Here is a 72,089-nt window from a genome sequence, read left to right as displayed (position 1 = left end):
AAAGTGCATATTTCTCAAAAAAAAAAAAAAAAGATAGCAGTCATATATCTAAATGTATACTCACATCCCCGCTGAGATGTGTAATAGACATCCCAAATTTAACCTCTGCTGATTCCTGATCTTTCTCCTTCGTAAGTCCACTTTTGCTGCAATAATGCTCCATGATAGCTTACAACACATGAATCTTCAGCTGTGATGACTCTGCTCCAGGCTGGGAGACAAGTTCAGGTTTACTTTTCATGTTTCCTCAATGCAAGAACTAAACTGAAGGGACAGCTCCAGCATGGTGGGCAGCAGAAGTGCAAGGCAGAAGAAATTCACAAAGCCTCCATGTGTAATGAACACATAGTAACTCCTGTCCATGTTCCGCTGGAAAGAAGAAGACTCATAAGCTTTTTAAAAATTCCAATCATTAAAAAAATTAGAAACTTATAGTGGACTATCTGAAATATACAGGAAAATCTTATAAATCACCCACTGATATTTTGATGTATGCATTTATATTGTAGTTGAGATTATTACCTATGTAGTTTTGCTTCTTTCTTTTGCTTAGATTTTCTGTTGTAAAATATTATGAAAAGTTATACAAATGTCATTTTACATACTAAGTAATATCTCATAGTATATATGAACAACAGTTTTTTGAACAATATCCCTATTAAGGTACATTGAAACTATTTCCAATTATTTAATTATATTTTGCTGCAATGAGCATCTTTATGTACAAAATTATAAATCATAAATCTGGGGTAAGAATTGAATTCAAAGGATCATTTTCAACTCCCAAAGCATTTGAAAGTCATTACATTAGGTTGAACTGGCTAAAATTACTGGTATTTTGTAACTTTGAATTTAAAAATAGCAATTTCACACTTTAAATAAAATAAATCTCTCAATAAATCTAAAATAAATGAAATCTTTTTTTAATCTTATGCTTAGACTCCTCTCTTTAATTATGTCTATTTCTTTCAACATAAATACTATAAGTTGAAATCAATTTCTTATTTCTGTTTCCTTTTCTGTTTTGTTTAATTAATTATACTCAACCATAAGTTTTCTTTGAGTTTTATTATACCAACACATAATATCACCTTTATAATTTTGTCAGAGGTTGACAGGAGTGAATTCCTTTTAGAAACATAACTAATACAACATTGAGGGAAACTGGTATTTAAAATATTGTTAAAATAAGGCTATTGTTTTTTGAAAGATTTTATTTATTTTTAGAGAGGGGAAGGGAAGGAGAAAGAGAGGGAGAGAAACATCGATGTGCATGAGAAACATTGATCAGCTGCTTCCAGCGTACTCCAGACTGGGGACCTGGCCAGCAACCCGGCATGTGTCCTGATCTGGAATCAAAGGTGCGATCTTTCAGTTTATGGAACAAAGCTGAACCCACTGAACTACACCAATCAGGGTGAACCTATTCTTTGAACATAAAGATTTGAAATAAATTTTTTAAAGTTTTCATGACCATGGTAGATAAGAAATGTGAATGTGTCATTTAACTTTATTTAATTCTAATGCCCTAAAATGACTAGGCTCTCTATCCTTAATTTTAATTGTACCAAACAAAATATACACATAAACAGGTACTTTCCTTTATTAATATAATCATTATCATATTTTTATTTCATTTTTTAATATATATCGCTAACATACTATAAAGATGGGAAACCATGCAATTTATACATTTACTTATCAAAATAAGTTTAACACAAATAAAATGAGGAAAAAACAATATCATTTATTTACTTAAAACTAGCTAAAAATAGTGTTAACATAGTTACCTCGATAAAAATAACTATATATTTATTATTCAATGATCCTTATTTACATGTCATGTTTTACTTATTCCTTGAAAACAATTTTAAAACAAGAAGATTTGCTCATCATATACATTACATTATGGATTGTTACTAGGTTGTTGATAACAGATAAATATAGCTTATTCTATTGAACTAAGAGTAATTCTATGGTAGAAAGAATTCTTGAGGTCTATCTTATAAATATCTATAGGCAATAAAAGTAGAATAAATACAAACCAGTTTTAGAAAAAAGAAACCTCAGATACCCTTTAGTTTAGTAGCCTAATTTCGCACTTGACTAAACTTAGCCTGCAAGTCATTGACACTATATATGCTTATGATTGTGGAATGATTAAGCTTACTGATCAATCTCTCAGCTGCTTCCCATAGATTATCTCAGTAGTGGGATCATGCAATAGAAAAGTGGAAATACTAGTAGGTTTGTGAGACAAAGTGCAGGACATCAATTAAATTTGAATTTTAGATAAACAATAATCTTTTAGTATAAATATATCTCATTATTTGGGATATACTTATAATGAAAAATTATTCTTTGCGTATTTGAAATTCAAAAATAATTGAGTATCTTGCCAAATCTTGTGACTCTAAAAAATAGTATTCTTGATAGAATATTGAAGAGTTTATACTTGAGTCAATAAATTTAGACAAAATCCAAAGGTTTCCAGAGGTGTCCAAACTTTTGGCCACACACTTTTGGTGCCTAAGTGTTATCTTGGGCCACACATTGAATACACTGCAACATGTAATCACACAAAAAAATCTCATAATGTTTTAAATAAATGTATAATTTTGCTTTGGGCCACATTCACAGCCATCCTGAGCCATATGTGGTCTGTGACCCACAGGTTGGATACCCCTGGAGCCAAAAGTATGTGGAAATCTAATATCAAGTGTATTAGATGAACTAGATTTTATTTAAAAATGAATCCATTTGAAGGAGGAATAACCTGTTAACTTTTAGGTAACACTCTTGCTGTATAAATAAATAATAAAGAAACACTTAGAGATACTCTTAGCCATCTAACTAGCTCATTAGAAACTGAATAAAACATAAAGCACAGAAGTGCTAATCTTGCCTGTTGGGGGCTTTGATGAAATTTGATGAGAAATTACAAATTATTCAGTGCTTATTATATCCCAATCACAAAATCTCTTTGAGAAGAACATTATTCTAATTTCAGAGATAAGAAAGCAGAGGGGCCAACAATGCAGTAACTAGCTATTTATTTCACTAAGGGTTGGAATTAGGTTTCCAAACTGAATCTGCTTGAATTCAAAAGCTCATAGTCTTTCTACTTCATTGTACTGTTTAATGAGGTAGGAACGTGAAAACATTGCCTTCTCAACATTTACCAACTCACCCCTCCATACTCCCATCCTCTGATATCTTCTTTGCTACCCCAAACAATGGTTTTATTCAATTATCTGTCCCTCAGAAAAGGCCCTTATCCTCAATTCTAGGACACATATTCAGATAGTGCAAACCAACTGTAGTCACCTTTCCTTTCCCATGATTGGTGTGCATCATGATTACCTGGAGGGCTTGTGAAGGCACAGATTCTTGAGCCACACCCCAAGTTTCTGATTTAGTAGGTCTTGTGTGTGACTGGAGAACTTATACTAATGATCTGATAAGGACTAACTTTGAGAACCACTATTTTAGGGATCCTCTGCAACCAGTTGTGACCAATGAAATGAAAGAAGGTTTCTGGGAAAGGTTTTCTCACTCTTAGAAGACAACATATTTTCTTATTATTCAAAATAATTTGTATCATGTTCTTCTGATACTTGTAACCAAAGATATCCTAAGTGATACAAAAGAACCAGGACTTATTATGCCAGTTATTATTTGTAAATTTGAGCTGTTCATGGTATGCAGTTATAGATTAGCAAATTGATAAATGCATCAGCACTTATGTGCATGAATTATTTAACTTCTATATACTTCATTTGAGGTAGCCATTGTATGAAAAGACTATCATACAATTGCCTATTAAATGTATTAGTAGAAACAGTCAAAGTAAATAGAATTTATGACCTCATCGCAACAAAAATTCTGCTAGTAGACTGTGCAGTGCATTGGACACATGCTATGAAATACGTTATCTCTAAACCTCTGTTTTATGTGCTGTTAAAGGGCTTTGGCACTAGATGGCATACATATTTTATTTACTAGCTAAGTACTGCCAACCGAGGGTCTCCAGGCATGCTTTGCAGGCATTTGAAAACATAAACATTCAATATAATTGTTTTGATATTATTTTAATGAAAATATTCATTATTATTACATGGTTCACATAGTCCATGTTTAAAGTACATTAAATATGGTGATGGCATTTAAAATAAGAATGCATATATTCACACAGGAATGCTAGCCACTTGAGCTAAATAAAAACCTGGCTTCAGATATTATCAACTCTGTTCCTCTGCTTAGTTTTTATGCAAGAAGTACTAACAAGTGCTGTTCTGACTCCACTAACAATGTCAAGGTCTGCTCCATAGTTAACTACAGAGACACAGCTTTTCTCTCCAGTAACTATCTTTTTCATTGAAAGGAGCCTATTCTTCTCCTATGCTTACTTGATACAATGGAACTTTTTTACCTTATACCATTCAATACCCAAAACAAACTCCATTCAAACTTACTCATGGAGAAGTACATGGCATCCTCTTACATTACTTGTTGCATGATTATTTTCTACCCTGTTGAATTTACCTCTGTTAACTTGGCAACCACACTATTGTTTGACTCTCTGCCAAAAATTTTACCTTTCCCCTGTATTATTTAGGATATTTGCATTTTGTGGCTTTTCCATTAGATTCTCAAGCCAAGTTTTCATAAATCCAGGTGTTTGTTGGTTAAACTTACATTATGCAACTCTGTCTTCCACTTAAAAAAGAAAATATTAAGTCTCTTTTGAGTAATTTAAGCAAATTTTTAATTAATAAGTGTTTTTTAGTATTATTATCATGGCTTCTCTATCTTTTTCTTTCTTTCACAAATATTTCTTTAGTGATTACTATGTGCTAGGCACTATTTAAATACTTTTTAAATATTCACTTATTTAATGCTTATAACAAGCCTATGATGTAATACACTTTCCCCCCAATTTGTAAATGAGAAAAATGAAGAACCAATATCTTAAGTAACTTGCCGAAGTTTACACAGATAGTAAGTAATAAAGACAAGATTTGGACTCAAAGAGATTAGTTTTAAATATCTGAACTGTTTATTAATTTTATATAAATAGCAATTAGAAGTCCTCAAATAAAGGAGTATTGTTAAGAAAATGATTTACTTATTATATCACTAATGTTAGCCAATAAAGTCAATGTTAGATAATCTGAAACTATCCTGCTCTTGAAAATGATTAACCTTAACCCTGGCCAGTGTGTCTCCGTTGGAGCATTGTCCTGTAACAGAAAGTTTGTGGGTTCGACTTCTGGTCAGGGCACATACCTGGGTGGCAGGGATTAATCCTTGGTGCAGGCGTGCACAGTGTGCAAGCTATCGATGCTTCTCTTTCACATTGATGTTTCTCTCTCTCCCTTCCTCTCTCCCTAGAAGCAATGAAAAAATGTCTTCCAGTGAGAATTTAAAATAAAGAAAATAAAATGTTGAACTTTATATTTTTTAAGTGAAAAAACACTTATTCTCAGTCCACCACAAAAACCTTAAGCAATTCCCTAAATATCACGAGGTATGCTTAAATACATATATAACATCTTCCAAGAATTTCTGCAGAATATAAAGTATAAAAGACAGCAATTACCTAATTATGCATTATTTAACAAACTCATAAGTGGGCCTGTGTGAAGTTTGCAAGAATACTTACAATATAGGATATAAATAGTTTCTCTTTTACATGGGAGTGACTAAAGTTTGAGGTAAAAAGTGCAAATGTTAAAGCAATATAATGAAGCATATGACTCTTAGCAAAATATGCAATTAGGATTAGTTACTTCCTGGTAAAATAATTGCCTGAGCGACATTTGATGGCAAAGGAGAAGTCATTCTTTAATATATGTAGTAAAGCTGATAGTACATCCTAATATACGGTGTATTTAGACGACACACCCACAAGGTGTGATCCTATCAGGAGAATGGCTGACAAATGACTATTTGCCACTAAACATTCTCTTCCTTGGTCTCTTGTGTGACTTCATCATTTTTTTGATGCATGCATGCACATACAGTGTAATATGTTTTCAATTATGATAATAAATTTTAAGGATCACTTTTTTTTGGCAAATCATTAGAATGAATATCTGCATGATGGAATTTTGGATAGTTTTGGATATCTGTATTAATTTCAACATTTTGGAACATGAGTTGTAAGTGCCTCCTCTGACTTAAAAACTAAATGACTGAATCTTAACATAAATATTTTTAATAGAGAAAACTGTTGCTACATTGACTTTTGATGTGATTTTCATACATTTTAGAGGAGAAAATTCCATTTTTTTAATTCAGAAGATAAATATCTTTAATCAAAGTGGACATGTTTGCAGTAAATTTGGAGGTAATGCATTCCGCCAGTCATTGAATTGATATTAAATCAAACAGAAGAGCCATTCCTGGATGACTCAGAGGGTTAGAGTGTTGGCCCATGCACCAAAGGATTATGGGTTCGATTCCTGATCAGGGAACATATCTTGGTTGTGGGTTCGATATCTGGTTGGGGGTGTAATATTCCTTACTCCCATTGATGTCCCCCCCTCCTCTCTTCTCTCTCTCTTTTCTCTCCCTTCTTCTGTCTCTGTAAATCAGTAAACATGTCCTTGCATAAAGATTAAAACAAATTCAAGGGAAAGAATAGTCATACTGTAAGAGATTGAACTGATTGCATCAAAAATCCATTCTTTTAAAATTGGCAATCAGAAATAAGTCTCAAACAGTTTGGCTTAGTTTAGATGTATAGATAGTCCCTCTAAATGCAATGGAAATACAATAGAACAGACTGTCCTTCACTTCAAGGATGGCTCCCCTGATCCACCTCTGAGATGATTTCCAGGAGGGGAGATGGATTTTGCTTACTCTTTCAGACTGCCTCATTTTTTAGTGCCACACTTCTCCTCAGAAGACAGTGAAATTATTTGCCAGTCTTAGAAATTGGCTATGACTTCACTACTTTGAACTTAGGTTTTTAATGTTATTCTTAAAATAAAATAGAAATATTATGTTGGGTTTAGGACACTAACACTTGTTATTGAGTAAAAACCGTAAGTTACAAAAATTCCTTACCTTCAATTTAGTAATTCTATGAAGTAGCTATTTTGTCTAGCCTTTATGAATGATAAAACTTAGAGTCAAAGAGTTTTAAACACAAGGTCACATGACCAGTAAACCTGCAAATCAGATTGATTCCATACCTAACTCCAAAGTGTGTAAAAGCCTTTCAGTGTATTTCAAGTTGTTTTTCAAATTCCTGCAAGTAAGTTGGAGAAATCCTCTCAGATTTTCCTATAAGAAAATCCAGCGAATTTCTTTCAGGTTAACCATGTCTAAGAGAAGGAATAGATATAGCCTGAGCATATATGTTCTAATCCACTCTTACTACATAGGTGCGACCATATTAAAATAGACATGGGCTGAAATGAAAGGTTTTAAGTTGCAATGATGGTGGCAAATGAGGAAAAACTAGGAGAAAGTTTATATAACATAAACATGGATGAGGGAGAATGAAAATTTTGGAATGTCAGGAAGACCTTGAATTTAAAATTAGCATCACTTTTGTTGTACTGGCTCCCTGGCACTCTCCTAAGATTCTAGCAACATGAGATACAGCATGGCAAACTGACCGTGCATTCTCTGCTATTCTAGTAAAGGCATGGATTGAAATATGATTTTAAATCTTCGCTGGAAGAAATCCAATTCAGCCCTCTCATTCTCCATATGTGGACTAAAGCTTAGAATGGTGGTGTGACCTAATTTAGACCACACTTATAAGTAGTTGCAGAGCAGGGCTAGATTCCCAGCCTCCCAACACTCAACACAGTCTTCTTTTATAATGAAGAGGGACTTTTAACGTCACTGAGGATTCAACATGCCAGTGCTCTTCTAAGGGGTTATGAAAACCTTTCAAACCTGAGTCCATAAGTTTCCATATCAAACTGGATTTCCACAACTGAACATTGCTCCTAAATCCAATAAAATATCTTTCTTATGGCTGTGGGAAATACTACATATAAGACCACCTTATTTGGGAACTCTTTCAGGTGCTTTAGTCTTTTTAAAAACATAAGTCTACATTTAATCTATCCTGTAAAGCTACCTCAGATCTGTCAAGTGTACTTCTTTGGGTTCAATAGGCTCATAGGTACTTATTAAAATTTTCTCTATATTTAAAATAAATAACAAAATTATATTTGGCCGAAAGAAGGGAAGATTTCATCAAACTTTTGTGTGAGGATAGGCTTATCTCTGCAATAAACATACATACACTCTCAACTTCTTGAAGTACCCCTTATGGGGCCTAAAATGACTTGTAAGTGGAGCATACAAGTTGTATACCTTGTGAAGGCTGCTGCTCAGTTTATTGAAGGCATTTTATTGTATTGATCAGAGAACATGATCTAGCTGCTTTGAGTGCACCTTGGTACTTTCCAGCTTGGTATAAACTCTTTATTTTTCTTCTGATTTCTCTTGTCATCATCCATCATTTTTCACTTTTGAGGCAAGCACAGCACTTCCATGGTTTGATCTCATGCCCATGCTTTTTAGTTTAGACGTATTACTCTGAGCTAGAAATGTTTCATCTTTTTAATGATCATCCTTATCTTCATTAGAATGAAAGCACCTATTCCTAAATGCTCTGCTATTTTTTTACTGGAATGACAATGAGTTCTAAAGCAGAGGCTAGAAGAGTCACTGAAAAGGGATTCTGTTTATTGGCACCATTGATTAAAATAAGCTGATTTCATCTAGTTTGTTATTGATGATGGTGGAAATTTAATTTGTCAGCCTTCTCAGTTAAAAACGTTCCAGAGACTTACCAATACTTTTTCTTATGTTTTATCTCAGGGAGATTTTTGCTTGCAAAAACATCAAAGAATGTCGAATTAGAAAGGAAAATTCTCTGTGGGGCTTATAATGCATCCATAGAACAAAGGCATAACTATTCTTTAGAGCTCTATCAATGCCTGAAAAAGTAAATATAGAAATTTTTGAAACCTTGGACTTGATTATCTCCCTTTATCTCTTTTGACATTTTTCTTTTTTTAAAAAATTCTTTCTTTCTTTACTTTCTCTCCTTTTATTCTTACTTCTTCCCCATTGCCTCTCAGCTAAGTGGTTTGAGGCTCAGCAGGTGTCAATGGAGTTTCTTGTAAATGTGTTATCTTTTGTAATTCATGATGAGCTTACATTATACAGTAGGATAAGTGTTTAAGAGGCAGTTTGGTGAAAATTCCTAAAACATCTACTAGATGCACCAGGAATGCCCTTTCTTGAGGAGCTTTGGCAGGGATTTTCTGCAAATCCTTTTAGTAATCTCTTCAGATGTTGAAGACCTTGGAGTGTCATTCATTTTCTAATTATTTATTGAACAGAAATTCCACACTTTGCCTAACAGAAGTCCTAATGGGCTGATTTTAAACAATTTTTTCATGTTTAGTTTTATTTTTTATATATTTATAAAGATTTTATTTATTTTTAGAGAAGGGAAGGGAGAAAGAAAGAGGGAGAAACAATCAGTATGGAGTTGCCTCTCATGCACCCCCTTCTGGGGACCTGGCCTGCAACCCAGGCATGTGCCCTGGACTGAGAATCAAACTGGCAACCCTTTGGTTTGTAGGATGGTGCTCAATTCAGTGAGCCACAGCAGCCAGGGCTCTTGTTTAGTTTTAAATGAAAATGGAATATACCATATTGGTGACCTTGCAGTCATACTAATATACTTATAAGAATTACAAAAATGCCATCAAACTTTACTCTAAATAATCTTGACTTTCTTTTATACTTTCCTCAAAGGTGTGTTTCTTTTTTATTTATTTTGTTTTCTGCCTGGAGTTTTTCTGGCTCATCCTCAAATTCTTGTTGTTTGATGAATTTCTAGACATTACAATAAAAGTGGTGATGGATTGGATTAATCAGCAGTCACCACCTTAGCTAAGAAAGAAGTTACATTTTAAAGTAGAAAAAGGATAAAAAAATTATTCAGTCATCTATATGGCTGACAAAGGAAAAGGATTTATTAGCAACAGCATATCAGCATCGGGTTATGATTTATCAAGATATATAAGTTTGAATTTCAGCATTTTGGCTTACTGTTCTCTCCTGTAAGATAAAATGATATGTTCCTCAAAGACCATGCTCTCTTAATGCCAGTAAAAACTTATAATTCATGAGCTAATAATAAATAAGTAGCCAATTATTTTAGTAGTGGAACAGTTAGTTTTTGCCTTTCTTTCAAAAGAAAGCTATAAGTTTTAACTGTGTATCATATTTCACATAAAATAGAGGATCTAATGGAAATTTTTAAGAAACTTCAAAGAATTTCTTCTAAATAAATGATTTCTTTATGATTTTTTATTTCTTCTATGGTTTCTTCTATGATTTTTGTGGTTTCGAGTCTTACATTTAACTTTCTAATCAATTTTGAATTTATTCTTGTGTATGGTGTCAGACGGTGGACAGGTTTCATTTTTTTTTGGTGCATATTTGTCCAATATTCCCAACACCATTTATTGAATAGTCTATCCTTACTCCATTGTATGTTCTTCCTCCCTTTGTCAAATAATTGACTATAAAGGTATGGGTTTATTTATGAGCTCTATTATGTTCCATTAATCTATTTGTTTGTTGTTTTTGTTTTTTGGGCAGTACATTGCTATTTTGATTACTATGGCTTTGTGTAGTATAGTTTGATATCAGACAGCATGATTCCTCCAACTTTATTCTTCTTTCTCAGATTGCTTTGGCTATTTGGTGTATTTGTGTGTGTGTTGTATGTGTGTGTGTGTGAATGTGTGTGTAGTTCCATATATATTTTTGAATATTTATTTTAGCTCTATAAAGTATGCCATTGGTATCTTGATAGGAATTGTATTGAATCTATAGATTGCTTAGGGTAGAATGGTCATTTTAATGATGTTAACTCTTCCTATCCATGAATATAGTATATGTGTCTTCTTCAATTTCTTTCTTCAGTGTCTTATAATTTTCTGAATACAAGTTTTTTTACATCCTTCTTAAATTCCAAAGTATTTTATTCTTTTTGATGCATTCGTAAATTGGGTTGTTTTGCCTTACTTTCTCTTTCTGATAGTTCATTATTAATATATAGAAATGCAACTGATTTCTGGACATTTATTTTGTATCCTGCTACTTTATTGAATTAGTTTTTTGGTGGAATCTTTACTGTTCTCTATATACTGTATCTTGTCATCTGAAAATAATGATTGTTTTATTTCTTTCTTTCCAATTAAGATGGCTTTTATTTCTTCTTCTTGTCTGATCACTGTCTGATCACTAGGACTTCTAGTGCTATGTTGAAGAAGAGCAGACATTCCTGTCTTATTTCCAATCTTGAGGGAAATGCTTTTAGTTTTTTCCCATTGAATATGATGTTAGTTGTGGATTTATAATATTAAATGGCCTTTAATACATTGAGGTATAGTCCCTCTCTTCCCCTGGCTTATATTTGTTTTCCCCTAAGAATTAAGGAGAGGTAGAGGTAGATGTAATACTGTAAACATAGTAGAAATAAAAAATCTACATCTAATTTGAGCCAAAATATTTTGTTTTGTAACCTAAAACTACCAGATCATTATGATTGATACCTTTATATTCAACCACAGATGTATTACAGTTACATAAGAAATATGCAGTTAAGTATAAATCCATAAATATAATATAAATTTACTAAGAATCCTATCACAAAACTCAAATATTAAGAAAATTTTGGAAGTAATAAAGCTAAGGGATTATTTAGAATTCCAACCTCCCTATCCATGAAATCTAAAACCCCATGTTTTAAAATATTCCAAAAATTGTACTTTTTAATCATATCTCATATCTCTGGAATAGTCCTGATGTAAGAGGTAGCAAATGTTTTAGAAGTGGAAGTGAGCAGTGTGAAAATGTGTGGGTGAATTGAAAGGGTGTGGGAGAGTTAGGCCATTTTTCCCTCTGGTATATAGCTGTGATGATTTCCATGAGTCCAGCTCACTTAATAGAGTAAGCATCTGTGGAAATTGCCATTGATCCATTGGAGCTAAAGTGTAGGAAGGGATACTGCTGTAAGAAATTCCTCCTGCTCCTCAGGACTATGAGCTCTTTATCCACCCACTAAAGCTCTTGCAATCAAATTTGTTTCTAAGGTCTGAACCACAGTGATTTTTATTTGAATTAACAAAATTCTAGGCCAACTGTCGGTACTAGTCAACCTAGACCCAGTGGTTCTCAGCTCTTCATGCATATTTGAATTGCTTGGAAAGAATTTAAAAATACAAATGCCTGGACCCCACTTTCAGATATTTTGATTTAATTAGTCTGGAGTGAAGCCCAAGCATTGGTATTTTTAAAAGCTTTCCAAGTAACAGAAAGAGTACTGCTTGTTGTCATGGCAGAGTACAGATGAATCTCCTGCCAATAACAATTATTAAAGCTGGACAAAATATACAAGACAAGTATTTGAAGGCACTGAAGAACAACTAAAGTGGAGGGATAAATTTGAAAGGAATGATTCTTTAAAGAAGGAAAAATACTAAATAATTTTAATATATAATGCACTTTTTCCTGAAGGCATCTCTCAGATCATCTGGATACAGGTAAATCCTGAAATAAGCAGCAATCTCACTCAGCTGAGGAAAACAGAATAATGTTAGAGTTTGACATTTTGAGAAAAATGTCAAAAGAAGCCACAGAGAAGGGAATCCCATAATTTGAATAAAACTTTTTTCAAATAACTGACTCCCAAACTGCACATAACAAGGTCATACTCCAAAGAACTCAACAGAACAGTATAGTTTGAAGGATGAAGAGCTGTAGAAATACTTTAGCAGTATCTAGAAGTACACAGGTAGCATTTGGAGTTCATGTTCTGCCAAGTTCTAAGGGCTTAGTAAAAATGTTCAGCTTGTCTTCAAAACCTCAGAAAAACCATGCCATAGGATAATGGGCAAAAATAAAGACCCAATGAAGCTTAATCCCCAACCTTCATAATGTCAAAATGATATGCTATTACTCTTTCTTGCCAAAGGGAAATGTATACTTGCAGGAATACAACTTCTCTAGAGGATCTACATGGTTTTATCTATAATATCCATCATGCAATCAAAAACTGAGAAATTTTGATTCTAGTCAAGTTATAGTAAAATGGAATGGAATTTATTGTGTCAACTGAAACAACAAAATCATGTGGACAGTATATAAGAAGCAGCAGCCCCCAGACATTGGATATCAATCAAAGAAGGGTAGCATTTTATGAGAGAGAGGAAACCAATGACTTACACCATCTGATTCAAACAATTCATTGCTTGGATAAAGTTTCAACGTCAAGGCACAGGGAAGACAGACCTAAATAACGTTTAATGGACTTCTTAATTTGAAGAGACTTTACTGTGAATCTGGGGAAGCCAAAGTAGCAAGAATTCACAGAGCAGAGTACCAGAGAGCAGAGATCTGCTAAAAGAAAACTCATTTTCAGGTGACCCCATACAATAGGCAGCAAAGTACTGATCAGGGCATGTGCCTGGGGATACTACTTGAGGCCAGGAAGAGAAACACCCTAAAGAATGAGAAGGAATAGTGGCTGAATGTCTCACAAGCCCAGAAGAGTGACTCTTCCCTACAGACAGAGTCAAAGCCTCATAATGCATGGAGAACTGGTTGCAGTATTAAGACCGAAACTGCTTCATGTTCTGAGGAAAGTTAAACCAAAAGTTATTGCCACTCTGATCTTGCCTAAGTAAGCAGAAAAGCAGGAGTTAAATACATAAATTGTTTCAAAGTAACTTTATCACCTCCCAGGACAAACTCCAAGAATATTTATAGGAATTCAAACAAACAAACAAAATTAGTACCTAAAATTTAAAGCTCACAACTCTATAAATTGGATGGTTGTGTCCCCCAAAAATCATATGCTTAAACCTAATTTCCAATATGATGGTATTAGGAGGTGGGACTGTGGTAGGTGGTTAGGTCATGCCCTCGACATGGGATTGTTGCCATTATAAAAGAGACCCCAGAGAGCTCTCTCACCCCCTACTATGATGGGAGGACATGGAGGGAAGTTGGCTATCCATGCACCAGCAAGAGAGGCTTCATCAGAAATCAAATCTGTCAGTTCCTTGATCTGGAATTTCCCAGCCTACAAAACTGAGAGATAAATATTCATTGCCTAAGCCATGAAGTCTACGATATTTTTGTTATAGCAGTCTGAGCAGAGTAAGACACAATTTCTAGCATCTAGTCAAAATGATTAGCAGCAAAGTGAAGATGTTTCAAAATCCATTAAAACTGACTCAGAAATGACCAGATGATTAAATTACCATACAAGGGCATTAGAAAATTAATAGCAGATTATCCATTGCAGGAAAAGAAAAAAGATTTGTGCACCTGGAAATACAGTAACAGAAACTATGTAAAACGAAATGAAGAGAGAGAAAAGAGAAATAAATACAGAAACTTTGGGGAAATTTTAATTGGCTAATTATGCCTGTAATCAAAGTCCCCAAGAAAGAAGAATAAGGAAATAAATATATTTGAGGAAATACTAGCTGGAATTTTTCCAAATTTGATTAAAAAATAAATCTATTCTAGTCGTTTTCTTAGGACTCCATAGCAAATTACCGCAAACTTGATGGCTTAAAACAAAAAAAAGAAGTCCAAGATTAAGGTGTTGGTAAGACCATACTCTGTTTGAAGGTCCTGAGGAAGGGTGGATCCTTCCTTGCCACTTTTAGCCTCTGGTGACTCCTAGAATTTCTTGGCATGTACCTGCATAACTTTAGTCTCTACAACTATGTTAAGATCCACTTCTGTGGACCTTAAATCTCTCGCTGCCTTTCTCTTATAAGGATTCTTGTTATTGGATTTAGTATCCACCAAAATAATTCACAAAAATCTATCTTGAGATTTTTAATTTAATTGTATCAGCAAAGGCATTTTGTCCAAATAAAGTCTCATTCACAGGTTTGAGGTTGTGGATATGACTTTTGGTGAGCTACCATTCAACTCACTATATCCTCAGATCCAAAAAGCTCAACAAATCCCAAACACAAAATATGTAACGAAAACACACATAAGGCACATCATAATAAGGTTGATTAAAACCAATGAAACAACAATAGAGATGGTAGCAGAATTCTTGTCAAAAAGAATATAAGGTAGAAAATAGTGTAGCAATCAATATCTTTAAAGTATGGAAAGATTTTTTAAAAAGTACACATAATTATTTCCTCAGTAAAAAGATTTTTCAAAATAAAAATGAGGCAAAGTTTCATAGACATTAAAAAAACAAAAACTCATCATCAGTAGACATCAGTAGACTTGAAGAAGAAATAGTAAATGAAGTCCTTAAGAAAAGGAAAATACTACCCAATGGAAACCTGCATCTACACAAAAGAATGAGGAGTACTGGAAATAATAACTACATGGATATATCAATATCAGTTTTGATATATTTATTGGAGATATTGTAGTTTTGATTTCAGACCACTGCAGTAAAGCAAGTTGTAATGTTTTTGCTGGCAGAGGGTCTTGCCTTCAATTTGTAAAAAATGCAACACCTGTGAAGCACAATAAAGCAAAGCACAATATAATGAGATACGCCTATATATATTTATATTGTTATATGTGTAAATATTTATATATACATATATATTTATAAAAACTGTAAAAATATTTTTTAAATGTTATTTATTAATTTTATAGAGAGCAGGGGGTAGAGAGAGATTGATTTGTTGCTCCACTTAATTATGCATTTGTTGGTTGATTCTTTTTTTTTTTAATGTGGCTTCTCAGAGGGTTCTTTTTTTATTTTATTTTAATTTATTTTTTCAAATACATTTGTCTCTGCCTACCCCCCACCACTTTCCCTTGCCCCCTCCCTCCTTCCCTCCCTCAGCTCTTCCCCTTTGGTTTCGTCCATGAGTCCTTGCTATATGTTCCTTGACTTTTTCTTTTTTCTTTTTTTTTTAATCTTTTATGACTTTATTTCAAAGTCAGGGCTTCCAGGCAGCTGGGAGGACCATCATACCCTAAGCCTGGTTCCAGGTACTGCCCTGGTGAGGGACGCCCAATCCCCCAGCTATCTCTGTTCCAAGATGTCTCTGTTCCAGGTAGGTTCCCAGTGACACCAACTGCAAACTCTCATGGAGGCAAAGATGGAATTTTTCTCCACTGTTCTAAGGCTTATCATCACTTCCTGTTCCCCGCCAGAGGCAGAGACAGACTGCTTCCTTAGCTGCAAAGGATGGGAGGAGGGCTGCTTCTCTTGGTTCTCAGAAAGGTTCTTGTTCTTGGCCTTCTTTGAGTCCCTGTCAGCTTGAAATTGATTAGCTCTATTCTCAGAAGATTCCAACATGGCACCCTGGGCTCTTGGCCTCTCGGCCTCTCCCACATCCTTTCTAACAGCTATGGAACACTTGGTTTTCTAGAGGAGGAACTCATGTATTTCTGTACAGTCTGGAATCTGGGGCACCGAACGCCTGGGGCTCAGGCTGTCCTGGAAGTAGTCTCTATGGGCTGTCGACTAACAATGGGCACCACCTGGCAAGGCTCCCATGCTGCAACAAAAACACAAAGATCTGAGTAGGAGGGATGGTAGGACTAACGGATGACGTAGGTGTTGGGGTGGGAGATGTGGATTTTCCGGCTTGTGGGAAGGATAGCAAAAGCAGGGTGGATTTGGTTCCAATGCAGCGTGGCAGAGCGGTAGATCTCTGTGTGGTCAACGGCATAGTTGCTGCCAGCCTCCTCCTCCACTGTGAACACATCTGCCAAGCCCAACAGCTGCACCAACTCTAGGCGCGGAGGACTCAATACCACCCAGGACTAAAACTCCAGGGTCAGCTGCTCCAGCAGGGACTCTTTTTTTCCCAGGTTACAGAGTCCAATCTTCATGTTATGCTGTGGGTGTTTTCAAGTGATCAGGACAGTCTGTTGGGCATCTTCTTGTTGGGAAGGAACAACCACCTCTGGGTTACAGCTGGTGTCGAAGTAGAAAGCAGGTGTGTTTCTCCACTCTCAGGGAATGGTGTACACCGGAAATCACCTGTGCGGAGGATGGTTCCCAAGTATCCTTCAAAGACAAATATGACAGAACAAGGACAGTGATTGGCATCCATCAAGGTTACAGTCATGGTCTCTCTCCCAATTTCATCTAGAGTCAGGACATGGCTCTCACCAACGTCCAGGGCTCGGATCCACTGGTTAGATACCTGCAGGTGATGGTGCGGTAGGAAAACTATAGTTAGGAAGCAGTAGAGGGGCTGTGCCCAGGCTCCAGACAGTCCCAGGGTGTGGTTCAAGTACACGTGGGACAGGAAAAAGAGCTGTGCACAACCGGCCCGGCACAGGCTCCAAAAGTCCACAGCAATGGGCCTGTGGGAGTCCAGGCCCTGTTCATGGTGGCAGGGTTGAGTTCACCAATGGGATCCTCATGGAAACAGAGCTCCAGCGTGAGCCTCCTACAGCAGCCCTGAGAAAAGTCATGCTGGGGCAAACACAGGGCCAGAGACCTTCAGGGAAAAAAAATAGTCCAGGAGCAGAATAAGTTACTAGAGAGCATAATAAAAAGAAGGAAGTGATGGCGCTCAGGTACTGCAGAGGTAGAATCGCTGCCTGGCCATCCTGGGGGTCCTCCACTCTCATTGGTTGATTTTTGTATGTGAGTTGAGGCAGCGGGGAGGGGGGGACGGGGGATTGAACCCACCACCTTGGCATATCAGATCGATGTTCTAACCAACTGAGCTACACAGCCTACAAAATCTTTTTATTTTAGAATAATTTTTACAGAAATATTACAAAGATAATACAGAGATTTCTCATGCCTCTTACCCTTTCCCCTACTGTTAACATCTTACTATATTACTATGGCATATTTGACAGAATTAAATAACTAGTATTAGTACATTACTATAAACTAAACATTTTATTATATTTCATTAATTTTTACCTAATGTCATTTTTCAATTCCATAACGTCATTCAGGAACTGGATATTCGATTGTCCTACCTCTTTAGGTGCCCCTAAATTGTGATGGTCCTTCTGAATTTCCTGTTTTTGAGGATCTTGGTAGTTTTAAGGAGAACAGATCAGATATTTTGTGAGAATGCCCTTCAATTGGAATGTGTCTTACATTTTTCTCATGGGTAAATTGGGGTTATAGCTTTTGGGGAAGCAGGCTACAGAGGTACACTGCTGTTCTCATCGCAGTATATCCAGGGCAGATGGTATCAACATGACTTGTCACTGATGATATGAAACTTGATCATCTGGCTGAGATAGTGTTTGCCAGGTCTCTCCACTATGAAATTTCATTTTCCTCTTTTCCACACCCTATTCTTTGGAAGAAAATCACTAAGTGTAGCCCACATTAAAGAAGGGATGGGGGTGATTTAAGCTCCTCTTCTAGAAGTATCTGCATAGATTACTTGAAATTCTTCTCTAACATTACATATTTTAATAGAGAAAAAAAGTTATAGAATGATGTGTGATGTGAGTCATTGCAGTGTGAATTTCATGAGAGCAGTGTACTCTCTGCTCACTACTAGAATATTCAGTATCTAGAACAGTATTTAACACATGAACTATGCTTTTGATAACTATATATTGAATGCATCTTTGTGAAGAACAAGAACAAAATACAAAATACCTCTATATCCTTCTATTATATATCATATATTATATATAGCATATATAGTATATATACTATATTATATATATTTTATTGTATATAAAAATTTTATGTAGTATATTATATAAATATATTTTCTATACATATGCAAAATATATTATATTTATAATATATAAAAATTATATAATATTTTGTATAATATATATCATTATATATAAATATGGAGTTCATTTTCTTATAATTTCTAAATTAGATTCTTAAGCAAGATGTTCCTCATATAACTAAAAACTGACATCATGAATGCAAATATAGAAAAATGCCTTCAGAAAGTAAACATGTGCTTTGTTCTACTCTAAAGATAGAGGTCTCACAGAAAATCCTACTTTTCACTGTTAGGAAAAGGCTCTCCACTGAAGCATATTTGGTATTTTTTTCTCAGGAAAAGGGTAACAACATACTATAATTCCAAGATCCTGGGCTCTCTGGGCTGCAATCTCAGCTGCATATGAAAAGGGGATATAAACAACCTGTAGAATTTAAGGGTTAAAAAAATATAGAAATTTCCTGAGAAATACACGCTGTTGAAGAGAAAAATATAATTAAATCTTTTTGTTTTTTGAAATGTATGAGGAATTTTTGAAGCTTATTGTTCTTGGCAATAAGCTTCACTGTTTAGAAATATGTAAGAAAGAAATCTTTGCTAGTAATGGTTTGAAAGTAATAATAATGGGAAGCTGTGGGGAAAAAAGTGAAGGAAAAGAGTTCTGTCTCTGACTTTTCGGAAAGCTGAGATTTGAACTCTTTGTTTGAGGATATGCTTGTGATACTTAGGTTGGGGAGTTTCTGGGGAACGGGTCACTGAAAATAGGCCTAATGCAAGGATAAGAGAAGTAGCCGAACAAGAGAACTCACCTAAGCATGTCTGAGATGGGGGCCTTGGCACAGGAATGCATTTGCAGTGCGAATGCCACCCAGCAATCTTCAGGACTCTAGATCAAAACTTTGTTCTGTCCTGTTCTACCCACTTAATAGAGAATTCTATTTCCTAACTAATTCAAAGGTGACTTTATCCTGTCTTTAGTATAATTTTACATCTGCTTTTGAGTTGTTTTTTTTAAATAAGAGGAACTTATACAAGGAGACAGGAAGTAGGAACTACACTGAGATTATGTACAAATTATGTACCTTTTGTGCCTGTAGAATAAAACATCTATATGTGTGGATAATTGGACTTATGTCCAATTGGACTTACGTGATTTTACTGTTTTCCCTATAAAGTCTACCTACTCCTGAGGTTGTGGAAAAGGAAAACCTCTGCTCTCAATCACCTATGACCCCTGGAGGATGCCTACTCTCTCCATAGAGAATCTGACTCTATGAGAAAAGCAAAATTAGCATAGATCAAGTTCCAAAAGATGGATATAAGCTCCAGATTCTGGAAATAAACTACGGTACTTAGATTAATCCTGAAGAGGTCAAGAAATAGGAGAAAGAACTCTATATACCTGAATTTAGGTAAACATGTAAAATAGCCCTAACTGTGGTTATTTATGGCAAATAAGGGGAAGAAGAATCAGATAAGATTTTCACTTTAGATCCTTATACATTTTTTACACAGCAATTATATTTTTTCAGAATATTAATTTTACTTTAGTGCATGATTCAAAAAAAAAATAGTTGCAATTGGAGTAGGTACCTGATTTACTTACTTGGAAGCTTTTGTCTGCAGGCATGAATTGCTTAAAAAAAAAAAAAGTCAGCTTTTTTTTTTTTTTGTCAAATACTGTGCCACTGAATTATTTTTAAGTTTAATTCTACATCAGCTATTTCTTTTACAGAAAAGGTGTTACAAAGCCATGCGTTGCATTGTACATAATCTGTCTGCTTATTTGACACTGAATACATAGTTAATATATTCATTTCTTTTGTTCCTCTGATTAGACTTGAGTATGAACATTTTGCATTAACAATTTAGAAGTTCTCTGTGCTTATAAAGAAATTAAAATTTAAATTTAAAAAAAAAATTTTCTGAGTGTCTCCTCTATAACACATATTGTGTTAAGAAATAACTTGATGCTTTGTATTACCAGATTAACAAATAACAGTTCCCTGTAACAATATCACAGAATGGAACAAAAACTGATTTTTCCCCCAAATAAAAGGAAAAACTTAGATCCTTCTTGAATCTTCATCTTCTCATTTGGTATTGTCCCTCTGATTAAACCTCACAGTTTTCTGTTGTATCAAGTTATCTGGCATTCACCTTGTATTCATGATCAGAGAGGTGCTCATTCAATATACATGATGCCATTTCTTTACCTATGTGATCTTGGGCAGCTTACCTCACTTATTTCAGACCCAGAACTTTCTTCTGTTAGACGTAATAATATATACCTCTTATGTTCACTGGAAAAGATTGAAAGAAACTATGCATATAAACCTCTTAGTATAGAACATGCTCTCTATAAATGTTAGGTGTTTTCCTGCAGAGTGAAGGACTCTTTCAAATCAGTAAGGACAAAAATTCTAGCAGAAAAGCAGTTAGGGCTTGTATAAGCACTTCATAACACTGGTTATCCAAATTGCTGGTCAACATGAAAAGGGCTAAAACTAATTAATAACTAAGGAAATATGACCTGTAACCAAAATGAGATTTCACTTCCAGCAAAGATGGCAGTGTAGACAGATGTGGCTCAATGTTCACTCAACCACATCAATATTACAACTAAAATATAGAACAACCATCTCTCAGAACCATCAGAAATTGACTTGAATGAAAGTCTGACAATGATGAAATCAAGCTGCATGGAAGTCTAACAACTACTGAATTAAAGAAACTATATCCATCCAAAATGGTAGGAGGGGTGGAGATGTGGAATGGGCTGGTCCCTTACTCATGCATGGTGGATAAAAATTCAGGAGGGATATCTCAGGAGCAAAGAGTTCCAGCCGCATACCAGGCCTGCCAGCCCAGGGTTCCAGTGCCAGGAAGATAAATCCCCACAATTTTGGCTGAAAAAACCAGAAGGATTGAGTGAGTGGAAGAAATTTCTGGAGCCCCAAGCAGTTCTTCTTAAGGAACCCACACATGGACTTACCTACTCAGACTCATTTCCTCTGTGCTCCAGCACCAGGATAGCAGTTGGAAAGGCACCAGGGGCATAAAGGAGAAACAGAAGTGTCTGGCATCCAGGCAAACAGAAGCTATTGTCCTTTTCTAAACCTTCCCCTAACAGAGCCAGCAAGCTGGCATATCTGTGATTCCATCAACCTGGCTAGCAGTGTTTGACCCACCTTGGAGCTCCCCAGAGACTCTGCCCACCCAAACTGCTTTTCCATATGAATGGCTGATCTTTGACTCAGGCTTCACAACTTCCTAAATCCTCTCAAACAAGCAACAGCTGGCCTCAGTGAGCCTCAGGCCCACCACTAGCAGCAGCCAGCCTAGATCCACAGCTTGGCTTTTCCTGGGAATCTCCAAGCCCAGCATAAGTAGCAGCCATCTCAGATTTATAGCTCAGGCAGGGTGGACTCAGGCAGAACACAGGTAGGGGCTGACCTTGGCCTGCACCATCTGGGACACCCCAGGGCCAGTGCACCCAGAAGATAGCTACAGACCATCAGGTAGTCAAACTACCACTTCCCTGCCCTTGAATAGTTGATCCTCCATGGACTGCAGAATTAGCAGATCAGAAGGGATCAACTCTGCCATAATCCTATTTCTACAAGTTGTTTTTTGATCTCTGAGGAGGCAGGCTCCTAAGTTTAGCTGTCTTATTTGAGTGCTGTTTAAACCAGAGGCAGACTCCTGACTAAGAGTCTCTGGCCTAAGACATGCAGACTCTCCTCTCCTTCAGTATTGTCTGGATCTAATGTTCTTGTGTAAAAGACGTTGGAAGGAAGCTAGTTATTAGTTTCTCTCAAATGAAATATGTGAATAATAATTCTAATTCCTAACATTTATTCAGCTCTTACCATATGTCAGGCCTTAAATTATCCTGTTTCTCATGACTCTGTTGTTTCACTTAATTTGTTTTTCCTCTGTTCCAAATCATCAGAAATTCTGTTGAATCTAACCCTCAAACGTAGTCTCAGTTGGTTATTTCATAAGAGCTGCTACTACCCTGGATCAGGGCATCTTTTTCTTTTCTGAGAACTACTGCACTAACTTTGTTGTTGGTTCTTTCTTATCAATGCTATGTTATCAAACCACCAGATCACTTTGATGGTGCACAAGGCCCAGGTCATAAAGCGCCTAAATTCATTCATGGAGTTTGCGTCCTTGGAGCCTGGGTCATTCATAGAGGCTGCAGGTCCCACTGTGAACTGTGTAGTTTCAGTTCTGACTCACTGCTGCATCCTTGAGTGCCTTCTACTTCTGGCATTTTCAGGTTTCTTTTAATTAATTTGGTTGGTGTGTGTGTGTGCACTTAGATATTTTGTTTCTCACTTACAGTTTATAACAATAAGGGGAATTCCTCTATCTTCTCAGTGTAACATTTTTATTGGAAGTTTATAGATACCGTGTTGATTGGGGTACCCAATTAAGTAACAATTTAAGTATAACATTAATTGAAAATATTCTAGTTCATACTGCATTTTCTCATACGTTCTCATTTAGTATCAAATGCATACCGTTTTCAGGAAGATATTTTTTCTCTATAGATAAAAAATGTTTTCGAAAAAAGAAAGATGAGTCTGAACATTAACTTATTTAAGATTAAATAATTTTTTAAACATTGACCTTATTTATGTTAACATGCTCTTCATAAGAAAACTATAGCAAAATAGTAAGTAAAAGAAGATGTAAGGAAAATCTCAATACTCTTTAGTCTCAACTGTTAAATTTTGATAAAATACAGGCCATTTTCTTTGGTAAGAGAAAGTATGTCTTAATGTCTGCTAAAACACAATTTATATGCCATATTAGCTCCATTAAACTTTCAAAAACCTAAAAATATAAAATCATACTAAATTTCAATTCTTAGAAGTAAACATCATAAATTTTAGATGAGCATTTTTTCAGGCTTAACTTATAGACTTTCACTCACTAACCTTACACATGGATAAAAGGAGAAAAAAATGAATCATCAAAACTCAAGATTTTGACATTTTACTTCTCATTATTTAAGAAAATAGTATTAAACTTAATCTAACGTATAAAATAATTAGATATAAATATATAACAATGAACTTAATATAAAACATCTATTTTTCCTCTGTGTTCAAAAGATTATAAATAAAGTTATGAGTTTTTAAGGTCAAACACAGTTTTCCTTAAATGTGGTATAATTTAACTCCCATTATTGGTCAAATGAAAACAGTTTTAGGAAACACATTTTTATTTCCACTCTGTTGTTTATTGGTTTTTCCTACTTTGACTTGGAATTTACATTGACACTAAAGAATTATTTCTATATTTCCAGTCCTAATGTTTTTGCAATACCTTCTCCAATTTAAATTCTATTTTCTGCATACAGGTCTTTTGTGTCTTTGGTTAAATTTATCCCTAGGTACTTTATCTTTTTTTGTGCTATATCGAATGGTATATTTTTCCTGATTTCTTCTTCTTCTATTGCATTGCTGGTGTACAAAAATGCCTTTGATTTCTGAATGTTGACTTTGTATCCTGCTGTTTTGCCAAATTCACTTATTAGGTTGAGGAGTTTTTTGGTAGAGTCTACAGGGTTCTCTATGTACACTATCATGTCATCTGCAAACAATGATAGCTTTACTTCCTCCTTTCCTATTTGGATGCCTTTTATCTCTTTCTCTTGTCTGACCGCTGTGGCTAGGACTTCCAATACGATGTTGAAAAGAAGCGGTGAGAGCGGACATCCTTGTCGTGTTCCCGATCTTAGTGGGAAAGCTTTCAGTTTTTGCCCGTTGAGTATGATATTGGCTGTAGGTTTTTCATATATGGCCTTTATTACGTTGAGGAATGCCCCATTGATTCCCATTTTGCTGAGTGTTTTGATCATAAATGGGTGCTGTACCTTGTCAAATGCTTTTTCTGCATCTATCGAGATGATCATGTGGTTTTTGTCTTTTCTTTGATTTATGTGGTGTATCACGTTTACTGATTTGCGTATATTGAACCATCCCTGCATCCCTGGGATGAATCCCACTTGATCGTGATGGATAATCTTTTGAATGTATTGCTGGATGCGGTTTGCCAATATTTTGTGGAGGATTTTAGCATCTATGTTCATCAGCGAAATTGGCCTGTAGTTTTCTTTCTTTGTAGGGTCTTTATCTGGTTTTGGGATCAGGGTGATGCTGGCCTCATAGAAGGAGTCTGGCAGTCTTCCCTCCTCTTGGATTTTTTGGAATAATCTGAGAAGGACAGGGGTTAGCTTTTAGCGAAATAAGCCAGGGGGCGAAAGACAAATACCATATGATCTCACCTATAAGCGGAACCTAACCAACAATGCAAAGAAGCAAGGAAAATACGACCAGCAACACTGAAAGGAAAAGAAATCAACAGAGACAAGAGGGAAGGTGGGGGGCAGGGAAAGGGAAGGGAAGGGGAAAGTCAAGGAACATATAGCAAGGACTCATGGACAAAACCAAAGGGGAAGAGCTGAGGGAGGGAAGGTGGGAGGGGGCAAGGGAAAGAGGTGGGGGGAAGGCAGAGACAAATGTATTTAAAAAGTAAATAAATTAATTAAAAAAAATAAATAAATAAATTCTATTTTCATTCAACTCTCAATTGTTTTGTTTCATATAAAAGAGTTGTTATTTTAAACATTCACTGATTAATAAACAGAAAAGTAATGATTTTTTTTTTGGCATATGTGACAATGTATGTTGATTTATACTTAAAGGAAAGTTTAACTGGTGTGTTAATCAGTATAGGCTAGGTTTTGCTGCAGTAACCAAGTGTTTTTAATTTGTTTTCTCAGTTCTGTGTCTTCTTCTATCCATTTGTATTAAGCATTTTTTATGATTCTATATTATCTACACTGTTGTTTTTTTAAGCTCTTTGTTATTATCTTAGTAGGTATTCTAGGATATACAGTGTACATGTATATTTAAGTTATCACAGTCTACCTCAGGTGATATTTTATCACTTCATGGTATAACAAATTTATAACAGAACATTTCCATTTCTCTCCTCTGCTTTTATGCCATTTTTTAATACATTTTAATTTCACATATGCTTTGAATCTCACAATGTTTCTACTGTTTTTTTTGGTTTTCTATGACTGCTATGAAAAATTATCACATACTCAATGACTTTAACACAGATTTATTACAGTATCATTCTGGAAATCAGGAGTTTGAAATAGGTCTCATTAAGCTAAAACTATGATATCAGCAATGCTGTGTTTGTTTCTGAAGGCTTTAAGGAAGAATACGTTCCCTTACATTTTCTTGATTCTAGAGGCTGATACATTCTCTAGATCATGGTGCCCTTCCAAAGCCAGCAGTGACACTCAAGTCTTTCACATTTCATCAGTCTGACAATCCCCTCTCCTGCCTTCTTGTACATATAAAGACCCTTATGACCACATTGGCTTCCCCCATGGAAAATCCAAGATAAGGATAATCTCTCCTTCTCAAGATCAGTTCATTATAAATATTAATTCTATCTAAAATCTTAATTCTTTTTTGTAATGTAACATAACATAGCCACAGGTTCTTGGGATTAGAATGTGCACATTTTTGGTGGGGAGAGTACATTATTTTGCCTGGGGCATCATTTTCTTTCCTCCTTTTCTTTTTTTGTATATGGTCCATTACAATTTAAAGAGATTGAAATAATAAGATAAATGTATTTTATAACTGCTCACATAATTTCTATTTTCAGTATTCTTCATTCCTTTTCTTAGATATATATTTACATCTGGCTTTTTTTTTTCTCCTCGCTTGATTTCTTTTCCTTTTTCTTATAGTGAAGATTGTTTTTTATTATTGGTTTCATGATGTGCCTTTAGGTAGCTTCCTTTATATTTCTTTTGCTAGAGTTTTGTTGAGCTTTTTGGTTTGGTGCATTTATTATTTTCACCAAATTTTGGATACATTAATAGTTTTTTCTTTAAATATGTTTTATATTTGTCTTCTCTCTTTAAGGCTCACCTTTCACATGTAGATCAGGTCACTTGATGTTGTCCCACAGAACTGATTTTCCTTTAATTTTTTTCAGTCTTTTTTATTTCTATTTTGTTTTGTATACATTCTCAATACATTTTTATGTTCACTGATCTCTCTTCTGTAACATCTAAGTGACCCTTAACCTACCTAATTTATTTTCTTCACCTCAGAAATCATAGGTTGCTAGTGGATTTTGAGGTGTGTTGTGGATAAAGATGTGGCTGAACTTCTCTTTTCACCTATTTTCTCATAGATAAAATTATATGTAAGCAATTATGCAATTTGCATTAATGCTCAAATTGTTTTCTAATATGTCAGTTGTGCCATAACAAATTGTTTTTAAAACAACCATGATAGCAGCACTGATCATATATGGCATTGTTTTATGGGTATTTTTAAAACACAAAAATGGCATTCTACAAATGTAAAAAAAATCAACTCATCATCCCACACCAATGAATATCTAAATTAATAGCTGTCTCTTTCATTCCAGAACTTTATTAAAAAATATAATCATAGGTCTTACTTCTAAAAGTTTGAAAAGTTTCTTACCTTCTATGTCTACATTTAACATGATCAATCTGTCCTCTAACTTCTTAAATATATCAAATATAGTTATAACAACTGCTTTAATATCTTTGTGTACTAATTCTGCATCTGTGTCTTTTCATTATTTTGATAGATTAAGGGTTTTTTTTAATCCTTTTTATGGATTATAGAGAACTGACTCTTTGGCTACCTGATAATTTTATTAGATTCTAGACATCATCAGTTTTAGATTGTTGGGTTATATTTTTGCATTCCTGTAATTATTCTTCTGCTTTGTTTTAGAACACAGTTAAATTACTTGGAATTAGTTTATACCTTCAGGTATTGCTTTTAAGTCTTGTTAAGTGGTAATAGAATACTGTTTAGGTTTAATTTTGTCTTTAACCTAATGCAAAAGTCTTCTGAGTCCTTTGCCAATGGCCAGTGAATTATGAAGTTTTCTATTCAGTCTGGTGAAAAAAGCCTTATTGGGATTGTAGAATCAGCTTCCAAATGTAGTTATGTGGTTGTTGACAAGAGGGTTCAGTTTCTTGCTGGCTGTTGGTCAAGGTCCTCACTACATGGGCGTATCTGTAGAACTGATAGAATATCTTTACTTCAAGCAGATAGCTTTCTCCAAGTGAAAATCTGAACGAGAACAAGTGAAAGCCCTGAAGACTCTCTGATCTACATTGGCAAGTCATATTCCACCATTTCTGCCAGAATTTATTCATTAAAAGCAAGTCATTATGTATAGTTCACATTTAAGGGGCAGGGAATTAGGCTATAACAAAGAGAAGATAATCAAATAATTTCTGTGCATAATGTAGAATCGCCATATTCAGCCTTCTGACCCCTCGTTTCTTCTCACATGCCACTTGCAAAATGCACTTACCTCCTGTAAGTCCCTCACATTTTTATCTCTTTACATTCTCATTTCAAAGTCTAATATTTTGCCATCTAAATGGATGAGATCCCCTTGGTTATAATAGCTTAAGTAAAGTGTCTCAAATATAGCTTATTTTGATTTGAAAATCTATAAATTAACAAAAATAGTAATCTGCCACAAATACACATAGGTCATGATGAGACCAGAATAGGATCTACTTAAAGAGAATTAAGCTCCACAAAAGAAAAGAATATCTAAAAATTTGTGAACTAATTGGAAAAACTACCACACCCTTAAAAATAATTAACTTTTGATGTTTATGATCATTTTCTTGCTCACTGTCTTAATTTCTTTCCAATCTATATGATAAAAATGACAAGCTCATGGTGAATTTTTAAGTAGGGGATTTTGCTTTTAATATTATTCCTCAAGCTCAAGATTGCTTTCTCAGACTCCTTTCTTCTCCTTCCCCCGCCCTCTAAAAATTGGGTTTAGGATTTTCTCAACTTACTTTCTCTTCCTGCCACTATTACCTGAATAGGGGTGAGTAGAGTTAACTCTGTTTAAATACACTATCATCTCTATTTTTTTCTTTTGACCACCTCTGTTCAAAGAATATGTTGTGAGATTACGCTTCCTTCATTAGACAGTTCTGTCAGTGAATTTTGTCTGAATCTAACTTGAATTTCCTATTGGGTAACATTAGAGAAATGGGACTCTGTGATTTAATTTGACATGCCTTTATTAAGGGAAGATCTTATGAATCTTAAGTGGAAGGGCTTGGACCTGAATCAGGACATGTGCTTTCTTGTGACCTCAATTTGGCACTCTCCTCTACTGACAGCATGTTCCCTAAAAAATGAAATTTTTTAATTAAAAATATTGATAAGATAGAAAAAGTATGGTTTCAAAAGCTATCAGGTTCAGTATGAAAAGTGCATTTTAACTTTATCTAGAAACTTAACTTTTATAGATTGATTTCAATGTATGGTATTCTAAGCTTTCTGATTTGATGCCTACTTTAGTTAATGCTGAATAAGAATGAATTGCAGTTGGTACCTATATCATTTAGTTCAAAATACTTCTAATTTTATGCTTTTTTAGGAAGTATCTTTATGTTTGGGCAAGAGTCAAAGACACACCTGAATTTTTCTCATATTTTCATTACTCAATGCCTTTAATGAGGGTGCTGCCTTGATTCTAGTTTTTAAAGTACATAGATTATCATTTAAGCTCATTTTTTCTGTATTGAAACATATTTTAACTTGTCTATTTCAAATAACTAAATGATATTTATATTATTATTGTATCCATGATACAGAGTAGATAAAAATTAAGATCATAACTTTGAAAATTATAGTTAACAATATTGAATCTATGTTGACATTATATATTTCTTCATCACTTTCATAGTGGTCTCTTAAGATTCAATCTCTATTCGACTATCATAAAACAGAATTTTCCTCTTTTATAGATAGAAGCCCTAAGATTTGTGGAAGTTTTGATGCACTCAATGTCAAACAACCTGTTCAAAGTAGTGTTAGGTGAGGAACTGAGATGTTATGACTTAAAAACTATTATGCTCCCCCAAATTACCACATACTTGACTCATGCATATCAATCTTTCTAATTTTTTTCACAGTTATCCATATCAATATTTATACTTTTTTTCCTAAGAGACCAAGATAAACTTGTCCTCTTAGAAAAACAACCCCCTCAACCCCCTCAAAAACTTATATAACATTTTTTTTGTATCAGGCTATCACCTGATAATACCATGGAATCATTCTTATAGTTAAAAATGAAATAATTATATAATGTTATATGGTAAGATGACACTTTATATAAATTGGATTTGAAAACAAATAATGTTCTAAGAATTTATTTTAAACTAGTGTGAAGTGGTTTTGGAACAGAGATCAAGTAGAGGAAATGTTCTTTTAAATATATATATATATATATATATATATATATATATATATATACACACACACACACATGAATTTAGGTGTTTTGATACTTCTGCTTTGTCTTAAGATGGGGCAAGAAATTTTAGACCTAAAATGCCAATGACATATTGAACATAGACAACACCGTGATACCCGAGGGAAGGAATGCAAATTGTACAAGCTTTGACTTGAGAAAGTGGGAGGAGCCTCAAATAGAAAACAGCAGTCTCAAGGACTTGAAGAGGCAGAGGCAATCTTTGAAGAAACAAAAGTTCCTTGAGAATTTAGCTAATGAAATCCAAGTCAGAATTTAAAAGTGTCCCTCCTAGAAAACTCTAAACTTAAATGTAAAAAATAAATAAATAAAAATAAAACTGTCTTCATTTATAGATTACACAATTGTCTAAACTTTTAAAGAATCTATACAAAAGTTCCAGAGAACAGTGAGTGAGTTTAAGATCAATATATAAGAATCATTTGTACTTCTAAAGACTAGGAATTAAGAAATAAAAATTGAAATTTGGAAAGCAATACCATTTAAACTAATACGAAAATATGTAATATTTAGAAATGATTTTTTAAAAATATTTGGAAAACCTGCACACTAAATCCTACAATATTTGATAACCATAATTATAGAACATATAAATTAATGGGAAGAGGTATAATACAATATTCATACTTTAGGAGACTCAATATCGTTATGATGGCAATTCTCTGTCAATTGATCTACAGAATCTATGCAATAACAATCAAAATCCCAGCTAGTATTTTTATAAACTGACAAAATGATGTTAATGTATATGGAAACATGTAGGAACTAGCATAGCCTACACATTTTAAAAAATAAGAACAAAATTGGAAGACTCATCTGATTCAAAGACTTCCTCTTAAGGTACAGTAATCAAATTCATACAGTATATATGTAAGAAAAGATATATAGATTAATGAAACACAATAAAAGTCTAGAAATAGTCACACATATGTATACAGCTAATTGATTTCAAACAAATGTACAAAAAAGTAAGGATGGTCTTTTCAGCAAATGTGTCAGGATAATTAGATACCTATATGGAACAAAACAAAACAAAAAAACAAATTAAAAAAGGAAAAATAACTTCAATCCATATTTTACAATCAATACTTTGCAGTATGTGCAAAAACTAATTCTAAATGGATGACAGACATTAATATAAAACATTAAAGACTATTCAAATTCCAGTTAAAAAAAAGAGAGAAAAACTTTGTAAACTTCAGGTAGGCAAATATATATTTTATATGATACCAAAAGCTAAATCCATAAAAGGAAAAACTGACATATTGTACATTTTCAAAGGTCTGTGCTATTATAATGAAAAGACAAATCACAGGCTGAGAAAATATTTTAAAAATATATATATTAAAATTATTTGTGTCTGTAATATGTACAGAACTCTCAAAACTCAATAATAAGAAAACAAAAAACTAAATTAAAATGAAATATAATGGAATAGAAACTCCACTAAAGAAGCTATCTAGATGGCAGGAAAAAAAGAAAGGAAAAAGAAAAAAGAAAAAATTGTTAAACATTATTGGTCACTAGGAAGATGCAAATTAAAACTATAGTGAAATGCCACTGCACACCTATTACAATAGCTAAAATTAAAAAAAAAAAATTATCCTGCCAAATGTTGGCAAAGATGTGGAGGAATTAGCCTTCCCATATAGAACTGATATGAATTTAAAATGTGACAATCACTTTGGACCACAGTTTGGTAGTTTTTAAGATGTTTTAAATGTTAAATATATACTATTATATGATGCAGATATTACATACCTAAGTATTTACCCAAGAGAAAAGAAGCATATGTACATTAAGATCTCTTACATGTTTCATAGTTTTATTTATCATAACCAAAACTGGAAAAAACTTATATGCCTTTTGACAAGCTATGATATGCTATAAAATTCAATATTACTCAGCAATGAAAAGGAATAGGTTACTGGTGCATGCTATAATATTGATGAGTAGCAAAATAATTATGTTGAAAAGAAGCAAAAATTTAATATATACTGTGTTATTCCATTAATATAAAATTCTAGGAAATGCAAAACAACATTGTGAAAAGAAGCATATCAGTAGTTATCTATGGTTAGAGGAAAGAAAGAGGCCAGAAAGGGTAGGAGTTAGGAATTATTAAAAGGTACATAGATATGTTTGTGGTTGATGGCTAAGTTCATTTTCTTTATTTTAGGGCAGTTTTCATAGGTATATGCACGCATGGCAACAACAAATTACATACTTTAGTTATGTGAGGTCTGTTATATATCAACTGTACTTAAATAAAACTTAAAATATTTGATTATATGCAGATAAGGTTAAAATGGAGGCAAAATGTAAAACGGATGGGTGGTCAAATAGAAAAAAATAGATGGTAGATAAAACTCTATTTTCAGAATCCATAGTAAAAATAAATAGACTAAATAGGCAGATTTTAACATTAGATGGAAGATTCTTATGTCAATATTAGGATAAAAACATACTGAAAATAAAGTGTATAAAAAAACCTTTTATATACTAACCCAAAGGAGGCAGGTTTAGTTATATTACAAGGTCAACAAAGCAGATATTAAAGAAAGAATTATTAGTAGTGAAAAAAGAATATTTTATAATAATTAAGGAATTATTCCAATGCAATATTTCAACCTTAAAATCATAAATGTGTAGGAATCCAACAACATAGCTTTAAAATATATAAAGCAAACTTATAGAAACAAAAGGAAAATAGACAAATGCACCATCAAATTGGAAAGATTAACTCGGCTTTTTCAAAAGCTGATATAAAAGGCAGACAAAAAAAACCAGTAAGGGTATATAATATTTGAAGACCACAATAAGAAACACATGGCATATGCAAATGACAATGATAGAATATAGCCCTCAACAATAATATACTTTATATTTTCTTCAAATGCCCATGGGATATTTAGCAAATTGACAGTATGAATCACAAAATGCTTTAACACATTTCAATGAATATTCTCTTATCTAATGGAATTAAGCTACAAATTGGTACCGAGTAGATAGAGAAAATTCAACTTCTTGGACCATATTTCAGAATAATCTATGGATTAAAAATATCAAAAAATAATGTAGAAAATATTTAAAACGCAATGGTAAAGCATGGGCTGAATTAAAACCAGTGCTAAATAGAAATATATAGCCTTAACTGCATGTGTGGGACAGGAAAAACTGAACAATCTATGATATAAGTGTCAGCCTTAGGAACCAAAAGGGAAGAAACAAACAACAACAAAAAGCAAATCAAACCTAAGGAAAGTAGAAGAAGAGAAATAATACAAAGATAAGATAACAAAGTCAATGATACGGAAATTAAGCATTCAAAACTTCTTATATGAAAAGATTGGTAAAAACCTTAACTTTAGTAAGAATGATCAAGAAAAAAGAGAGAAATCACAAACTAATAAAAAAGAGATATACCTAGTCCTGGCTGGTGTGTCTCAGTGCCAGCCTGTGAGTCAAAGGGTGGCCAGTTCGATTCCCAGTCAGGGCACGTGCCTGAGTTGCAGGCCAAGTCCCCAGTAGGGGGAGTGCTAGAGGCAAACACACATTAATGTTTCCATCTCTTTCTCCCTCCCTTCCCCTCTCTCTAAAAATAAATGAATAAATAGATAGATAGGTAAATCTTTTTTAAAAAGACATATCTAAAGTCCTATTGATATAAAAAGACAATGAGAGAATTTTGAAAAAAATCCATAATTTGGAATATAGAAAAAAATAAATCTTTATCCCCACCTCATATCATATGCTGACTTAAATTCTGCATAATGAATTGAAGAACAGATTGTGAAAGGTAAAGCAATTAAGTTTATTTCACCACTAGACATTAAATCTGTAGAGGATAGTACAAGATACTACTTTTTAAAAATATCACTTTCTCTTGTTTCTTTCATTTCTCTGCCTAGTACCTACAATTAATTAATTCATTCTTACTGTGTGCCAGGCACTGTGCTGAGAGCTGTACACAGATTAAAATATTAACTTAATTATCATAACAACCCTATGAAGTATGTAATTCCTATTATACAGATGAGGATATGGTGACAAAGATAGGTTAATAAAATTAGCTAATTTATACATTTATTTCTATTTGCTTCTTAAATGTTTTAACATAGCATTTTAGCCAAGGAATCGGACATGCTTGGGATTCAGCATTTCAAATTCCTTGGCTAAAATGCCGAATCCCAAGCCTGGACTAATTATTTTTTCTCTGTGAGAGCAGGTTCAAGTCATATAAAACTGTAAGCTTCAGCTTCTTCACCTAAAAATTTTTAAAAAGGTAAAATATATAGGACTGCTATTATCTGTAGGAGTTGTGAAGATCAAATGAGACAAACTTATAAAATAGCTTTATAAACTAAAAGTTACCATTAAAAATGTTTGCAATAGCAGACTTGCCCAAGGGAAAAAGGCAAGACAATTTAGGAGACACCAGGATTTAGAAATAGAGAGAGAAGCATTTGAATCTCGTCTCCACCCCTTTCTAGTGATATGATCTTGGCAAATTACCTGATGTCTCCCAACCCATTTCCTCATATATATTGGAGATACTATCATGCTGTCAGTATATCCCAACTATTAATACATGTCAGATACCCTTCTAAGTGCTTTACATGTATTAACTCATTTAATTCTCATGATAACCTCATGGAGTAAGTATATGACTCACTTTCAGATGGCAAATGTGAAACACAGGTTGAGTGGCTTATCCAAGGCTGTACAGCTAGTAAGTGGCAGAGTCAGGATTTGATAGTCAGGCTACTATTGGGTTCATGTGTTTTTTATGAAATTTGAGCACAATTTCATATAGAAACAAGTAAGTATGGAATATAACACAATATGAACATTCAGCAAATAGTAACTATTATTTCAATGAACTAAACATTTATGCCTCAAAGATATATAGAGAGGAGTAATAAATCCATGGAGTAATGCAGTACAGAAACTAGAACTGAGAAAATACATAGAGCTGCTTCAGTGTTTGGCAAGGAAAAAAGGGATACTTTGGATGATGGGGGAGAGCACAGAGAAGTGAGAAACTGAACAAAAAGCAGCAGGATGATGGAACTGGCAAATAGAAATTATCCACCCTAGTGACAGTGAAGGCAAAGTGGGTGTCAAGTGGGTTAAGTAAATATTCATCTTTGAGGCTGTTAAGGGTTGGTAACTTGTTGCCATGGCGACTTTAAACTCTCTTAGAGTATGTCCTGATAAAGGTCCTTAAATTAGCTAATCTTTGCAGCTTTGTGTAGCACATAAAAGTCATGTGACTCCACAAAGTGCTTATAAATAAAAGTTTGTACATCATCAACCAAGACAATTTTAAAATCCTCATGTGTGGCTTCATAGACTGACACTTTTGAATGAAACAAAGCAATCTGTCACTTAACTTTCTATGACATTCAAGATATTGAAATTTATAAGAAAAGATTTATTTAGATACAAGTTTAATGGAATTAAAAATGTGTGATTAATGACATCTGTTTTTTAAGCATGATAGCTGAAGTCAAATTAATTATGCCTTATATAATTTACATATTATACTGTATTTTGCCTAAAGAGCAGGATAATTGTAAGTTCTTCTTATTTTTTATTTTAATACCTAGTGAATATTAGATCATATAATTGCATGGCCTTTATTTTATCTATTTCCTCCTGAACTTTAGTGTTGTTTGAATATCATAATTTCTTTTTTTTCAGCACTGTGAATCATCTCAGAAGCCAGATAATATCCAACTTCTTTAGTTACCTTGTAAAAAAGAGAAACCTAATATGAGGTTCACTTGTTTTACCTCTAAGGTATCATGCTGTGTAACAAACTAGGGTATATGTTGTACCTTTGCACATTTTTTGATAAGTTAAATAAAATAAAAAGAGAGAGGGACATATTTTTCCTGGTTAATGCTGCTACGTCATATATACAAAATGTATACATATACAAAAATATACCCCTCACAAAACATTCATAATCTTTGTAAACAAGCTTCATTTCAAATCCACATGAAGATAAACTATAACATATAGGTATATTCTGAATCAATAGGATGTTATAGTTTCATTTTATAACTGCATTGCTAATTTTACCATTCCTGTGTATACACATAGTTTGTGTTGTTAAATACATTAGGATTCAGATATATTGAGAACCCGTGGAAGTTTATAGAATTAGGGCTGCCCTAAATTCAGACTTGAGTAGTTTGAATGTTAATATCCCTTGTCTTTTATATATTGAGGACTACAATTTGGTTTTATCCCTGTGGCAACCAGCAGGGAATGTCAACAAATCCTTTCACTATCGGTGCTATTTACTGCTCAAAATACTCTGTAGAGAGCCTGGGGCTATCCCTAGGAGCTTATGTACACAATCTGGCGTGACCACTCAAAAAGGATATGTGAATTCTAGACCTGTATTTTCAATAAGATTAAAATATATCAGGTTCTTTCCTATCTCAAAGCCTTACACTTACTGTATAATGAAAACAATAAGGCCTTCTTCTGTAACAGCAGCCACTAAATTATACAATTTTGGAGTTTTCCCTATAGTGGCCAATTTAATTGACCAAACTGCTTTTGTGCAAATCAGAGCTTAAAAAGAGTGGGCCAAGTGGTTGATTAATAGCATGCTGTAGATATTACCTGAAGTAGGGATTCCTCATGTTTATGCTACATTCCCTAATAGAGTTTATTATTTATGAGTCACAAAGAACAAAGCAATCATTGCATGGTGAGTTTTCTAGTAACTAAGTCAGATAGTTTGAATTAAACATATCCTGAGAATTGTGGCCCCAAATGGAAAGTGAAGTGAAAGAAAAAACAGTTTATTTGCTTCTATCAGTTTCTAGATGGAGGGTGAAATCAATAAGAAGTAAGGGCATGACAAGGAATATCTGAAAATCTCACAACAGGAACGTCTTCAAAGTTACAAAGATCTTTAGTTCTTTTTCTCAAATGCTAGACTCACTCTTGTATTTTGTGATGAAATGAAGGTATAAAAAATGGATGAACAGATCTGGTTGTGATAATTTTAGACAGTATTTCAACATCTTTAAGTAACCTTAAGGTTTGTAAACTCCTCAGGATATTCTCTCAGCTAAAAAGCTGTAATATATGCTATGAGTTAAGGCCATCCCCTTCTTAGTAATACCAGACATAATCATTTTGTCCCTCACACCTTCACCCTGAGAAAAATAAAAATGACATACTGAAATTATGTATGACTTCTTTTTCATAATGTGAATTATTTTTGAGGGATGGGGACTTCTCTGCACAAATATACACTGACTTCTCACTGACAAAGGATAAACTTGAAATACTTTGGCATTTATCAACTTGTTATTTTATTTTTATCTGATTCTCTTGTCCTTTCTCTAATTACTCCTCTATGCAACCTCCCAATGCCAGTCAAATTTACATCCCGTTAAGGAATGTATTGAGGAGTAATATAATAATGGTCTCAGTGAATCACACAGAGGTGTATACATATTCTTTCCTTTGCAACATGACCTGCTCCTCCTCCCTCCAGGAGGTGGAGTCTATTTCTTCACCTCGGGAAACAGGGCTGGCCTCATGAGTTGCCTTGGCCAGTACGGTGTGACAGAAGTGATCTTGTATAAATTCTGAAGTCTGTACCTAAAGAGGTTTTGCAGTTTCCACCCTTGTCCTCTTGGAACTCTGGGAACAAAATGCTGTAACGAAGCCAGCCTGTTCCACTAGAGTTATGAAGGCCATGTGGAGAATAACCAGTGTGCTCCAGAAAATAATCAGCATCAACTTCTCGATCCTTCTTGGTCTACCAAGCCTCCATCTGAAAGCAGCCTCATCTGTGACCTCAGGTGAAGCCAGCAGAGGAATTGGCCAGGCAACACTTAGAATTAAGATAACAAATAAACCATTATTTTAAGCCACTAATTTTGGGGATGGTTTGTTAGATAAATAACAGAAGTATTAACCAATAGATAATTGATACATGATCAACTCTATCATGGTGTTCTTGAACATTATATCCCTTAACATTTACTTGCTCCTTAGAACAATTATGGCACTTGACTATTAGCTAATGCTGTCTTATACTTACTCATGTTTTAAGAAACTTCTCTTCTTTCTCAACCAAGCATAAGCTCTTTTATTATAGACTGGCATATTTTAAAGAGACAGAGGGCCATTTATCCTTTAAATGGTATTTTGAAGACCTTTAGTCATCTGTCCAGAATAAATAAACTGGTTTGTTTTAAATTTTATGCATCTTGTCCTTAAAAATGTAGATGCTAAAATGCAGGTAAGGGAAGCAGAAAGTACCTGAAAGTATTTTTGTCAGTTATATTGAAGATACATTTATTGATCATATGCAGTATAAAAGAGAAATTCTAGAAGTTTCACAAGGTATACATACAAGACTAAAAAATAACTTCTGCATTCAATAAATTTATTACTTAGAACATGGTTTGGTAAACTATGGGAAGGTAGGTGGCTGGCTGGCTGTTTTTGTAAATAAAGTTTTCTGGCATGCACCCATGCCTCCATTTATGCATTGTCTATGATGCTTTTGTACAACAGTGGAATTGAGTAGTTGGCTAAACTACTGTATGGTTTCGCAAAGCCTAAAAATATTTACTATCAGTCCCTTTAGGAAAATGTTTGCTGACCTCTGGCTTGGAATAGTAGTAAATATAACTTTGAATAAATATTAAATATATTTTATATTTAAAGAAATATAAGATTCTGTCAGAGAGACGAGAATAAAGTATTTTACAGATACAAACATGAGTATGATTATTTTTTGGCTGGAATATTGAGTAAAAGCTGCATGAATACAACAAATTTTATCTCGATAATCAAATAAGGATAATATTTTAGATAGTGTGTTTGAGGGTGAGAAGATTGAGAGCAGGAAAAATAAAGGCAGAGAAAATATCTCGGTAGTGAAGAAAAAGAATAAGTGTAATTGAAAGTTAGGGAGAGTGTCAAGATGTTATATTGACTTTGGAAACCCAAATAGAAGAGAGCTGTAAAGCAGGATGGTTCCTAGTATACAATGATAAAGAAAAATAACATGTTAGTTTTCTGGGACTGCTGTAACAAATTACCAAAAACCAGGTGGTTTAAAACATAGAAATTTGTTTTTTACAGATTGTGAGGCTAGAAATTTGAAATCAATCCTTTGTCAGGGCCACACTCTTTACTATATCTATAGGGAAGAATTCTCTCTTTCCTCTTCTAGCTTGTAATGTTTGTGAGCAATCCTTGGCATTCCTTAGTTTATAGATGCATCACTGTATCACATGACCACCCTCTCCCTGTACATCTTCATAACAGTTTTCCTATGTACATGTATTTCTCTGTGTCCAAATTGCTCTTTTTAATAAGGATATCAGGCCATATCAGATTAAGGTCTACCTTCATTTTAACTTGATTAAATACTTTAATCAAGTTAATACCCTCAGTAAATACTTTATTTCCAAAATAAATATCCTTGGTAAATACTTTATTTCCAAATAAATTCACATTCTGGAGGTTAGGATTTCAACATGTAATTTTGGGGGGCACACAATTTAACCCAAAAGGAGTATAGACCAGAAAACTGGGAGGAATCAGGGGATGCAGAGATTAAGTTTTCACTGATGAATTTTGAAAAACTAGTTTAAGTTATATTGGTGAGTTTGGGAGCAAGCTTGCTAGGGTGTATGTTATATTTTAAAAGGAATTAGAAGATGTTAGGGTAAAATAATTTGTGAAGATTTCAAAATGATGAAGATAACAGAGTAGCTTGAGAAAAATCTTAGACCTAACATTTGTTTTAAGAGAATCAATATGCTAACTAAGAAAAAGAAACTGAAGAAACAGAAGAGAATAAGACAGCTAATATGGTTAACCGTTAGATCTAAGTAAGAAGTAAGAACTGAAGCAACAAAAATGACAGGTGGAGAAAGGAAACTTGGTCATAAGGAAGGATATATCCCCCCCAACAAAGACTGAAAGAAAGAAAGACAGGTCCCATAGAGTTACAGAAATATTTCACATTGGATTTGTAATTTCTTGGAAAAGTGGGATATAACATCACATGCTTACAATACAACAGTAAAGATTTCACATAGAACTTCAGGCTAGACATAAGGTCAGGTATAGCTGCATTTTGCTTTGGTATAAATTTGCTTTGATGTCAATGAGCAGATGGATAAAATAAATATATGCCACTCAACAAACAGCATCAAGTTGAGTTGGGGAGCTTGAATCTGTAGTGAATCTCATGAGTATAATTATGTCATTTTTTTTCCCCACTAATACTTAGCAGCCCCCAAGATAGAACAGAAAATGTAGACTGTTGGGATTATTGAGATCTGAGGATTGGCAAGAGTATATGAGATAGTAGAGATCCTTTAGTCGAAGTGAGTGTATAGTAATATTTTTGACATTGATGCCAGAATTTGTTTAAAAAAAATATGATAAAAGACAGTATGAACTAACTTGAAGACAAGAAAACAGGAAACATCACAGGAAATTGTGATGAGAGTCAAGCCTAAATTTAGTAGCAGTGAATGAGTGAGGTAAGAAAGAAATTTTAGAATTAGGGCCTTAAAAACAGAGAAATGCTAATACCAGTGAGGAGAACTGTTTTGCTAGGCTGGCAGGTTGTTGATGTCCAGAGATTTTTATGAAATACATATTATAAAAAAATGAACTATCTTGATCTGAATGGAGAACACAAACAACATCATAAAACAGATTGAAAGAAAAAAGACCTAAAACTCAAACTCATTTTATTGCTTAATTAATATGAGAATCTGGACAAAGTGTTACATTTTTTTAATCAGGAAGAGATTATTTTTCATATGACTGGCAGATCTAATGGTAGAATATTTTAAATCAATGGAAATGTACATGCATATTAATGTAAGACTAATTTTTTCACTTTGCAAAACTGGGTGGAGAGTGGGTGGAGGAATTATTACAGAATGTTTAATTGTTAATGGGAAATTGTGTGGGTAGCTTGTTTTATTGCTAGGCAAATCTTAATGAATAAATGCCTCAGATTCATGAGTTTTGATATTATAAAGGATATAAGTTGAAGCCATCTTTTATATCACTTTTCATATCATAAACTGTGAAGAACTATCTGGGGAGGAGATATTATTCTTGGCCTCAGAGACAGAGTTATATAACCTTGTCTATGTGGTAAATTGGTTAGACTGAAGTCAAAGCAAGTACAAACAGGAAATTCCTTTATTTTTCTCCTCACCAAACATTTAAGCAAGATCTATCAAATCTCCCAGGCCTGTGTTTAAGTGGCATTTTAAACAGATTCCATAACTTCTCTATCTCTTTTGACTATAAGAATAATTTTATTTCCAGTAATTAAACTGTTTAGTATAATTTAAATTAAAATCTTAATTTCACATCCAATTAAAAACTTTCCCCTTCTCATTAGTATGGACACCATCTGTGTCTAATTAAAAGAAGAAAAAAAAGAAAAAAAACAGGCACCCATGAACCGTGAAATGGTGCTCCGGCAATGATATATTATTTCATCACCTAAACCTATTTTTCCTTTCCCAACTCCATTTTCTCTCTTTCTAGGGTTGGGATAGAAGGGGCGGGGGGGGGCGGGGGGGCGGGATTAAAATACAAATGGTATATTCTTTACTGGTGCTGCCTGTAGTTTTCTGTTGGTTTATAGTTTTTGCCTTTAATCATCATGATTATGACAGAGGTTTGAATCCTAGAATAAGTGATTAGGATTTTGGAAAACTCGCTCTAAGGTCTTCTTGCAGTTCTAGTGTTATACTGTCACAGTCTCTTCTCTTGACTGACTCTCTCTTAGTCTGTTGAAGTGCCTTATGTCTGCTATGTGGTCCACTGGAAGCTCATGCATCCTGTCATATCAAATTATGCGAGAGAGTTTACCTAACTTCTGACTCTTATACTTCCAAGCAGGCAGTCCTAGACAGCTTTCTGCTTTTAGACCTTTCAGTATGATTATTACACACTTTTCCATGTTGTTTGCTCCTCAAGTCAAGTTTTCTCTTGAGTTCTCTCATCTTATCCCAGCTAGATGACAGGAGCAAAACAGACTTTAACAAGCCTCTTGCTAGAGAATGAGGTGACCTTCCCTTTCTTATAAGCACCTTAATCCTAAGAAGTAGTTTTCTTGGGGTGTCAATCACTTGGTTTAAATGAGGACAGAAGACTGTGCATCCCCCCTTGTAGGAAGAGAAGAAGAGCTGAACCTCTTTGTCTTTCTAGAAATTCCTTTCGAACATCTTATTTTTAAATTTAAGTCTTCCTTTGTATTGTTTTGGATGGTCATGATATCCTGAGTGGTTCTGATCCATTTTGGTCAATGTTGCATGGGTAGTTTATTACCATCCTTTTGAATGTTGAGGGGCATTACATCTATTGCTCTCAACTTTGGAGTTTTAGCTAAAAATCTGACACTTCAGAGACAGTCCCAAATTTCTCTGCAGGTTAATTTTGAATGATATTTGTATTAAACTTAGGATGAGCCCACACATGGAAAGTTGTAAACTACCTAGCAAATAACAAAATAAGAAGGAGATCTTAGTTTCTCATCACTTTCTCCTAGGATTATTTCTGAGGATAAGAACAACTCACACCACTTAAAAAATTAGTAATTGGCTAGGGATGGAAATTTTTATTGATTAGTACTGACTACTACTTTTAATTCAAGTTGGCATGCTGTCATATCTCAAATACTTAATATTCATTAAAAACTTTTTGATTGCAAAGTTTATGCCTTTTCTATGTCATGGGATATGTCAAAGTAAAAGAGCTCTCTTTTGGCACTCAGTTGATAATAATGAAATATGTGATCTTCTGAATTCTGTAAGGATTTAAGTCATCCCTGTTTATTATTTATAGAATATTTAAAATATAATACTGTGTGTCAGGCACTGTTCTAAGTGCTTTATAACTAGTAATTGACTTTATTCTCATAGTAACTATGATATAGGTACTCTTATTATTCCCATTTTATCACAGAATAAACTGAAATACAGGAATCATACATTTGCCCAAGGTTTACTCTACTACATGATAAAGCTGGGGTTTGGACAGGGTCATGTGACTTCAAAAATGGTTTCATTTCAGAGTGTTCTTTACCATGTTGCAACCAAATAGTTCTTTACCAATGCAACCATTCATTTGTAAACAATTAGATTAAAAGATATCAAAAAAATAAATAAAAATTAGGAAATTCAAAGTCATGAAGTATATTAAGGGGGAAATTTTTCTACCAAAGAGTTAAGCACTAAATTTAGCTCTGGGCTTTTTTTTTTTCCTTTTTTAATTGTTGTTCAAGTACAGTTGTCTCTATTTTCCTGCTACCACCTTCCCCTGCCCCACCTACCCCCACCTTCCCCTCTCAATCCCTCCCCCTTTTGGGTTTGTCCATGGGTGCTTTATACATGTTCCTTGATGACCCTTCCCCTTCTTTCCCTCATTATCCCCCTCCCCCTACCCCTCTGATTACTGTCACTGGTTATGTTTTGCTTGCTTGTTTATTTTGTTGATTAGGTTCCACTTATAGGTGAAATCATATGGTATTTGTCTTTCACCCCCTGGCTTATTTCACTTAGGATAATGTTCTCTAGTTCCATCCATGCTATCTTGAAGAGTAGTAGCTCTTCCTTTCTTTCTTTCTTTTTTTTTTTTTTTTTTTTTTGCTGTGTAGTATTCCATTGTGTAAATGTACCACCATTTTTCAATCCACTCATTTACTGTTGGGCACTTAGGTTGCTTCTAATACTTGGCTATTGTAAATTGTGCTGCTAGGAACATTGGGGTGCATAGGTTCTTTTGAATTGGTGTTTCTAACAAGGGAGTCAAAGAGGAAAAACAGATAAATTAGATAACTGATAATCCTATCAAAGGGAATTTAGAGCTTATTTGAATAAAGAAACTATCTCTACCATTCAGGAAGAAGAGGCTTACATCAAGAGGATGTTTTCATAAAACTTATGTCTCATGAACATTTTTACAGCTTATATAGAAATTGTATTTTAATTATGTCCTATAATAAGAAATAAGCTGAAGATAATAGTGAAAACATTAAAATTTAGTGAAGGAAATTTTAAAGGAAACTAATGTTTATTAACATACCTAGAAAACCTCTGTTCCCCCTGAATTTAATCATAAACCATGAACAGAGGAATTACTTTAATAAATTTTGCTCATCTAAGTTTTCTAAAAGAACTTTAAAATTTATCCCCATATATACATCAAAATCTGATTTTATCATGTTTAAATACTTGCAAGGAATTCAATTTCTGGTATATTATAATTATTAATATTTAAAATAAAACTATCATAGTCTTTAAATATATTCAGTAGAACTCAATTATCCTAGTAATTTAATGTCTACCAAAATCAATTTCAAGGTATATGAGCATGCTCTTAGTAAGTTAGTAAGAAAAACTCACTCTTCTTTTTATGTGTTTCTTCTTTATTCTCTCACTACTACCATACCCACAGCACTTCTGACAGCAGATGTATGGGTTTTGTTCATACCAAACAATTCTCTGTGCCATCAGCTGGGTGCCCTACAATTTAATTCAATTCTGACACTAATTGGAGTTATTGCAGACCCAAAGGTTAAGTGTTCAGTGCCACAAGGTCACCTACCACTTCAGATGGCAAGTAGTAGGACTTCTATCCACCTTGGCTACAATTAGCATCTCTCCTTAGATTTCATTATTTGATGACATCTCCCATTAGATTTTGTTATTTGATAAAACAGTTCAAAGAACTCAAGGAAATGCTTACTTATGTTTACCAGTTTATTATATAACAAGTATATGATAAAGGATACAGATGATTAGCCAATTAAAGAAATATGGCAAGGTCCAAAAAGATCCCAAGCACAGGATTTTCTGGCTCCATAGAGTTGTGGTTTCCTGCTCTCCCAGCATATGCATGCGTTCAACAAGCCGAAGGTCTTCGAACCCCATACTTAGGAATTTTAAGGAAAATTCATCAAGCAGGCATTATTGACCAGTAAATCAATTTCCAGCTCCTTTTTGGAGAGTAGGGTTGGGGCTAAAATTTCCAAGCCTATAATTATGGGTGACAAGCCTTATCCAGGAGCCCACCAAAAAGGATTTCATTTCAATAAAAGACACTCTTAAAATGCCAAGTGATTTAGAACTATGTGTCAGGAACCTGGGTCAAAACCCAAATAGGAGAACAAAAGATGCTCCTAGTGCTGTTATCACTTAGGAAATTACTAGAGTTTCATGCGAGGAACTAGGGACAGAAATTTTTCACAGCCAGTCAAAAATGTTACTTTTTTGCTTCAGGATTTCAGCCTATTATATGAACAGTTCATTTATATTTTTATTTTTCAGGGTATTCTATTATGCACCTTTTCTTATGTCACTGAGACAACTGCCTATATACCTACATTTTAACTTGTTTATTTTCTATACCATTGGAATCCAGGTTTTAAGAATTTCTTTTGGATTGACTGTAATTGTGAATATTGTTTGTGTATGTTATCAAAGCAACACATATAACAAATTTTGATAGGTAAGTACTCAACACAAAAAATGAAAGAATTGCCAATGAAATTCTTTAAAAATTTTTTAATTAAGTTATTGGAGTGACATTGGTTAATAGGATCACATAGTTTTTAAATGTACATTCCATGATAAAATATTTGTATATCGCATTGTCAAACCATCTTTTGTCACCATATATAGCCCCCTCCAGCCCCCAACACAATCCCCCACCCCCTTCCCTCTGGTAACCAGTGCACTGCTGTCTACGATCATGAGTTTTATATCCCACATATGAGTGAAATCATATGGTTCTTAGCTTTTAGTTTATGTATTTTTGGATTGATATTAGTTATCACTAGAATAATAAAGGATTTAGTCAAAATTAATTACAAGAAGAAGAAAAGTTCTTGGGTCATGAAATACAAGACATAAAAATACATGAATGATTGTTGTGAGTCCATTTTTAGAGTAGATATTAAAAATATTTTTAGGAGGATAAACTAAATCTTGTAAATGCTGAATATGAATGAAGAATTTTTCAGAATGCCTTCTAAGTAAAAATTAATATGGGCTTTCAGAACTCAGTAAGTATTCTATAAAAATGTCCTATGAGCATAAGTGAGAAAATCCACAGTACTATCTTGCCTCCAGTATACAATCCATTTACCCAAACATGTATTGTTGGCATGTGGGAAATAAGTAGAATTTATATTACCAGACTCTTCTTGAAATAGTGACAAAGATATGTCATTGAGAAATCAATGCTGGTTAATGAGAATCCCCTCTGCAAACTCTTTGTCATTGCTGAGGGTGATGAAATTGTAGAGAGGGTGTACATCACAGAAGATTAATATTTCAGCATGAATTTTCAAATTTTAAACTTTCTAATTTTTAGGCACATTATTACATAGAAAATAGGGTAAATGAAACATATAGCCTTACTTTAGTGCGTCATAGATGCAATACATTTCCATTAACCTCAGTATTTCTTAGTTTTGTTCCCATGTGATGCTCACTCAAAGCAATTGTTCCCTAATGGTAGTGAATGTATGGAACAGATGAAGTAGAACAACAGCTGTCATCATTTACATCATCTCATCCCAAAACATAGCTTAATTCAGAACATCTAAATTATGTTTGTGAGATTCATCCATATTGTTATATGTCACTGTAGTTTATGTATTTTTTGATATTGTATTCCATTTACTGTTATGTTTTATTCTTAATAAAATGTGTAAAGCCAAGATTTTATGGTACCCAAATTAAAGGAATCTTCTCTGATATTAATATTTGAATTGCCTGCCCTTTTTTGATGCCTTATAGATTTTTACCTTCCAAGCCATTGTGCAATACCAAAATTCAAGATGGTTGAAACATACTATACTCTTTGGTAAATTATAGGAAGTGTGAGTATACAAGGTGAAGTGAAAAGGGAAACCTGAATTATGTTCCTATTGCAGTTGCTTTCTTAAAGAAGTGCATATTTCCATTGAAAATCTAAAAATTGTTCATATTGGCCTGTGTGCCACTTAGAAAGTTTCTGAGTACCCTCTCTTTTGAAAATTGGGTGTTGAGGCTAAATTTCTCAGTTTAACTATAAGAATTTTGTATCACTGGTTGAATGAATAAACCTCTCTCATTCATTATCTTGATTTTAACATCATAGATTATTTTTGCCTGTTTTAAAAATGTTTAAATACATAATATAGTAGGCATTTTCATGCATGACTATCTGACTTCTTCCCTTCAAATTAATTCTTGGGAGACTCATTCATTTTTACATCACTGCAGTTAGTTTTTATTTTTGTATCGCATTTTATTCTGTGAGTATTTCATGATTTACTTGTTCAGTTTATAGTAATAAACATTTCAGGGTGTTTTCCTTTTGTGAATGAGCCTGCGATAAACTTCCACAAGTTCAGGGATGGCAATGATCATTGCTAGCCAGCATAGAATACTTTGATTCCTCTTCTTATACCTTTAAGTGATAAGATGAATAGAATTCCTGTTTGGACTCTAACCATTATTACCAATAATGTAAATGCTAAATAGAATCTCTCAGACAGGAAAACATGCAGCTACTGCATGCAGTTACTACTGCAGAAAACAAAATTTATATACCAAAGCATGCTCACCAGTTAAAGCTCTTTCACCACAAAATTCACACTTCAAAAATATAGGCAAATTTGCAGCCATTATTTACTTAATTTAGCCACTAGAATCTAGATGTTTTATTGAAAAGGCAAATCACTAGGAAAAATTTTTAGAAATAGAATTTTTGGACAAAAGAATATATATTTTAAGATTTCTGATAAAGGAGAAGTGACATTTTATCCCCCATCACAATTTATCAGAATGACAAACCCTCATGCTAATGTCACATGTCATTAACCGTTGCCAATTTTATTGGCTTGAAAATGGGATCACTATATTGTTTTTATCTGCATTACTTTGATTTCTAGGATGTTAAAATAATAATTCAAAATAATAGACAGAGCTTGAAATGAGAAGTGAGGGAGAATAGAGAGAAAAATTTCATTTTCTTGAAGGTTTACATTCTGATTTCTGTTATTGAAATTTGAATTCGTAACAATTTCAGGGGGGAATAAAAAATAAAATAAATGCATAATAACAATTTCAGAAAAAGTTCCTCCCTTTATCATTTACCTAACAGTTCTACAATCTTTTTCCTACTTAATTATCTTTCTATTTTTCCAAATTTCAGATTTCTAGATGTAGCTGGAGGCAGGAGGCTTAGAGTACGGTATGAAAGATAGGAAACCATTAAGATTAGAATGGACCAGCTATTACATTTCCTTGCCTTCTTCCAAAATTTAGATTATGAATTATGCACACACATAGTATGATAATTCTATTCTACCTTTCTGGAAAAGCCACAATACCTAAAATTTACAATATATTTTATATTGTTTTTTAGCATTAATGAAATACGACTGACAACCATTGGAAAAAAGAAAGTAAATGGCAAACGATTTCTCATGTATTCCAGCACCTTGTATATAGGTTTTTAAAACATTGAAAGAATAAATAAATAAGAACTTGAATGGATGAATATTTAGTTTCTAAAAGATATTAATGCTAGCAAAATAAATTTATAATAAAATAGGAGAATCTAAGCTGGTACATTTCTTTCATGTTCACTGTTTACTGAAAGTGTTAGAAGTTTTATTCATCACAAAATCAATGAGTAAAACATTAATCTAGAAAATAAATAATGACTTTCATAGTGCCCTTTGTTATGTATCAGTTTATAAGTCAATATGGTTTGTCAAAAGCAAATTGAATTGTTTGGCGGGAGATTACTGTTGAATATACAATTACCATGGCTCAATTTGGTCATTAGATTAAGAAATCTATGAAAATCATTTGGAATATTGTTAAGGAAAATCCACTGCGATGGATACACATTACTTCAGAGAAATTTCAATGTTGTTACAACTAAACACACAATTATCCCTCAAATTTGTAGTGTGAAATGCATAGATGAAATATTAGAAATACAATCATATCAGCAATAATGTAGTCTAAATTACAAAGTCACTTCACAAAAATAATATGCTTGTGGTTCCCATGAAGGATAAAAATGTATGGCTATGGAGAGGGAATTTAAGAAAGATCTATGCAGGCTAATTTAGGTGACTGAAAATGTTTATATGATGGATACAGAATTTAAAAATGAAGGTAAATTACTTTAAGAGATCCCAATTTAAAGCAAATTTTATAGTTATCCTTTTTGAGAAATGAAATGTATAGATGCAAAACATTTAGGAGAACTACTTTAGTAAAGAGCATTCTTCCCTATTTTAACCTTCCACCTTTATGATGATTTGTGATTTTTCAGTTTCAAAATCTTGTTCTTGAAAACTTACTCATTTCTCCCTACCTTTCTTTTCATTTCCCATAATTATTCTTTTTAGATTATTGTTTTTTAAATGCATATATTTTATTGATTATGCTATTACAGTTGTCCCATTTTTTTCTCCTTTTTATTCCCCTCTGCCCTGCACCCTCCTTCCCACCAGCATTCTGCCCCTCTTAGCTCACGTCCATGAGTCATACATATAAGTTCTTTGCCTTCTCCATTTCCTATACTATTCTTAACCTCCCCCTCTCTATTTTGTACCTACCAAATATGCTTCTTATTCCCTGTACCTTTTCCCCCATTCTCTTTTCTCCCCCTCCCCATTGATAACCCTCCATGTGATCTCCATTTCTATGATTCCTGTTTTAGTTATTTGCTTAGTTTGTTTTTATTCTTTTTTTTGTTTGTTTTGGTTGTTGATAGTTGTGAGTTTGTTGTCATTTTACTGCTCATAGATTTTATCTTCTTTTTTTTTCTTAGATAAGTCTCTTTAACATTTCATGTAATAAGGACTTGGTGATGATGAATTCCTTCAACTTGACCTTATCTGGGAAGCACTTTACCTGCTCTTTCATTCTAAATGATAGCTTTGCTGGATACAGTCATCTTGGATGTAGGTCCTTGCCTTTCATGATTTCTAATACTTCTTGCCAACCCCTTCTTGCCTGCAAAGTTTCTTTGGAGAAATCATCTGATAGTCTCATGGGAACTCCTTTGCGGGTAACTGTCTCCTTTTTTCTTGCTGCTTTTAAGATTCTCCCCTTATCTTTAATCTTAGGTAATATAATTATGATGTGCCTTGGTGTGTACTTCCTTGCATCCAACTTCTTTGGGACTCTGAGCTTCCTGGATTTCCTGGAAGTCTATTTCCTTTACCAGATTGGGGAAGTTCACCTTCATTATTTGTTCAAATAAGTTTTCAATTTCTTGCTCTTCCTCTTCTCCTTCTGGCACCCCTATTATTCAGATGCTGGAATATTTAAAATTGTCCTCGAGGTTCCTAAGCCTTTCCTCATTTTTCTGAATTTTTGTTTCTTCATTCTGTTCTGGTTGAATGTTTATCTTTTCCTTCTGCTCCAAATTATTGATTTGAGTCTCAGTTTCCTTCTTTTTACTGTTGGTTCCCTGTATATTTTCTTTATTTCATTTTGCATAGCCTTCAGTTTTTCCTTCATTTTATGACCATACTCAACCAATTCAGTGAGCAACCTGATTACCAGTGTTTTGAACTGTGCGTATGATAGGTTGGCTATCTGTTCATCGTTTAGTTCTATTTTTGGTGCTTTGATCTGTTCTTTCATTTGGGCCATATTTCTTTGTCTCACTACACCTGTTAGGTTGGAAGGGGCGGAGCCTTAGGTATTCGCCAGGATGGGACAACCCAGGTCGCTGGGTTGTGAGGCGGTTTGTGGGAAAGGGGTCCAAGAGGGAACAATGCTACTTGCCCTGTTCTCAGCTGACTTTCAGTCACTTCCTCCGCTACCCACAAGCAATTTGGGCCCTTCTGGTGCTGATTTCCAGGTGGGTGGGTTTGTGTACGTTCTAGAACCATGTGGGTCTTTCCAATGGATTCTCCTTTGAGTCTGGGAATTTCTTCTGCTGCCACAACCCCCACAGGATTTTATAGCCAGAGGTTTTGAGGCTTTGTTTCCCACATTGGAAGCCTGGATTGTGCAGTCTTTCTCACTCCCCAGCTCTTCTTCCTGGTTTATCCTCATGCAAATGTGAGACTGTCAGGTACACCAGCCACTGCTTCGCTCACCTGGTCCTCCAGCCATTGCCTTCCCATGCATCATCTCCCTAGCTGCCCATCTCTGCCTGTCCTACTGATTTGGATAAAAGTTTCTTTCTTAACTTCTTGGTTGTTGGACTTTCATACAGTTGGACTTTCTGGAGTTCTGGTTATTTTTTTGTCTTTAAATTTGTTGTTGTCCTTCTTTTGGTTGTGAGAAGACTCAAAATGTATCTACTTATGCCTCCATCTTGGTGGCTCATTTCCCATAATTATTCTTATTTAACACTTCTGATTACTTATGGTTTGTCTGAGCTTTTATTGTTTCAGAAATTCTACATGTTTTTATATTCTATTAATTTAAGATTTTATTTATTTTTATAAAGGGAGAAAGAGAAGAGAAAGACCAATATGTGGTTGCCTCTCATGTACCCTCTACTGGGGACCTGGCCCACAACCCAGGCATGTGCCCTAGACTGGGAATTGAACCAATGACCCTTTGGTTTCACAGGCTGGCACTCAATCCACTGAGCCACACCAGCCAGGGCTCTTTTGTTTTATATATCCAAATTTTCTCATTGTATTATCTGATTCCTACTTGGTATGTGTGTTGCAGCCTCCCTAGGCTGGACAGGTCCACTTGGGGCTCAGGTAGATGGAATAAGATGTGTGGAGCCTTGGGGATGCTTGACATGCCTTTATTTGGGAGAGTCACACAGACACAAGCCTGCTTCCAGGGAAGTCAAACAGACCACAAGCCTGTGTGAAGGGAGCCACAAACTTGTGACCAAGTCGGTGCCCCCACTCCCCACCTCATCCGAAGCTCCTATCCCTTAAATACTAGTCTTAAACAAAGCAGGCTATAGGCCAGAAAGGTGAAGTAACTATCATGAGCTGCGCATGCGAGCCTACTCTAGGCTACAGGGCAGTTTATCACAGCCAGGCTCAAGGCCATGAGACCCAGGCTCAAGACTGTGGGAACACTGCTTTATCAGACTTCTTCAAGGTTGTGAGGAGCTGCTCCCTCCAGTTACCCAGGCATCTGGGTGACGGAGCCAGACTGTGTCCATGTACCCTACAGTGCATCTTATACTCCAAATTCATGGAAAGAGTAACTAATTAGGTGAAAGATTAACAAAATAGAATGCATCTTTTGGTTAATTCTTAGGAAAACTTTGGGACCATTTCAAGAGAATCACCACTAGTATTTATTTGTTATTAATTGTTCTGGAATTTATCTCAAAAGTAAAAATTTAGGTAACAAAATGCTATCGTGGGATCCAAATCTCATTAGAAAACCTCATCAGTCAAATGACCTTGGTGGAGTTCTGAGATAACCTACATTTAAGGACATGCTTAGAAGAGGTTTACAGGTAAGAGAGGCAGAAGTACATTGAAAATTTTGAGTGGAACTGGTAGATGTCCTTTACAGTGTTCCTTCTACCCTATGTTAACAGTGATATTAGATAAAGGTCTTAAAGACTGAAAAATAAAAGAGCTGAAACTATAAAATAGTTATCATTTTATCACAAAATCTTTTAATACATTGCAGTGCTATCTATTGTCATTTATTTTGCCAAGAAAATGTGGTTATAATGAATAATATCTGAATTAATCTAAGGTATTATTTAAAATGTTGGTATTGTAATAGTTTCTACATGGTCAGTCCATCTGATTAAAGTGCAGTGCTCTAATAAACATTGACTGTACCCTCAATTTCCTTAATAAAATCAATTTTAAACTATATTAAAATAACAAATCAAGCAAAATAACACAGACATAAGAAATGGCCTCCTTGTATAAAAGTTCATTACTTATTTGGAGAAGTCCCTTGCATTTTATGATAGTGATGCAAGTAGGAGTAAACTTTTAATTTAGGAGGTAAGGGAATTGATGTTTTTCAAGAGATTTGACAATAGAAATTACTTTTAAAATTAAACAAAATTGATGTACTTGAAAGTGACAATTCAGTCACTAAAGCTGTATCATTATTCTGTTTCTTGCACTTGAGGCTTTCTCTTTCTCGGTAAAAAGAAGATATGATGGTTTCAGAGAGGGAGAAATGTGAGCTATTCTGTGAACTTTATCAAGTGTTCTAATACACTGGTTAACTGTTTTCCTATTTTAGGTCGAGTATTAAGTAGAGCGACATGTAGCTGCATTTGCTTCTTAAGTTACATACACTTACATATACTATTTGGAATAAGTGAGCACTATGAATTAAATGTAGGTGTTAGTAGCATTTGCAGAATTTTCTACATTTTGCTCTTTGTTCCTGCCATTAAACTTAACCACTGAGAAACTAAAGCAATAGATATTTCAAGTAATACTCTGCCTGGTTCCATCATCATGCCTTTTACACATGACCACATACACAACTTCATTTTGAGGAGAATTTACATATCAAATCTAGGAGGGTGCATGAGAGATTATTTGTCCATTTGTTTCCATTTTATAGGATGACAAAACAGGTGCAGAGAGGTTCACTTTGACAAGAGCAAATAATTTAAAATCAAAATGGGTATTTTAATAGAAGATAGAGGATATATGTATGGAAAGATTTTAAGTAGCAAGAGTTTACTTTTTTCCTCCCATATTTTTAAGGAACAGTTTTTTCATATTTTATTTAAATTTTTGTATTTTATTATGAGCAAATAAATTTAGGAAGTTAATTTACACTTCATGTGAGGATATTCAGTATATGTTAGAACTCTAACAACTTTGCTTTAACTTATCAATTGCTCTCAGGGTATATACAAGTTCTACTAAAAGTATTCAGGCTTTACACTTGAAGTATGCCTATTATGGAATGGCATCAGTGTCTGTTGGTGAAACAAATTTAGCCAACATTCTGCTTATTATTTAAAAATCCCATCAATTTTGTTAAATAAGAAACAGATGAAATACAAAACCTTTTAGCCAGTAGTCTACATACTACCTTGTTTCGCTCTTGTTGATGTGCTCTTTGAAGCTTTCATGTGGGATTCTCTGTCAACATGCTAAGCTCCTAGAGGTCAGGGACTACATTTTGTATTTCCCAGCACTCCTCCTTAGTGCCTGGTGCAATGCTGTGAACATAGTTGTTTTAATAAATGATTGCTTGCTAAGTAATTAAGGGATTATGCTTGAGAGAGCTCACGCATGAGATAGGTTATTAAGCAAATAGTAATTAAGCAGGTGAAGTCATACATGGCTTTAGTTTAGTTTTAACTCTTTCTTTTTCATTTAATTTTGTTTACTGATAATGTTTTCAAATAATACCTAAAATAAATCCCCAGATATATCTGCCTTGTGCATTATAGAAAAATAACTACTCTATCCTTTTTTTTTTTTTTTTTTTTTTGTGCGAGTGAACTATCTGAAGTTGAGTTCCGTGGTGACACTGGGACTTAAAGATGCAGAAAGGATTTCAAGCTGCAAACCTTCATGGCTGCAAATACTCCGAGCTTCATTAAGTCTTAGAGAAATTTATCAGAAGTGAGACCTTTTATGAATTTTTACATATTAAGTATTTTAAATTGTACTTTTGAGATACCAATCAGAAACCTCTGTTAAATAATAAAGTGGGAGCCTTCTGAAATGAAAGGGTGAGGCTATAGAGAATCTGAGATTAGCTAATCCTATCATTAATTGTATAACAATCTAGACTAAGCACATGATCAGGATGGGCACACATGCAGCAGCTGTGTGTGGTATTGTAAAGATCTCTTAGGCACTTTGTCACAACAGACAACTTCTAGACATGTCTTATTTGAAATACGACATATTATGAACATTTGAATATGTTATCAACATTTAAAAGTTGGGACATTTTACTTAAAAGTTTGGATTTGTACTTCTCTTGATAAATTTGATGTGGCAGTTCTGGTTTAGCATAGTTACAATAAACTGAATCAACTGGCCCCTTTTAATGGAGTAGGTACTGTCATTTTATATAATGATTATACAATTTTTTAGTCACACACAGTTGCCACCAAACTTCTTCACACATTTATGTGATCTGTCCAGCACCCTTGGCTCTTGACTTAGTAGGTCCTATCACAAACCCACAAAGATTTGCACCCTTAAATTACTAGAACTAACTTAATGGAGTTTTTGAACTACATTCAAAGCTGGAACAATAAGTATAGATCTGCACTGTTCAATACGGCACCACTAGACATATACCACATTTTAAATTTATAGTCATTAAAACTAAATAAAAATAAAAATACCATTCTTCAGTGCATTGGCTCCATTTTTAGCTGAATTTCAAGCTGTCCCTCCACATAGATGGAGAGTATCTTTATCATTGCATAAAGTTGTATTGGAAAATACTAACAGAGAGAGTAAAATCTTCACAAATGAATGACAGAAGCAAAATCCAAGGATGACAGACTTCAAACTGAAAATACTAAAGAGCGATGGGTGGGCAAGGAAGGGGAGTGCAATGGGGGAAAAAGTGGGACGCCTGTAATTGAACAACAATAAAAAGAAAAGAAAATACTAAAGCACAAACAAGTAAACAACCAGCACCCATTGAATTGAAGCACAGAAAGTGCAAAGTATTTAAAAAGATAATCTAAATCTTTTAAAATCTATTTAAGTACAAAGGCCTGACTGAATTGCATTGTAAAGAAATGGAATAGGGAAAAGCTACTACTGATAACAATTGTGGTTATGGACAGGTAGATTTCCAGAAGAAAAGAAAAGAAAAATCCTGGATACAGTATTAAAGGACACATTGATCTTTGAGTGGGTGTATTTATATAATTAATCCTCAAACTGATGGTTTAGGAATACTTAAGAAAAGAAGTGCACAATGAGCCAGCTTATGAGAAGAACAAGTAATGGCAAAATACATCTAACTAAGCCACCACAGCAAAAGATTTTAATGAAGAACTTCAAGGCATTTTATTATATTCCCTGTTAGTGATCTGCCTACCTGATCTTTAAGATCTCTTCAAGTCAAAAAATACTACACTGTTACTGCTGAAGAAAAGAATGCCTTTGAATGCAATATTCAGAACAATTCAGTGGATTTATAGCTGAGTCAATAACTTTAGTTAAAATATAATTAACTAATTAAATGGTAACTAGGGAGGGAGCTCTTGCATCTTTTTATAAAATCAGAATATTCTATGTTGAGATGTGTCATTTTATCAATGACTTGAATGAATGAATTTACAAAAGGCAAGCTCATTAAGTTATCAGGTGACACCAAGCTGGGAGGAAAAGTTAATATATGCAATGTCAGGATGAAAAGTTGAACAGATTCGATGACTCAAAACTAACAAGAATTAAGGGGGAATTTTTTAAGGTGATGCTTAATGGAGAATTTATCTTTAAAGGCATGAACTTGTAGTTCTTGAGAAATCATGAATTGCATTCTCAAGATTCAAGTTAACTTGATAGCCTACAACTCTGTCTTGAATTAAACAAGGTGTTTAGCAGCAATGTCCTTGTATTCAGCCTAAAATAGAACCAGCTATGTTGATACACCTTCTCCTTAAAATGCCTTCCTCACTTATTTTCAGGAAATAACACTCTCTGTGTATTCTGAAAACCACTCCTTGGTGGCCTTTACTGCTCCATCCTCATCTCCTATGTGTCTTAACCTTGGAGAGCTGCAATGTCTGCATCGCCTGCTCCACCTCCACTCCTTCTTCTAGTGAGTGAGTGCTACTGACAGCATTGATTCACTTATGGATGTAAACTCCAGTTTTAAATTTCAAGACTTCACGTATCCATGTGCTTGGATAGGCATTTTTCCCCTGGAATTTCCAGTCGATACCTTGTACTTAAACTGACTGAATTCCTAATTACCTCTTTGAAACAAATACCATCTTCCGTTTTCCCCATTTCCACTAAAGGTACTTCTATTCTTGCTGTCGTTCAGGATAAAAAGTTACAGTCATCCTTGACTCTTCACTTTTTCTTATATTCCCAATATGATCAGCTAGAAAAATCTGTCCATTTATTTCTAGAATTGCTATGTTTTCAACATTTTTCATTCTGCCACCTTTACCTAATGTGCCGTCATCTCTCACCTGGGTATTTCAATATTCTGTAACGCTCTTCCTATTCTCACCCTTGCTACATTCTACATACTTTGAACTCTGTATTCAGACTGACCTATTTAAATAGAATAGCCCTGTAACTCCTCAACTCAACATTTTCCAATTGGGCCTCTTCTCACTTAAATATACTTCTGAAATTTCCACAATGGTCTTACCCCATTACATTCTGACCTAATGTAATCTCTGCCAGCACATTGGACCCACTGTTTCTTTAACACTTCAAGCCCACTCTGGTCTCAGGGCATTGCACTCTGTTTATAATGCATTTCTCTAAGATATCTTTGCTGCTCACTCATTCATATCTTTCAAATTTTTATTCACATATTACTTCCTCAATAAGACTGTCATAGTTTGTCTATTTAAAAGTATTCTATTTCCACTAATCCCAAACTTGCTTCCATACTTGATTTTTAACAACATGTATTACTCTCTCAACTACAATATAATATATATATTTTTTATTTTCTCTCTTTCCCCCTTAATATATAATCCATAATGCCAAGGACTTCTGTGTTTTTTTTCACTGTTTTATCCCTCACTTTTAGGATATGGTTGGCATATAGTAGATACACAGAATTATTTTAAAATGAATGTATGCATATGAGAACACACTAAAGAAAAATATGAAGAATTTATGTGTCCAGTTAAATGTTCATCATAGCTGAACCATTTAAGAAAGAAAACATCTCAGTTTATAGGAATGAGGTCCAAATTAAGAGACATAAAACACTTTGTTCTCTACACCATCGCAAACTTTTGTATTTTGCATTTATGCCTTTGAAGAAGGCACATGAAACCATCAGTTTTAACAGAGAATGTTAAAATCTTCTAGAAATAATTTAAATATTATAGATATAAAAGAACAGGAAGTTGGGAAAGTTCAACTAAACTAATATGATTTATATATTTATATATTTATATATATTTAAATTTTTTTATTGTTCAATTACAGTTGTCCCAATTTTTCCCCCATTACTCTCCCCTGCTCTGCCTACCTCCCCTCCCACATTCAATTCCCAGTGCACCCCCCCCCATTGTCCTTGTCCATGGGTCCTTTATACAAGTTTCTTGACCCTTCTCCTTCTTTGCCCTGTTATTCTACTCCCCTCTCCCCTCTGGTCACTGTCAGTTTGTTTTCTATTTCCATGTCTCTGGTTCTATTTTGCTCACTAGCCTGTTTCATTGGTTCCACTTATAGGTGAGATCATATGGTATTTGTCTCTCACTGCCTGGCTTATTTCACTTAGCATAATACTCCCCAGTTCCATCTATGCTGTCTTTTTTGAGGTGTTAAATGAAAAAACAAACAAACAAACAAACCAATGAGTAGGTTCTGAAAGAATCAATAGGAATGGGTGAAAATTACTGATCCAGCTTCAGTATTTTGAAGAGTATCATCAACATTTTATACAATTACTATTTAAAATGATATGATCCTTAATGGTCAGCAGGAAGCTCCATTTTCCAGGGATCACTCAAGCAGAAAACCAGGTAATTAGCTATCTAGAAAATTATAAAATGAGATATGCACTGAATGAAAAGTGGGCTTATAAATTCCATGAGTTCTAATGTTCTATACTTTTTAATGCTAAGCGAGGTCTGTGCATAAATATGGATATGTAAGTATCTATCTGTGTGGGTACATGTATGATTAAATTTATATAAAATTATGTATGTATTTGACATGTACTTATATGTGTATACTTATGTTACATAAATATACCAGTTTTATTTTTATAGATATTAATTTGATCACAAGGACTACCTCATTGCTTGTAAAACTTCTCAACATTTTCCCTGAGCTCAGAGTTCAGATATTATATCCTGTTTCTTTCTAGTATTTTTCTACCCTCTGGGACATAAAATTCTGTGTACAAAATTAAGACCTATAGGTGAAAAACATAAGTTTGGTCCTTTAAAAGATCAGGAGCTAGCCATACTGATAAACATTTCTATCAACATTTCTATCAATCATTACTTACTACTTAATCTAAGTTTTAAATTTTCTTGAATATAAATTAATTTCCCATAGAAAATGAAATTATTTCAGTTGCATTTTACAGGGTGTATTTTCATATTATAAGTTAGTTCTTAAACTTTTTAATATTCAGGCAATTTTCTGAAAATGACAAGCATCAGTTAATCTTATGGGTATTAAGTTTACATACTGAAACAGGGGTTGTCTTTTATTACTGAATTAGGACAAAACGGAAAGAGAACAAAATCAATAAGCTGGAAATATCAGTAAAGTTCATATTCTCTGTTGTATCAAAGAGCAGATGTGATATTCATTATATCTGTGAAGATTGTAGGAACCAGGGAGAGAATTTTCAGTTGTATTCCAGATAAAATTCTCTTGCGAATAAACTACTTCTATAAGTGGATGTTATTATTGCCAAACAATTGTCTAACTTATTAAATTTAGATGTTTACATATATGTCAGCGCTTACAATATTGATCATTCTTTAATGACCTCATACCAGCACTTCTTAAACTTTAAGGTATCAGAATTATGGAAGGAGCAACATATGAATACATATTCCTGGGACTGACCTCCAGATTATTCTATTTCTGTTGGTCAGGATAACACAGAGACATTCCCTTGCCTTCTCTCTACCACATGGTATAGGCAGTCCAGGGACCGCATTTTTGCCTGACACTGTGAAACTTTATGAAAATTCATATTTTAAAATGAAAGATATCTTTCTGTATACCTGATTTGTTTGTATAGATATATAGAGAGAGTGTAAGTCCATTTGTGTTTAGGTCTAGAATTTGTTGGGGGTTTTTTTTGTTTTGTTTTTTGGCATTCTTACACGTTTATTCTAACCAATTCTTTCACGTCTTCCAAAATGTATAGGGACAGAAACAAAATTTTCCTGATGCCTGCTCACTTACAGACACATATTTGAGGAGAGAGTGCCCTCATGTGGTAATGTGATGCTAAAACTATTCTGTCATTTTTATTTTTGCCTTGGACAACCACAAGAAAGCAATTTCTGTTAACTGTACCACTGACTCATTTTGTTTGCTGAAGAGATTTTAGAGGGATTTTTTTGAGGCCTAATGAGGTAGGTATTAGCTTGCAAAAATGTTACACTCCCAGTGTGGATTTTCAGGTACCAGCAACTCTGACTTCCTTCATTGATTCAGGTAACCTGAATCTGTCTCAATGCTTCTGTTAGGTCATAATAAATGAATGCACAAAATTAATCCGCTGGGGACATGTGGCTCATCAGCACACAAACACAACATTCTGTTATTATTATAGTTCACTGGTTTTCTTGGACCATGGGAATAATTTAACTGTGATCCAAAGTCATAAATGAAATATCAAAATTATTCTAACATTCAGGGTAATTTTTGGATGAACACTAAGTGGTTCAAAAACAACAACATAAATAACTTTTTACACAGATAAACTTGCTCTTGAAGTTGAGCACACAGTCCTTTGGATGAGAAACATCTATGATAGATACTGTAGAGGACAGATATCCTGTTCACTTTATATTTACTGTATGAGGGGAATGCTAAACTGTCTAAAAAAACAAAAGCAATAACCCCAGCCAACAGAATAACATTAAGTTCAGTAAATAAAAAACATATTGGAGTCTAGTATGCTGTCTTGATTAAAATGTATTAAAATAAAATGGAAAATTTTTTTAATATTTACAATGAAATTGATAATCATTTAAAATGAAAGTTTGCCATTTCATTGCTATACTTGGCCATGATTGTTATATAAATTACATATACCTCCCTCCTCTGAGTGTGGCCTGTGGCTAGCCTGATTTACATCCTTCTGGTAAAAAATGTTATTTTCCAAAGGAAAGCATTAACATTTGTTTTCTATTGGATTTTTCCCTTTGTTTGACAAATATTATTCAACCCATAAAGTTATTTTTAAGTATTTTAATATAGGTTGTTGTTTCTTAACACTATTTTAATATAAGCATATCGCCAGGAATCTCCCTTTCCCACATTTCCTTGACATAACTGTTTTTACCATCTGTGTGTGTTTGAATCCAGCATTTTTCTGCAAAAGAAGTGTATCTACAAATAATTATATAGTATGTAAAGAAATATCTATGCATATATGCACATGTTTATACTTTAGAACACATATAGCTTTATATTTTTTATCTTAAATCATGATGGTTTTTTGTGTAATCAATTTTTAGTACTTTAATAGTGAATATACATATTAACATTTATTTACCTATTACTATATTTGAGTGTGTTTCCAATATCTTATTTATAATACTGCAATGAATATCCATGTTCCAAATGTATTGTGTGGTTATTTAAATACTTTTGGTTAAATTCCTGAATAATTTAAAAATTACAGACACATATTAGCACTTGCAACCGAGAAGAATTATATCAATTTGCACTTTTACTAACAAGAATAGTAAAATAGTAGTAGTAACAGTAATACTGGAAAATAGCATGGAACCTATGGCAATAGGTCAGAGAGAAAACATAAAAAGAATATGAAGACAGTAGAGAAACAGAATAATTTAGATAATTTACTATAGGAAACTGATATCGATTTTATTTTATTTTAAGTGTATTTTATTTTTTTTTAATTTGTAAATCATGTTTATTCTATTACAGTTGTCTCAATTTTCCCCCCTTTACCTCCCTCTACTCATCCCACCTCCATTCCCTGCTCCCGCAGTTAATTCCTACTCTGTTGTCCATGTCCATGGGTCATTCATACATGTTCTTTGTCTAGTCCCTTCCTCTTTTTTCCACCATTGTCCTCCTTCCCCATCCCCTCTGGTCACTTAGACTCTAGTCAACAAAATAAACTAATGAACAAAATAAACCACAGGCATGGAAACATGGAGCAGACTGAAACTGATATCAATTTTAAATAACAAAGTCCGGAATCATAACAGCATTTGAAGAATATGATCAATTTGGAAAATAGAATAAAGAGCTATAAGAAGCTAGGAAATAAATTTAGAAGAAAAATCACAACTCATTACAATTTTAAAGCTTATTACAATAGCAAAGAGCAAAACTACTTTGGTAATCATACTCAGTGTTATAGGTAACAAATTAAGAAAATCATAAGAAAACTACACCAATAAAGGTAATCAAAGAGAAGCTGCACTAAGGATTTAAATTACAGAAAAAACAGTGTGGTATTTTTGGTGGTTGGGGTAGAGGTAAAAGAATAGGCCTAGGGAGGATAAATGATAATGGAAAAATAAAGATTCATTAAAGATTGAATCTACCACATGAATGATTAATATTGCTAAATATGATAATTAAAAAATTAATAATGACCAAGCCCTAGAATAAGAAAATCTAAAGAGTCAATAGAGGAAGAGGCTGTGAGCTGAGAATTTCTTTGCTGCACAGCATATATGACATTACAAAACAAGGGAAAAACATTTTCAAATATACAAGTCTCAGGAATTGCATTTTAGACAGGTTTCTACAAAAGTTTACTTAAAGATGTAGACAAATGAGAAGAGAATGGAATCAAGGATTTGCAAATGAAGACACTTTGGGGGGCATAGAGGATGCCATGACATTACTTTAAAAATATTTTTTAAAAAACAAACAAAAAATAGGCAATACCATACAAAAATTTTTTTAAAGTATTAATAATATAGGAGGAAATAAAACCATGAATTAAAATAACAAAATCAAGCATATCTATTATAACAAAAATGTAAAAATTATGAACTTATAAATTAAAAGAAAAATGCTTTTAATGTGAGTTAAAACATAACTTTTGTTGTCTATAAGATATATACTTAACTTTATACTCAGTTTATAATAATGTATGTAAATTGAAACTTCGTAAAGTATTTTAACTATGAGAAATTTGACCATCAAAACCACTCAGTAGCTACTACTGTCCCTATTTTTATATGAATTTCTGTCCAGAAGGTATCCAGCCATAAAATAAGAAAAATACAGACATTTATTGAAGAAGATACAAGATACAAGAAACATTGTACATAGGACAATGATGACTCAGTCCTCTTCAAATTGTGGGACCTCACACAATTCTCCCAATCACCACCAGATGCCCCATCATTTTCCTGAATCTCATAAGTGGCCTGATATCTCTTCTCTTTCAAAGGTCATCTTAGTTTCAGGAAAAGCCAGAAGTCATAGAGCACCAAATCTGGGCTGTAGGGGAACTGAGTCACATGCATGATGATGTTTTGCCAAAAAACTCTACACTAGACATGATGCGTGAGTGGGCTAGTTGTTGTGATGAAGCTGCCAATCACCAGTTCCCCATAGCTGTAACTTTCTGAATCATCCCAATAGTTTCTGTGGAATAATGTTCAAGCTTACCACAACATTTGATGCAGATTTGTTGCTCTACTTGCTCAGTCATTTTGAATGTGATGGCCACACAGTACACATGCTGACTCAACAGCATCTTCTAACCAACCCCCTACGCCGCCCCACCGCGACTAGTACAGTGAAGTCGTCATTGTTCATGCATACACATTCCAATCCATTCTCCTTGGCTGCCAGGTTACATTGATGTTACACAAAACATTCTCATTATATTGACAATGGCTGTACATTTTCTGGACAGACCTCATATATAAGGAGATTGACTTTTAGAAATTGTTATAGATATGAGTAAATTCAATTTTTTAACTAATGCTAAAACCCTAGCTTCCTGATTTCTAATATTTGGTGTTCTTTCTAGTACATTGTGTCATGCATTTTTTGCTTTCTAAGGTCCCAATTCATGTCACTGTATTTATAAAGTAAATTTCATTTATAAATAATTTTATAGTTATCTAAGTGCTGATTATGGACCATCAGGAACATATAGAGTACATGGAAATAAAATTAATTTAAAAATCCACATGTTAAACTGATCAATTTAAGGCACTGGGTTTTATGTTACTTGTATTCTGCTGAAGTTGCCAAAAGCTTGCTGTTTTTTAAAATAGTTACTTGATTTCTTATTTGCAAAATTGGTAGATATTATTATTCATGCATAACATTGTAGGATATTTTGAATAAGAATGAAGCAATATTTTAAATCTTGGCATTAACATCAACCTAGCTTAAAACCTTTCTAATACAAATGAGAACCAATGAAGAATAGACATTTGTGACATTGTAGCCCGAGACTGTCTGTGGATGCCTCTTATTCAGCTTTGCCTTGCCTACAGCCCTCCTAATGCTTGCTGCACACTAGCTATTTAATAAACTATTGTTGAATTCACTTATGAATTAGCTACTTCGTTATTCTCTAGAAAGGGGGCTTAAAACTTTCTAAATGGAAGTGTTTTAGGATTTTCTTAAGGGAAGAGAATTTGTTGGGAAAAACTGCTCCTACACTTGAAAATTAATTGTTTATATGGAATATTTAACTTAGACATGAACATATTTAAAACACTGTAAATAGTTACCAAATATATCTACAATGTGGGTGTATGGTTAGTGACCCGTCCTATCTCACAAAAAAAGTAAGAGAGTCTGGCTAGCTATTTACCAGTTTCCCTCCACTTTCACACATAAAAGTTACTATTCTATGCCAATAAGCAGTATGGTTTATTCATATTACACTGGATATATCTGCATCTGTATGCACACACGCACGCACACACATACACAGAACACAAAGCTATGCCCAGAAAGTATCCAGCCATGCAATATGACAAATAGAGATATTTACAGAAAAAGATAAAAGATAGAAGAAATGTTGTACATAGAACAATGACACCTCAGTCCCCTTCATGGTGGGCATATTGGGGCCTCCTATAGTTCTCCCAATTGCCATCAGCTGTCCCATCATCTTTTCCTGAATCTCATTGATGTCCTGAAACCTCTTCCTTTTCAAAGGTGATCTTAGTTTTAGAAAAAGCCAGAAGTCACAGGGCACCAATCTGGGCTGTAGGGGAGCTAAGTCATCCGGGTGATTTAATGTCCCACCAAAAAATTCCGCACCAGGCCTGATGCATGAGCAGCCATGTTGTCATGATGAAACCATCAGTCACCAGTTGTACATAGCTGAGGCCGTCAGAATCATTTTAATACTTTCCACAGAGGAATGTCCAAGTTTAATGCAAAATTTGTTGCTCTACTGGCCCAGTCATTTTGAATGTGATGGCCACACAGTACACATGCTCACTCAATGGCATCTACCACCCCCACAGACCAGTCCAGTGATGTCATCATTGTTCACACATGCACATTCCAGTTCACTCTCCTTGGCTGCCAGGTTACATCGATGTCATGCACACCATTCTCATTATGTTAATAATGTTTGGACTTTTTCTGGACTGACCTCATTTCTAAACTTTAGGAGTTCTGACTTATGTGCATGCAAGTACTCAAAGAAGAACATTTAAACCACCAGCTTAATCAATTGTATTTCTGTGGTTTTTGCTTTTTATTTTCATGTCACTGATATAAACCATGGTGGGAAAAAAAGGCAGACAATCACGCTCACAGCACTTGCAAAATATGGTCTCCAGAAGCCTCTGGATTCTGCAGATAGTTGTTGGGTTTACTGCTGAGATTTGCTGGAGTGACTTGATTAAAAAAAACACAATTTAATGTCATATAAACATACCTCTCCTAATCCTTAAAATTTTGCCACTCAGTAGTTACTTCAAATACTTTACCCACTATTTTCTGTGTGACAGAATTATGTATCGCCTGCTCTCCACCTGCTGCTCACTTCTTCCCTACTGCAGTTCCTATGATTAGACACTATACTCTTACAGCATCCTGATGAAGCTTACACACAAGTGCCCCTTCCTCCCAAACCCCTATGCACATGTGCATGCGAGAGTACAGCACTCCCCTCCCCCGCCACCAACAAAGACATTGTATGTTGGTTGTTACCCAGTTGTTACCCGGTTTCTTTTTCCCACAGATTTGTGCACTGGACCTAAGAGTCAGTCCGTTTGTCCTGTGTGAGTGAAAAATTTGGGAGTCTAATGGTTTTTCTAAGTTATGGAAATTGTAAGAAACATAAATTTTATATGTATCTCATTCTTCCTTTTTCCTACCAGTAACTGAAGAAAGGGGGCCCTTAATTTAGTTTATATAAAATAGCTGTTTTCTAATCCTGATTCACTTGCTTTGTGACTCTGAGCAAGTTATCTATTTTTTTTGTCTACAATTTTATTATCTATGAAAGAAGGACTGAAATAAATCTCAAAATTCTGTTTCATTTCTAAATTATAAATCTGAGAAACCATTAAGTTGAAACAATAAAAATTGCACTTTTTTAGTTAAATTGTCAAATATTGTGATTTTATATGAATTGTCCTGGTAATTGGATATCAAAGAGCAGTACTAAAGATGCCACTTTCATCCTTTCACCAAGAGGTGACATTGCCATTAGCTAGCTTTAGATTATGTCATCCTTTTCTCCCTTCAGTAGCTTGAGATGTTGAGCTCTACTAGATTTTTGCTTAACATATTATGCCCCAGTGCCTAGATCAGTGTCTGGCAAATGCGAGAGATATAAAGTAAATGTTTGCTGAATGAATAGTGTTGTGACTAAAAATGATCAAATCCTACCTAATTGTAATTATTAATAATGATGATAATCAGGCATGTTGAAATACTAAAGTAGATAATATCAAAGGTGAAATTTCTGACAGTTCTGTTAATGGGAAGGTGACAAGTTAATCTCAGCTAAAATAATCAAAGGTGTGGCTCAGCAGAGACAAAGATGAAAAGCTGTGTCAAATTAGTACAAGGCTCATAAATGGCTTTATGAATATTGATTTTTAAATTATATGCATTTTTATGATTATACATTTTTGTGTGAAAATATTAAAAAAGAAAGACTTTAAAAAAATCACTTACCTTGTTACTCCCCACAAAAAAATAATCAAATTGGGGCCATATATAATAGCTTCTTATGCCATAATCATTTCCCCCATGTAATTAAGTATTCCTTGAAAACATTCTTTCCTATTATTTATTTATTTATTTTAGGTTGTATTTGTAATTTTATTTAAAGTGGGCAAAGTGATGACTTAATATACATGTATATTGTAAGATGATTACCACAATCAAGTTAATAACACATCTACTTCCTCACATAGTTATCTTTGTATGTGTGTGTGTATGTGCTGAACACTTAGATCTACTCTTGTAGAAAATTTCAAGTATACTATAGAGTTTTATAAACTACAATCACCCTGTTATATTTTAGATTCCCAGAATTTATTCATCTAAATGTTTATACCCTTTGACCAAAATCTCTACATTTCCCCTACCCTCCAGCCAATGGCAACCACCATTTATTTTCTGATTCTGTAAATTCTACCTTTTTTAGATGCCACATGTAAATAAGATCACATAGTACAGTCATACACCATATAGCACTATTTTGCTCAGTGAACACCACATATACAATGGTGTTTTTATAATATTGTAGCGAAGCTGAATTCTCTGTAAGACATGGAAGAATATGTGGTTTAAGAGTAATTTTCTTTCTCCGATGGAAGTGATATCTGTGGAGATTAGCAATAGGTTCCCTCTCAGTCATAGCCCCTCATTTTTGAGTGCACAGATTATATTCCAGTCAGTCAGCCACTAACCTGTTTTAACACAAAGGGCAGTGGCTCCCTCACTAGACATTCAGAGGGCACCACAGCCCTCCCAGATCTAGCTTGACAGTCTGCAGAGTGCATTGCTGTAAATTCTTTGTTGAGGACCTAAGATTCTCTACAAGGACCCAGGGTCACAGGAGCCACCTTAACAAGTATTGTGTCAATGCCATTTTAGTAAAAGCTTTCTGTAGTCATGTGGAGCCACCTGTCCCTGTACTTTGGAAATATTTTCAGGTCATAATGATGTAAAGCATAGGTAAATTGCATTTCTTCCATAAATTTAAAGCTCTTTGTGCCAGGTAGGATCAATGGAAAAAAAAAATTCCAAAAGTCAAAATACTGTTTTCAGTTCTTCAACCTTTCCATGTTAAACGTGCTTTTTCATTATGAATACCACAAAGTTTCTTAATCTGTCCGCCGCTCCAACATGCAATATCCAAAACCATGTTGCCATGACGATCCCGTTTTTTTCTCTCTCCATCTTGATTTTACTGATTCTCCAGCCACCTTTCTCTCCCTCCTGACAGCCACTATTATGATGACCTGTGCCCTACATGGCTAGTTTCTCCCCAGTATTTCCAGTTAATCCAACCCTCAGCTGTCGCACTGCGCAGGTGGCTACACCAGGCGCGCCGCCACAGGGGATGCAGCAGAGAGCACGGCGCTCCCTGAACCTGAGGGAAACCGGCAGGGGCCAGCGGAGACGGGAGCAGGGCTCTGAATCCTGCAGAGCCGTCCCCGGGTTGTACCGGATCAGGGGGATAAACACAAAACATTGCAAACACTTCTCTGTTTGCGGGGAGAGCAGACAGCGGCACTTCCCTCTTACCGGAGAAGGCTAGGACACATCTCTCTAGTGGAGAAGGTCCTGTCGCCCTTTGTTCCAAGGCTTTTATTGAAAATCTTATCAGTGGGGATAGGTAACAGGAATGCATACGTTATCTCATTACATCAGTATGATAAGTTTCACAGAGAATATATGATGCTTTTAAGAAGACAAGTAACAGGAGTACACTGATTTACAGGGGTCTGAGAGGAGATTAGAATCAACAATAGAGGCTACAGATAAGGGGATAGTAGACTTAAAGGCACCTTAAAGATATAGGGTAAGGGATGTAAATAATGTAAATGTCCAAATGATATAGGGTAAAAGGTGTAAATAAAGGTCCTTTGCAACATGAGCTGACCAGAGATTTGAGGGAGGACCAAAGCACCCTCTAAAGAATTTACTTTTAGGCCTGATTTCCCCAGGACCCTCCAGATCTAATTTAGGGCTGTTTTTCCTGCACTGTTTCAATCCTGAGCCAGGCTGGGGCAGGAAACCACCATGGGATAAGGATGAGGACTCCGGCCATGTCCAAGCCAAGCCGAGAGGTATGGGGGCCTTTTTGCCCCTTCTCCATGTCCCCCAATTTCTTGTCTGCTGCCAATACCCACTGGGACCTGTCTTTGGTTGTTTACCTCAGCTCCAGGTAACTTACTCATCATTGGTCACCAGTCTTCCGTGACAAAGCAGAGAGGGGACAGGTCAAGTCTCCTCAGGAGCCTGTTTTTCTAAGGCCTCCCGATTATTTCCAGCCTTGGGGCCCTCCAGCCTGTAGGCAGGGTTATAGCTCCTGAAACCAGGCCGGGCATTTCCCAGCACTCAGCCCTGATCATGGAGCAGCACTGACAACTTTGATGCTACGTTGGGGACACTGTCAACAGGAGGCAGAGGAAAGGCTTGTGGGACAGTGTTTATAAAATCTACAGTTGAATACAGTAATGTCCTGAGCCTTCACATTAACTTACCATGTGCTCACTTACTCACCCAGAGCAACTTCTAGTCCTACAAGCTCCATTCACAGTGAAATCATTTGTGTTCCATTCAGATTCTTTCATCGATGTCTTATATTTTCCACTGCCTTGGTTAAATTTTTTCCTAAATATTTTATCCTTTTGTTGCTATTGTAATTTAAGATTATTTTCTTATTTTATTTTCAAATATTTTTTGTTAGTGTGTAGAGACACAAGTTATTTTTGTATATTGATTTTTTTTTTGCAATTTTACTGAATTTATTAGTTTTAATAGTTGTGTGTCTTTGTATGTGTATGTATATAGCCCTTCGGCTTTTCCATATATGATTCTGTCACCTGCACAAAGAGACAATTTTATGTCTTCCTTTATGATTTGTATGCCATTGATCGATCGATTGATTGATTGCCTCATTTTCATGGCCAAGTCTTCCAATACAATGTTTAATGTTTAATAGAAATTGTAAGAGTGAGCTCCCTTGCTTTGTACCTGATCTTAGAGAAAAATCTTTCAGCTTTTCACTGTTGAGTGTATTACCTATGGGCTTGTCATATACAGCCTTTATTATGTTTAGGTACATTCCTTTTAAACCTGATTTACTGAGAGCCTTTATCAGAAAAATGCTGAATTTTGTCAAATACTTTTTCTGCGTCTATTGAGATATATAATTTTTATCCTTCATTCTGTTAAAATTTTCAGACATGAATGGAACTAGTAGGAATAGTACAATGACCACACATATACTCATCATTCATTCAGCATTTATCAAGATTTTACTTTTTTTTATTTATTTGCTTTATTTTTCCCTTTGTTGTCTTAATTTAAAGCCAATGCCTGAACTGAGTCATTTAATCTGTATATATGTTATTATGTGTTTCTAAAGTAATATAGACATGTTGTATGGCTATAGTGCTAACAAAAATTTAAAATGAACCTTTCAGATCACCTATTTATTACACAATACATGATTGAATTGCTATAGTTATTTCAAACATGTCTTTTTATAGCTACTTTCTTTGAGTCACAGTTTGAAAAATAGTTACACATTATTTTGGGTTGTTAAATCTTTTGAATTTATTGTAAACTATAGCAATCACCCTCTTTTTTTTTTCTGACTGTAACAGAGATGTTATGTCTTCTATAGAATATTTTATAAAATGTATTTGATTGTTTCTTTGCTTGCTGTCACTTATCTTTTTTTGAGGTAGGATATAATAAAAAAATGGAAGTTGCTTCAGGTTCAACAATTTAAGGCTGATTCCCCTATTGTAAAGTTCCTCATCAACGTTTCATCTGTTGTTTCATCTGTTGATAATCATGAACTGAATTAATTATTTTGTTAGTGTCACAAAATACTGGTTGCGTAATTCTATAATTTCTTCTACGTGAGTTAGCTAAAATTCTTCATTTAAAACTTTTCTTTTTTGCCCTGGCTGGTGAGGCTCACCGGATTGAGTGCTGGCCTGTGAACCAAAGGGTCACTGGTTGGATTCCCAGTGTAGGGCACATGCCTAGGTTGCAGGCCAGGTCCCCAGTAGAGGGTGTGTGACAGGCAACCATACATTGATGTTTCTCTCACTCTCTTTCTCCCTCCCTTCCCCTCTCTTTAAAAGTAAATAAGTAAAATATTTCAAAAAATTAAAAAAAACTTTTCAGCAAGGAGTTATCAGTTAACTTGAAACAAAGTTTGTAAAAGGAAAGATGAGTTAGACATTTAATGATTTCATTTTATTTGTATTTTTCAGAGTCGGGAGTTAATACTTTAGAACTCTAATTCTTATTTCTATTACCTTACAATATTATGTTATTTTGAAAATAATAATAATAATATTTAAACTTAGATTAAAGATTTTTTATTGTTTCATTTTTGCTTAGGATCTACATTCCTCTAAGCATGTACAGTCAAAATACTATGCTATAAAGCCATTATAAATAATTCATTCTGATGTAGGATTGAATTTGTTTATTTCCATTTTTAAAATACTTTTAGTTTTTTTAATAACATTTTTTAAAACTTAAAATACTTGCTTTCAATGTTAAAACTACACAGCCAGTTATGTTAAAAGTCTCGCTTCTATTCTTGTCTTATAACTTCTCTCCTCTGTTTCCTTAGAATAACCATCATAATCAGTTTTGGTTTATCTTTCTAGTCTATTCAATATATTTTATTGAATATTATTTTCCTTTTTACAAAGAAATGAGCATTCCATTTATATTATTCTGAAGTGTGTCTTTTTAAAACTTATTTATATATTTATGTTTTATTTTCCAGTTACAGTTGACATTCTATTGTTTGTCTGTTTATTTTATTCATTAGATTATAAGTAAGATGATATGGTATTTGTCTTTCTCTGGCTGGCTTATTTTACTTAGCA

The 72,089-nt window shown here is 34.2% G+C and overlaps 1 pseudogene; it reads right to left on the bottom strand.

The window, feature by feature from the left end:
• Positions 1-16,084: 16,084 nt before the first annotated feature.
• On the bottom strand, positions 16,085-68,373 carry LOC129061780 (5' exonuclease Apollo-like; annotated as a pseudogene).
• Between the last annotated feature and the right edge of the window lie 3,716 nt (positions 68,374-72,089).

The sequence above is a fragment of the Pteronotus mesoamericanus genome, unplaced genomic scaffold, assembly GCF_021234165.1.
Source record: "Pteronotus mesoamericanus isolate MK-2021 breed Mesoamerican mustached bat unplaced genomic scaffold, CSHL_Meso_final scaffold_651, whole genome shotgun sequence".
NCBI classification, from domain to species: Eukaryota; Metazoa; Chordata; class Mammalia; order Chiroptera; family Mormoopidae; genus Pteronotus; species Pteronotus mesoamericanus.
This window is presented reverse-complemented; position numbering and strand designations above follow the sequence as displayed.